A 60948-nucleotide genomic window follows, 5' to 3' on the forward strand; every position below is an offset into this window, starting at 1 on the left:
AATGATGTCTGCTTTGACTACATTCTTATGCCTTTTTCCTCGAAGAACCAATTTCCCAGAGATTGGATTGAACACTCTAGATTCATTTGAAGTGAACATCACATTGATTCCTTTGTTACGCATTTGGGACACACTTAGCATATTGTGTTGTAATCCTCTTACGTAGTACACATTGTCTATTGCTTGAGGGTGATTGGGGTTAACTTTTCTGATTCCCTAAATTTCACCTTTCTTTCTGTTTCCAAAAGCTACGTTTTCACCCTTGTAGTTACTTAGTGAGAAAAAGATTTTTTTTCACCATTCTGGAGCACGCATATCTAGGTGTAACACCCCGACTTCTCGAAACGTATAAATTGACTCGTATCTTCGTGGAAAGACCAGGAGGGTAGGTAATAAATTAATAATGATGTGTTATGTGATATTTTAAGTGTTCAAGTGTTGTATCTCAAGTTTTGAAGTTAGGTAAGTGGCAAAATAAAAGTTGGCGAAAGTTACCGTAAATTCCTTTTTAAATATTTGTCTAAAATTTGGGTCAAATCTCTCGGACATTTTCTCCCAATCTATTAAGAGTTATGGTCCCCACAACCTATGAATTCGAAGGTATACGAGTCTAGTTTCCAACGCATCAACCCGTTCGTTCATACGACTTAAGAATGGAGAGATATTCATGTTTTTTCAAGACTGCACAAGCAGGCAGGTGAGGTGGGTCCCCTAGGTCGGTGGAACTTTATATATATCATCTTCTTCGATTTTTCTTCATTTTCCTTAGTGAAGAACCATAAAACTCACAAAATCTAAGAAACCCACTTCTAGGACAAGCCAAGTTACTGATTTTCGTGACTTAATTCCTTGACAAAAGTTGTTCTACGCGTTGAGCTCGTCAACATGGTATAATTTGTTTTATCGATTTCCTAGCATATCGTACTTTGGTGTGTGGACAACAGGGGTTTAGGCATATTTTAAAGTTTTGAGGTGTATTACAAACTTATAATCAAGGTAAGACCCTTATTTCATCGACTCTAGCTTTGATAAGTCGCAAATAGCAATTTGCGACAGAAATTCATATCTTTTATCGGATTTTCATTGTATCTTCTATTCTTTTGTGTTGATTATGATCTTGCCTTGTTGTAGTATCAAGGGGGGTTGTGATTAAAGTTATTACGACATGTGAATTCAGCGAAAAAGGTATGTTAAGGCTATTCCCTACTTAAGGCATGTTTCCTTGAAGCTTAGAAGCAATGTATTTGGATTGTTATCCTTGATATACTTGTAGCCGTGATTGTTGATTGTTGGCTGCTCGAGTTGATATAATCCTCCCTTGTCGGGATTCTTATTCAGTTAGTAGCATCCCTATGTTGGACACGACTTAGAGGCTATTTGTATAGGTTGTTTATAACTAAATTGCTTGCTTTTAGCAATTAGATTGTTATTGTTGCCCTTGGGGATTTTGTGATTAGCTGCAAGAATATGATATATGCCTAGAAGGGCAATGTTTTGCCTACAGGGCTATATGGATGCCAAAAAGGGCTATGAGTTGCCTACGGGGCTATATTGATGCCTAGAAGGGCTATGAATTGCCTACAGGTCTATATTGACACCTAAGAAGGGTATGTACTTCCTATAGGGTCATGTTGTTGCCTAAGAGGGCTAGGAGTTGTCTATAAGCTATGTTGATGCCTAAGAGAGCTAGGTGCTACCTATGGGGCTATATTAATGCCTAAGAGGACTATGTGACTGCCTACGGGGATATGGGACTACCAATAGGGGTATATAGGCTGATTGGCACCTTTCGGGCTTATGAGGGCCTGAGTAGGTGGTCTTGTGTGCTATTTGTACCTGTCGAGCTTATAGGGGCTTGGTTAGGTTGTTGTTTCATTATTTTTTATAAGTTTAGATTTAGGAGCAAGTCAGTACACTTGTCTTATCCTTAATTTATTTATCAGATTATTCCAGTATATCAAGATACCTCATCATAGTCTATTGCCTTTCATACTCTGTATATTATTTTGTACTGACGCCCCATTGCCTTGTGGGCGCTGCATTCATGCATGCAGGTCCTGACAGACGATCAAGTAGACCTCCTCAGCAGCAGGATTGAGTTTTATTCAGTTGGCTAGCCCCTTTCCTGCGGAGCTGCCAGAGTTGGTAGGTTTGTTACCTTTTGTTGTATATACTTTATGGGTAGGCTGGGGCCCTGCCCCGCTAATCTTTACTACTTTTAGCAGCTTGCAGACTAGTGTGTGGGGTGTATAGCTACGTTATGGCCATACTGGCCTATGTTGTTGGTTTAGTGAAGCTTGTGAGTTGTTTGATGTATTGTATTGATATATACATGTTTTTAGTTTAGGTATAGATATCATGGTGGCCTCGACGGCCCAATAAGGACTTCTGTGCTAGTTGGCTATTTATTTATATGATCTCCTGGGAGTAGCTGTTTCTTTTATAGATCAGTTGACAGGGGCCTTGCCGGCCGAGGGCTTAGTTTTAAGCCGAGATATACTTGTTTGCTTTCTTGATTGCGTTTGGCTGCCATGCGCTAGTAGCAAATGGTTCAGCAGGGTCGGTTCGGGCTTGAGTTTTGGCATTAGGAGCCAGTTGCGCCCCTCGAGTTTGGGGCATGGCAAACTTGGTATCAGAGCAACGTCATATCCTAGGGAGTCTGCAAGCCATGTTTAGTAAAGTCTTGTTTATAAATGTGTTGTGCACCACATCTGATAAGCAAGAAGCTACCGGGCATTTTAGAATGAATATCCTTCTTTTGCTTACCTCGTGCTATAGAGCGGTAGCTTAAGGGTTGAGGTTTCTTGCTTATAATTGATACTTGTATGTAGATAGAGATGACTGACACTAGACAGACAACAACTTGCCAGGGGCTAGATACAACTGCAAGCGAGGGTACCGGCAAGGTACCACAGGTGGAGGTAGCCTATTGTGAGACCCAGGGGGAGACATCTTCTCAGCCCCCTATAGCTTCTCCACAGCTTCATGAGCCTCCGAGGGCTACATGACTTTCGTCTCCACCAACAGTACCACCTCTAGTTCCTCCTATTCCATATGATCAAGATTTCAATAGTACAGTATATATGTTAGCACAATTAATAGCTGCACAGTGCCAACCAGTTGCCAGATGTTACCGAACCTTCTCAAGGGCCCAAAAGTTCAAGAGTTCATGAATTTCTTGCCTTGAATCCTCCACAGTTTACAGGGACAGATCACAGAGAAGACCCTCAACACTTTGTTGATCAGCTTCGTAGGATCTTCAGAGTCATGCATGCCTCAGCGATTGAGTCAGTTGAGTTAGCAGCATTTTGATTGCGTGATGATGCAGTATTGTGGTATGAAAGTTGGGAGATATCTAGGGGAAAACATACATCTCTACCCACTTGGGATAGCTTTACAGAAGCTTTCATAGATCATTATTTGCCTCGAGAGATTAGGAATGGCCGGGTGGACCAGTTTCTGAACCTTTGACAGGGTGGCATAAGTTTCCGAGAGTACGGGCTGAGATTTGATTCATTGGCTAGATATGCACCAGCATTTGATGATACGATGTATGATAGGGTGCGTAGATTTGTGGGAGGGCTTCACTCAGACTATATCGAGGCTTGTTCTACCGCTGCGCTAAATGATAATATGGATATCTCACTGATTCAGGCCTTCGCACACGGCATAGAGGATCGCCGACATCTACAGTATACAAGTGAGAGGGTCGAGAGAGAGAGAGAGAGAAGAGGGCTAGGCCCGCTGGTTCGCAGGGATATTTTCAGGGTGGTCCCAGACCCCGATATTTTATTAGGCCACCTAGACCTCCACCACAACAGTTCCAAGGTAGTAGATTTTATCGTCAGGAACAGTCAGGCCCATGTGAGGGTTCACGAGCATTAGGCTCGCAGCAACAGAGGGGTTTAGGGCAGGCTAGGACATCCCCGCCGCGTTGCGCTACTTGCGGTAGGATCCATTTCGAGAGGTGCAGACAGTGTTCCATAAGTTGTTATTCTTGTGGAAAGGAGGGGCATGGGTGGAGAACTGCCCTACCATAGGTCAGGGTGGTATAGGTCAGTCGACCAGGTCAATAGTATGTTCATCCTCATCAGCACAGTCTACAAGGTGTGGACCCCAGACTTCAACACGTAGGGGTAGAGAGGGAGCATCTAGTTCTGGTAATGGACAGAATCGTACACATTCATTAATCGGCCGACAGGACTCAGAGTCATCACCAAATGTTGTGACAAGTACGTTGATTGTTTGCTCTCATTGTATTTATGCTTTGATAGATCCTGGATCTACTTTGTCTTATGTTACTCCATTTATTGCGGGGAGGTTATGTATAGTAGCAGAGTCATTAGATCAACCCTTTATTGTATCTACACCAGTTGGTGAGTCTATTGTTGCTAGGAGAGTCTATCGAGGTTGCACGGTAGAAATTATCGACCGTCAGACCTCTGTAGATCTCGTAGAGTTAAAGATGGTCGATTTCGACGTCATTATGGGTATGGACTGGTTAGCATCTTGTTATGCTAATGTTGAGTGCAGGACAAAGATTGTTAGATTCCACTTTCCAGGAAAGGCAGTTCGGGAATGGAAAACTGATACAGCAACGCCAAAATGTAGGTTTATTTCCTATTTTAAGGCAAGGAAGACGATTATCAAGGGTTGTATTTATCATCTTGTTCACGTTCATGATATAGATGCAGAACCACCAACTCTTCAGTCTATTTCGGTAGTTAATGAGTTTCTAAATGTATTTCCAGAGGAACTCCATGGTATCCCTCCAGAACGGGAAAATGATTTTGTTATCGATATGCTACCAAGTACACAACCCATATATATCCCTCATTATAGAATGGCTCCTGCTGAGCTAAAGGAGTTGAAGGATCAGCTAAAAGACTTGCTGGATAAAGGCTTTATTAGGCCTAGTGCTTCACCATGGGATGCACCAGTGTTGTTCGTAAGGAAGAAAGATGGCTCACTAAGAATGTGTATCGATTACTGACAGCTGAATAAGGGAACTATAAAGAATAAGTATCCCCTTCCGAGGATAGATAACTTGTTTGATCAGTTACAAGGTGCTAAGTGTTTCTCAAAGATTGATTTAAGATCAGGGTACCACCAGATACGAGTTCGGGAGAAAGACGTTCCAAAGACAGCTTTTAGAACTAGATATGGACACTTTGAGTTCTTGGTAATGTCTTTTGGATTAACTAATGCCCCAGCAGTGTTCATGGACCTGATGAATAGTATATTCAGGCCGTATCTAAACTTGTTTGTGATTGTATTTATTGATGATATTTTGGTGTATTCACGTTCAAAAGATGAGCATGCAAATCATCTGCGAGTAGTCCTTCAGGTTCTTCGGGACCGAGAACTTTATGCAAAGTTTTTCTAAGTGCGAGTTCTAGTTGGACTCTGTAGCTTTCTTAGGCCATATTGTATCCGATGCAGACATTGCGGTTGATACACAAAAGATTGAGACCGTAAAGACTTGGCCTAGACCCATGACTCCGACTAAGGTTCGTAGTTTCTTAGGGTTAGCTGGGTACTACAGAATGTTTGTAGAGGGATTTTCTTCAATTTCAGCCCCATTAACGAAGCTGACTCAAAAAGCAACTAAGTTCCAGTGGACTGAGGCTTGCAAGCATAGTTTCCAAGAGCTGAAGGACAGGTTGACATAAGCACCAGTTCTTGCATTGCCAGACGGTTCAGAAGGGTGTACGGTGTATTATGATGCTTCTGGTGTTGGGTTGGGATGTATTCTAATGCAAGATGGTAAGGTTATCGCATATGTTTCAAGGCAGTTAAGAAATCATGAGAAGAACTATCCGATCCACGACTTAGAGTTGGCTGCAGTTGTGCATGCGCTAAAGATCTAGAGACACTATTTGTATGGCGTTCACGTTGACATCTTCACAGATCATAAAAGCCTTCAATATATCTTTAGACAGAAGGAGTTAAATTTGCGACAACGTCGATGGCTTGAGTTACTGAAAGACTACGACGTGGACATTTTATATCATCCAGGAAAGATGAATGTGGTAGTTGATGCCCTCAGTCGAAGATCTAAGAGTAGTTTATCATATTTATATGTTGAGACGCGTGAGCTAGCGCGAGAGCTTCATCAGTTAGCTAGCTTGGGAGTCAGATTGTTAGAGGCAGAAGATAGTGGGGTAGCAATTTAGGACATAACCGTATCATCTCTAGCTGTAGAAGTAAAATCACGGGAACAAGAGGATCCTAGCTTAGAGCAGCTCAGAGCCAAGTATCAGAATCAACAGACTTTAGCATTTGATATAGCAGGAGATGGAGTCCTTAGATATAGTGGTCGATTGTGTGTTCCAAATGTTACAAGGCGTCCACATCGGATTATGGAAGAGGCATATCATTTCTGTTATTCTATTCACCCTGGTTCACGAAAATGTATCATGATATTAAGGAGATCTATTGGTGGCACGGGATGAAAAAGGACGTGGCTGAGTTTGTGGCACAGTGTCCTAACTGCCAACATGTGAAGGTTGAGCACCAAAAGCCCGTTAGGCTAGTTCAGGAGATAGCCATTCCTTTGTGGAAGTGGGAAGTAATTAATATGGATTTTATTACAGAGTTACCTCGATCGGGTCGCAAGTTTGACTCTATTTGGGTAATTATTGATAGACTAACAAAATCAGTCCACTTCTTACCAGGGCTACTTTTACGGTCGAAGACTATGCAGGGCTCTATATTAGGGAGATTGTTAGGCTACACGGTGTCCAAATATCTATTATCTCTGATAGAAGAGCATAATTCACCGCTAATTTTTGGAAGTCCTTCCAGAAAGGACTGGGGACACATGTTAATCTTAGTACAGCCTTTCACCCTCAGACAGATGGCCAGGCTGAGCGCACAATTTTGACACTCGAAGATATGTTACGGGTGTGCGCGCTAGACTTCAAGGGAAGTTGGGATGACCACTTGCCTCTTATAGAGTTCGCATACAATAATAGTTATCATTCCAGCATTGGGATGGCACCTTATGAGGATTTATATGGGTGAAAATGTAGATCCCCCATTGGATGGTTCGACGTAGGTGAGTCAGGGTTGATTGGACCCAACTTAGTACAGCAGATAGTGGAGCAAGTTAAGCTCATTCGGAAGAGGTTGTTAACAACTCAAATCCGATAGAAGTCATACTCATATGAGCGACGAAGAGACTTAGAGTTTTGTGTCGATGACTGGGTATTCTTAAAAGTCTCGCCTATGAAGGGTGTTATGTGATTTTCCAAAAAGGGAAAGCTTAGTCCAAGATTCATTAGGCCATACTGGATCCTTCGAAGGGTAGGACGAGTGGCTTATGAGTTAGAATTGCCTTTGGGGCTAAAATCTGTTCATCCAATTTTCCGTGTATCGATACTACGGAAGTGCGTAGGAGACCCTTCTCGGGTTGTCCCAGTTGAGGATGTTCAGATCATAGAGGAGTTGTCCTACGAGGAAACTCCAGTTGCCATTTTAGATAGGCAGGTCCATAAATTAAGGACAAAAGAGGTGGCTTCGGTTAAAGTATTGTGGAGAAACAAGAATAGAAAAGAGGTGACCTGGGAAGCTGAGGATGGCATGAGGTCCAAATATCCTCACTTGTTTCATACATAAAGTGATGGCATATCAGTTTATATTAGGGCAGTAAGGTAAGATACCTATTTGATTTTTTTTTTTTATATATATATATATATACTATTGCTTATTATTATTGTGTTTGTCATTATATATCTGCTCGCACTATTATGGTGGAGCTATAGTGCTTAGCTATTTATGTCATCATGTGAGACGCCTAGGTTAGAAATTTTGCATTTCAGATTCTTCGATAGTGACATCTACAAAGGATACACTGCCCAAATTTTGGTTAACTCCTAAGGACTGAACCGCGTGACTCAGATTTTTCATTCGAGGACGAATGTTTCTAAAGGAGGATGGATGTAACACCCCGACTTCTTGAAATGTATAAATTGACTCGTATCTTCATGGTAAGACCACGAGGGTGGGTAATAAATTAATAATGATGTGTTATGTGATATTTTAAGTGTTCAAGTATTGTATCTCAAGTTTTGAAGTTAGGTAAATGGCAAAATAAAAGTTGGCGAAAGTTACCGTCAATTCCTTTTTAAAGATTTGTCTAAAATTTGGGTCAAATGTCTAAGACATTTTCTCCCAATATATTAAGAGTTATGGTCCCCACAACCTATGAAATCGAAGGTCTACGAGTCTAGTTTCCAACGCATTAACCCGTTCGTTCATACGACTTCAGAATGGAGAGATAATCACAATTTTACAAGACTACACAAGTAGGCAGGTGAGGTGGGTCCCCTAGGTCGGTGGAACTTTATATATATCATCTTCTTCGACTTGTCTTCATTTTTCTTTCATTTTCCTTAGTGAAGAACCTGAAAACTCACAAAACCTACAAAACCTACTTCTAGGACAAGCCAAGTTACTGATTTTTGTGACTTAATTCCTTGACAAAAGTTGTTCTACGCGTTGAGCTCGTCAACATGGTATAATTTGTTTTATCGCTTTCCTAGCATATCGTACTCTGGTGTGTGGACAACAGGGGTTTGGGCATATTTTAAAGTTTTGAGGTGTATTACAAACTTATAATCAAGGTAAGACCCTTCTTTCATCGACTCTAGCTTGATAAGTCACAAATAGCAATTTGTGACGGAAATATATATCTTTTATCAAATTTTTGTTGTATCTTCTATTATTTTGTGTTGATTATGATCTTGTCTTGTTGTAGTATCAAGGGGGGTTGTGATTAAACTTATTAGGACACGTGAATTCAGCGAAAAAGGTATGTTAAGGCTATTCCCTACTTACGGCATGTTTCATTAAAGCTTAGAAGTAATGTATTTGGGTTGTTATCCTTGATATACTTGTAGCCGTGATTGTTGATTGTTAGTTGCTCGAGTTGATATATCCTCCCTTGTTGGGATTCTTATTCAGTTAGTAGTGTCCCTATGTTAGACACGATTTAGAGGCTATTTGTATAGGTTGCTTATAACCAAATTTCTTGCTTTTGGCGATTAGATTGTTATTGTTGCCCTTGGGGCTTTTGTGGTTAGCTGCAGAAATGTGATCTATGCCTAGAAGGGCTATGTTCTGCCTACAGAGCTATATGGATGCGAAAAAGGGCTATGAGTTGCCTACGGGGCTATATTGATGCCTAGAAGGGCTATGAGTTGCCTACAGGTCTATATTGATGCCTAAGAAGACTATGTGCTTCCTACAGGGCCATGTTGTTGCCTAAGAGGGCAATGAGTTGTCTATAAGCTATGTTGATGCCTAAGAGAGCTCTGTGCTACCTACGGGGCTATATTAATGCCTAAGAGGGCTATGTGACTGCCTACGGGGATAGGGGACTACCGATAGGGGTATATAGGCTGATTGGCACCTTCCTGGCTTATGGGGGCCTGAGTAGGTGGTCTTGTGTGCTATTTGTACATGCCGAGCTTATAGGGGCTTGGTTAGATTGTTGTTTTATTAGTTTTGATAAGTTTAGATTTAGGAGCAGGTCAGTACACTTATTTTATCCTTGATTTATTTATTAGAGATGTATACTCGTCAATCATTTTATCCTTCTTAGAGATGACGAACTAGTATCCATCCATGAGAGTGTTTAATAGAGATTCTAGTTTTCTCTTAGAGTATGAATAAAGATCTCCTCTAATGTGATGAAAGCTTACCTTGGATTGTTTGTCATCTTCTTCATCTTCCTCAGAATCTGTTCTAGCCAAAAGTGCTAAAATTGTTTCTTGAGATTGATAACTATTTCATTTGCTTCTTCTAGAGTCACTAGTGCAAGAAAGTCATACTTGTTTGTCTCTACAATTACCAGTAATGACTGATTTTTGGATCCACCATCTTCAGACTCTTTCTCAGATTGATTTCCCGTACCTACAAAGGCCCTTTGAACTGAGAGATTAGCTTCTTGATTGGTCAACCTCCTATTTGTGGGAATATACTTATCGTTCTTGATTTCCTTTGCTTTCTATAGATTGTATATCTTAAGATCCAAGGCCCATAGTGGACAAAATTTGATAAAGTGATCTAGATTTCCACATTTGCGACAAACATATTCCTTTGGATCCTTCTCAGTTAGTTTTTGAAAGTTCTTCCTTTGGAATACCTGTCGTCTTTTTAGAATTCTGGAGAATAGCTTGGTCATTAGTGTGATGTTCTCATCCTCGAAATCTTCTAGTGTTGTAGCTTTGAGAACCAGGTTCTTCTCTTTTCTCTTTTCTCCAATTTCCTTTTCTTAGTTTTCTTAAGTTCATAAGTCAAATGATTTCCAATGATTTCATCCATAGCTAGCTTATCTAACTCACGTGCTTCAATGATAGCTTCTACTTTGCTCTCCCAAGATTCTAGAAGAACACTTAGAAGTTCTTTGACGGCCTTTCCATTAGGAATCATTTCTCATAATGAGTATATTTCATTGATGATTGTAGTGAACTTGGTATCCATATCTTGAATCTTTTCACCTTCTGCCATATGAAACAGCTCATATTGCCTGTCAAATTGTCAATTTTAGACTTATTTACCTGAGTTGTCCATTACTAAGCGCTTTGTAGTGTTTCCCATACTGATTTCGCGTCCTGACATATGAGATTCGACTGTATTCATCTAGACCTATACCGCATATCAAAATTTTATTCGCCTTAGCATTGTTCTAAATTGCCAGTTTAACCGCAGCATCCCATTCCTTTCTTTCCTTTTGTACATGAGTGATTCCATCAATTTCCTTTTTCATGGGTATGGTTGAACAATCCAAGACACAGAGGTCTGGATTTTATCCTATTAAGTGATCTATCATAGGGTCCACAATCCATAATACTTTCCATTGAACAGTGGTGGTCGAGTTTGGGAAGCTACTTCTTTTGGTGTAGGTGGTGCAGGCATTGATACTTTTAAAGATATGAGTCCTTACACGAAAATACCTACTCTGATACCAATAGAAGAAATTGTGCCCTCTATTCAAGAACCAGGTTCTTGTGAGTTTGGTGAAATAAGCAATCACACCACAATAAACATATATTTATCGTGGAAACCTTCCTCCTTCAAGAAAGGGAAAAACCACACCACAATTTTATTACCTTTAATTTAATGGAAGCTAAGGGAGTCCTAGGAACCAAGTTGGGTCATAGAAAATTTGAGTCTCGTTAATGTGTCCTACATGTTGACAGGACGAGTCATGGAAACTTTTACGGACCGTAGGAAGCACCCGTAGAAGGGCCCCAGACCTACAAGGAAAATTTAATAAAACTTGGGACCTACGAGAAGGATCTACATGTCGTGGGCAGTTCTACGGGTTGTAGGAAGGACCCGTAGAAGTGACCCAGACTAAGTAAAATTTTTGAATTCGAACTTGGGTTTTACAAAAGGGGTATACACATCGTATGTTGGTTGATGATTCGTGGAAAGGTTTCGTCTGGGAAGATTTAATTTTTAGGTGTTTGAAGTTGGTTCTACGGTTAACAAGAAAGGGCCATAGAAAGTCCTACGGGCCGTAGATCGGAATCGTAGATCACTCCGGCTGTTTTAAGTATGGGCGTTTTTGTATTTTCCCACCCCTTTAAAACCTAAATCCCGATGTTTTCATACCAAATTAAGGGTTATAAAATTGTCGATAAATCTTTCTAGGGAAAAAGGTTCGAAATATATCCGAACTTTGACAGAAATTGTTGTAACAATTCCAAACTTTGGGCAGGACCTATTAACCCCCTGCACTATTTAATAGTATATTTTAAAGGTATATATGTGCCCACGTGGACAAGTTACTATTTATAATGATAGAATATTTATGATGTCCATGTGGGTACATATATACCTTTAAAATACACTATTAAATAGTGTAGGGGGGTAAAAGGTCCTGCTCAAAGTTTGGGATTGTTACAACAATTTTGGTCAAAGTTCGGATATATTTCAGACCTTTTTCCCATCTTTTTATGTTCATTAACTCTCCCAAGTCTTAGAGAAAGGATCCAAGAGGAGACAACTATTGTTTTCAAGACAATCTCTGATTTTTGCTAAGAACTTTGTTCTTCCAGATATGTAAGACTATTCATAATGATGGACTGAGTTTGTCCTCCCGCCCTACATCTTAATTCAGTCAGTAAGAGTTAAATATAGGGTTATGCCCTTAGTTTCGAGAATTTATTATATTAGTTGAGTTATTATTTATGAATTCTAAATTCTTGATTATGAGTTGCACTATATTATGCTTTGAGATCTTTGAGTTATTATTCATGTTGATAATCCCACATTAACCCTAATTTCTGAGTTTCTCTTGAGAATCTTTAACACGAGCAAATTTTCTTAAATTGATTTTGAGAAGTTAGCATGAGTTCAAGAGCAAGTGAACGTATAAGCTTCTAATTTTGAGAAAAGTTTAAGGGAACTATATAATTCCCAAATGTATCATTTTTTCATAAAGAAAGAGTATTATTTTAAAATGATTAAAGAGTTCTCAGAAAGTTTTAGGTGCTTTTGAGAACTTATATCAACCAGAGAGTATTATTGAACACGAATGTGGGTGTGAGTTTAGATAACTCATTATCCTATAAACCACGTACCCAGTGTAGGATAGGATCGTACCAACTTTCGGGCGACTCCTCACTTCCTCTGAAAAGGCCTATTAGATGGATACATGAGTTGATTTTGTTCTATACCCTGTCAAGGTATAGGAAAGTTCCGACAACGTGGGTGAGACATTGTATCATCACGAAACTCATAGTGATGGTTTTTGGTTAGAGAATCTCCAGATATAGTAAAGAGTTCTCACACTGCGAGCCTACCCCCTTGTCGTAACACGGGACATAGGATCATGAGTGACCCCAGGAAAACCCTATGTCTGGCATATATCAAGCATACTGAGAATAACTGAATAAGACATATACTATGTGGAAGCTAAAACAATGGATAACTGAAAGTGGGGAATACCCAACTAGTCTAAATGTATAAAACATACTAAGTTTAATAACAACTGATAGATTAAACTTAACAATTCAAGTTGATTCTACTACGATGTCTGAAGAGCCTTTAACTGAGTTGAGTTGTTAGGACATACCCCCCAGCTAACTCTAACAAAACTGAAAACTAAATAAAAAGACTAAAATAAAAGGCATGTCTATTGTCCTCGAAATATGAGGACTCACCACTGAAGCTGTGAAATATGGACCGAGAATCGGTCTAAGCACGATGTGGATGCTGAGTACCTAAACCTACATCATGAAAGGATGTAGCGTAAAGTATGTGTCAGTACTTGGAATGTACTAAGCATGCAGGATATAGATACTAAGTTGAACAAATATATATAAGTTGAACAAACCATAACTGAGCAACGACATAAACTGCAAGAATGCAAATATTGAAACATAACTGAAAAGCTAAGCTGAATGCAATGACCAAGTACTAATCATGAAAATAACATGCTAAACTTAATGTTGAAGTATATACTGAAAACCTAGTCAAATGCACTAAGAGTCTGACTGTGGGAGCTACTATTAACCGACATAAACCACGTGAGATAAACATGTAGTCTGATGTATACGCCCCATCGAGAGGACCCAATATACATTGCCAACGGTATAAACGCATGACTGGCGTGACCACTAAATTTGATGCCCAATAGAGGGGACTTATACTCCTACGGGGCCACGTAGTTCTGAGACTATAAGGGTACGTTGAACCCTAGTCCAACTCGGTGCTAAGTATACTCCCAACTAAATATGTATATGACACAAATGTAACTGAAATACTTAGTAGCTCAAAATACTGACATGCAATCTGAGAATGCAACGTTTATATACTGATAATGTTACATTCAAAATCTGGAGCATGATTATCTGTTTAACGGACCTAGTAAGTATAATTCGTGATAAGAGAATTTATACAAACTAGGGTTTTGAGTTTTATACAAGGAATTATGCAAACTTTCCAAGAAAACATGTTACTTAGACTATGGATTCTATAGCAACTAAAATCACAACAAATTCCCAAGATTTTACAAACCCTAGGTCTAAACAAACTATGTAGAATCAAGGAACTGATTGAATTCTAGGGACCTAGTGAGTGAAACGAACCCACTAGTTAAATCCCACATACCTGGTGACAAAATCTACGGAAAAATCATTTAGATTTCGAGGCAAAACTTTGAAGAAAACTGCTTCTTGTTCTTAGGAGGTTTGGTCGACTTTTCCTCTTATTTTTTCTCCAAGTTTGAATGATTTTTGGACAATATGGGTTCTGGGTATGTCTGATTAATTTGTTAGGCTTAGGCTGAGTAAAATGACGTAGTATAGGCATCAAATGGCGTAGTTTAAGTGCCCACCGCATAGGGGAAAGAACCAAAATAACCTTGACTTAAATCTGATGAATGCCACTTACTACAAGACTGACGGGCCGTCGTTTGACCAACCAACCGTCGATTGTGGTCATGGTTCGTGGTCTGCACTAAAATTAGCATAACTTTTTCCTCGAAGCTAGGATTTTAGCAAACTCGGTGGCATTGTAAATACGATTCAATTATCTTTAATTTGATTGGTCATAGGCCACTTAATTCATTTTGTGCTAAAAGATATGACCGTTTGAAGTTCACCTAATAGATAATTCCCTCCAATTGGTTGTTGACCCTCACCTACGTCAGACCTACAGTCCATAGGTCCAACCACGGACCATATTGGTCGACCGTAGGTGGAATCAGAGACTATCAATATTTGGGCCTTAATGACGAAACCCCACCTACGGTCTGTGGTTCTACCTATGGTCCATAGGTGGTTCCGTCGGTACTGGCACCAGTTTTTTTGAAAACTAGGATTTTCTTTATTTTGAGGTCTGAGGTGTTACATTATCTCCCCCTAGGGAACATTCAACCTTGAATGAAGTCTAAAAAAGCTCAGTATTAAGGGAAAAAGTTGCAATCCCTACCAGTAAGTACTAGAAACTGATATCTAACTGAACTGAGTTCTAAGAATATGCAAATATGTTGAAATGCAAGAATAAAGGAGGAAACCAGATGCTAAGACTGAATTATAGTAGAGTAAACTAAGATACAGGGGAGGAATTATTACCTCAAGCTGAAACAACATCAGAAGGAAAGACGTGAAGATATATGGCCATCATGGTTGCTTCTGCTTCCCAAGTAGCTCTCTCTACGGACTGACTCCTCCACAAAACCCTCAATGAAGCGACATCCTTATTACTCAACCTACGAACCTAACGGTCAAGAATTTCAAAAGGCACCTCTTCATAAGTGAGATTCTCCTTCACATTCACACTCTCTAATGGTACTATTGATGCCGCACCCACACACTTCTTCAACAAGGAAATGTGAAAGACTGGATGAACCGATGCTAGTTCTGCTTGCAACTCTATCTCATAAGCCACATTACCAACCCTTTTTAGGATTCTTTAAGGACCTACATATCTAGGACTCATCTTCCCTTTCTTGCCAAATCTCATCACCCCCTTCATTAGGTGACACCTTCAAGAAGACCCAACATCAATTTCAAACTCTAAGTCCCTTCTCCTCACACCTACATAGGACTTATGACGACTCTGAGCTGTCTTTAGTCTATCTCTAATGAGCTAAACTTTTTCCATAGCTTCATGAACCGAATCTAGCCCTATCAAGGTTGCTTCACCTACTTCAAACCAATCAATCGGAGACCTGCATCTACACCCATATAGGGCCTTATAAGGGGCCATCTAAATATTGGAGTGAAAGTTATTATTATAGGGTAACTCTATGAGAAGTAGGTGATCATCCCAACTACCCTTGAAATCGATCACGCAAGCTCTCAACATGTCATCTAAGGTCTGAATGGTACGTTCTGCCTGACCATCCGTCTGTGGATGAAATATTGTGCTGAGATTTACCTGGGTACCAAGACCTTTCGAAAATGATTTCCAAAAATGAGAGGTAAACTAAGGACCTCTATCTGAGATGATAGACAAGGGAACCCCATGCAATAACCTGACTATATAAATTCTCATAGATGTAGAGTTTGGCGTACTCCGCTGAATCTATTGTCTTGACCACCAAGAAGTGAGTGGACTTAGTAACTCTGTCCACTATTACCCAAATGGAGTCATGTTGTCTGCGAGTACGAGGTAAACCCATAATGAAGTCCAAGTTTATCACTTCCCACTTCCAGGTAGGAATGTTAATCTCCTAGTTCATACCTCTTGGTTTTTGATGCTCTACCTTAACATGTTGACAATTAGGACACTTAACCACAAAGTTTGTTATGTCCCTCTTCATGTCGTTCCACCAAAACACTTCACGTAGATTACGGTACATCTTAGTGGCACTTGGATGAATGGAATACCTGGAGTTATGAGCTTTTGTAAGGATTTGCTGCCTCAACTCACCCACATTAGGAACACATAAGTGACCCTGGTACCGAAGCACACCATCTCCCCCTTGGGAGAAAACCTCAACTTTCTGCTGATGAACTGCACATTTCAACTGAAGTAATATAGGATCACTATCTTGTTTTTCCTTAACCTCCGCTACCAATGAAGATTCTAGTCCATTCTGAACTATCACCCCACTACCTTATGTGTTCATAAGGCAAACTCCCAAGAGACTAAGTTGGTGAACAAGTTGGCTAGCTTTTTCCTTTCTTCCTCAACATGTGCTACACTACCTATGGACAACCTGCTGAGAGCATCATCCACTACATTGGCCTTACCCGAATAGTACAACACATTTACGTCATAATCCTTGAGGAATTCAAGTCATATCCTCTGACGAAGATTCAACTCTTTCTTGGTGAACACATAAAGGAGGCTCTTGTGATCTGTGAATACATCAACATGAACACCATACAAGTAGTGTCTCCAAATCTTTAGGGCAAATACTACAGTTGCAAGCTCGAGGTCATGAGTCGAGCAGTTCTTCTCATGAACCTTAGTTGTCTAGAAGCATAAGTTATGACCTTACCTCGCTGCATCAACACACAACCTAGCCAACCCTGGATGCATCACAATAAATCACATAACCATTTAAATCATCTAGTAGAGTCAAGACCGTAGCTGTAGTCAACCTAGTCTTCAGTTCTAAAAAGCTTTTCTCACACTCATCTAACCACTGAAATTTGACCTTCTTCTGAGTCAACTTTGTCAATGGGGAAGCTATGGATGAAAATCCTTCAAAAAATCTCCTATAATAACCGGCCAAATCCAAGAAACTTCTGATATCTGTTAGGGAGGTGGGTCTGGGCCAATGTAGTACTGCCTCAATTTTCTGAGAATCCACTCGAATCCCTTCGCGGAATACCACATGAACAAGGAAAGTGACATATTGTAACCAAAATTCACATTTATTGAACTTAGCAAATAGTTGGCGATCTTTGAGAGTTTGTAGACCAACTCTCAGATGAGTCGCATTTAGTAGCGTAGCTAGAAATTTTATGAAGGGGGTCCAAATTTTGAATAGGAATTTTTTTTTTTTAAAATGATGATTTATAGAGATTCTATTTTTAATAATATAATTTGGGTAAATGGGTCTCCTATTTATAGAGAAAGAAAACATTATTCCAAAAGGAAAATGTATTAAAATTTCAGAAAATCTTATTCCACAAAGGAAAAAGGTAAAATATAAGGAAATCTTATTCCACAAGGAAAAGGTATTAAAATTTAAATATTTTTTTTCAATTAAAACCTTATTCCAAAAGGAAAATGTATTAAAATTTAAGAAAAAGGTATTAAAATATAAGGAAAATGTATTAAAATTTAAGAAAATAATTCAATTTTAATTGAAAAAAATCCTTATTGGAGGTGAGATTCGAACTTGGGTCAATCAAGGCAAGCATGACACTATTTACCACCAAGCTACTGAACATTTATGTTAAACTTACGTATGTTTATTTACTTAAAACTTCAAGAAGGCAAAATAATTATAGAAAAATGAAACGCTCATGCGGGGAATTGAACTGGGGCAGCAAGTGGGCTTGTGACAACTCTAGCCATCTCTACTACGGGTTACTTTGTTCTTTTAGGATGTCCAAAATACCATATATACCAATATAAGTCAAAATTTTACGTGTATATATCGTATCATTTTTCGACGAAGGGTGTCCAATTGGACAAGGTAGCTCTGCCCCTGGTCGCATGCTCTTCTTCCCTCCGAGAATAAATGAGGATATCATCAATAAAGACGATAACGAACAACTCCAAATACTGTTTTGAACACCCTGTTCATCAAGTGCATGAAAGTTGCAGGAGCATTTGTTAGTCCAAAAGACATAACTACAAATTCATAATGACCATACCGAGTTCTGAAAGTTGTCTTCGGAACATCACTATCTCTGACTCTGAGCTGATAATAGCTGGATCTGAGGTCTATCTTAGAAAAGTAACTAGCACCCTAAAGTTGTTTGAACAAGTCATCAATCTCGGGGATGGGATACTTATTCTTGATTGTGACTTTGTTCAACTGCTGATAGTCAATGCACATTCTCAGAGAATCATCTTTCTTTTTCACGAACAACACTGGAGCACCCCATGGAGAGATACAAGGTCTGATGAAGCCCTTATCTAGAAGGTTTTTCCAACTGCTCTTTCAATTCCTTAAGCTCGGCTGGAGCCATTCTGTAAGGAGCAATTGAAATAGGCTGGGTATCTGGAAGGAGATCTATTCCGAAGTCAATTTCTCTCTCGGGAGTAACTCCGGGAAGATCTTCTAGAAACACTTCTGGAAACTCATTTACTACTGGGACTGACTCGAGAGTTAGGGTTTCGGAGTTTGAATACTTAACACGAACAAGATTATAGATATACCTTTTGGAAATCATTTCTCTGGCCTTAAGGTAAGAGATAAATTGACCCATAGGCAGTGAGCTATTACCCTTCCACTCTAAGACTGGCTCATTTGGAAAATGAAACGGAACGATCCTAGTTCTACAATCGACTGAGGCATAACAAGAATGTAACCAATCCATGCCTAGAATGATATCGAAATCTACCATTTCTAACTCTACAAGATCTCCTGAGGTGACTTTCTGAGAAACTGTGACAGGGCACTTTATGTATATCCGCCTAGCTATAACTGGGTCACCAACTAGAGTAGAGACTGAGAAAGGTTCTGAAAGAGTTTCTGGACTGACACCAAATTTTACTGCTATATAAGGAGTTACAAAAGACAGTGTAGCCATAGAAAGTCCTATTGCCGTAGATCAAAATCGTAGATCACTCCGATAGTTTAATGTATGGGTGTTTTGGTTGTTTCCCACCCTTCAAAACCAAAATACTTATGTTTTATACCTAATTAAGGATTTTAACACTGTCAATCAGTCTTTTTAGGGAAAAGGGTTGGAAATATATCCAAACTTCGACAGAAATTGTTGTACCAATCCAAAACTTTGGGCAGGACCTACTACCCCTGCATTATTTAATAGTGTATTTTAAATGTATATATATGTGCCCACGTGGACAAGTTACTATTTATAATGATGCAACATTTATGATGTCCATGTGGGCACATATATACCTTTAAAATACACTAGTAAATAGTGTATGGGGTAAAAGGTCCTGCCCAAAGTTTGGGATTGTTACAACAATTTTGGTCAAAGTTCGGATATATTTCAGACTTTTTCCCATCTTTTTATGTTCATTAACACTCCCAAGTCTTAGAGAAAGGGTCCAAGAGTAGAAAGTTGTGGTTTTCAAGTCAATATCTGATTTTTGCTAAGAACTTTGTTCTTCGAGATATGTAAGACTATTCATATTGATGGACTGAGTTCGTCCTCACGCCCTATATCTTAATTAAGTCAGTAAGAGTTAAATATAGGGTTATACCCTTAGTTTTGAGAATTTATTATATGAGTTGAGTTATTGTTTATGAATTCTAAATTCTTGATTATGAGTTGTACTATATTATTCTTTGAGATGTTTGAATTATTATTCATGTTGATAATTCCACATGAACCCTGATTTCTGAGTTTTGCTTGAGAATCTTTAACACGGTCATCTTTTCTTAAATTGATTTTGAGAAGTTAGCATGAGTTCAAAAGCAAGTTAAAGTATAAACTTCTAATTTTGAGAAGAGTTTAAGGAAACTATATGATTCCTAAATGTATCATTTTTTCATAAATAAAGAGAATCATTTTTTAAAAAAAATTAAAGAGTTTTCAAAAAGTTTGAGTGCATAGGAGTTACCTCTTAAAGAGGTGCTTTTTGAGAACTACTCTCAACCAGAGAATATTTTTACCTCATAAACCACGTACCCCGTGTAAGATAGGATCGTATTGACTTTCGGGCGACTCCTCACTTCCTCTGAGAAAGCCTATTAGATAGATACATGAGTTAAGTTTGTTCTATACCCCGTCAATGTATAGGAACGTTTTGAAAATATGGGTGAGACATTGTATCATCACAAAGCTCATGGTGATGGTTGTCGGTTAGAGAATCTCCAAATATAGTAAAGTGTTGTCACGCCTCGATGCTACCCCCTTAACGTAACATGGGACCTAGGATCTCGAGTGACCCCAAGCTAACCATGTGTCTGGCATATATCAAGCATACTGAGAATAACTGAATAAGACATATACTATGCGGAAGCTAAAACAATGGATAAATGAAAGTGGGGAATACCCAACTACTCTGAATGTATAAAACATACTAAGAGTTTAATAACAATTGAAAGATTAAACTTAACAATTTAAGTTTATTCTAGTTCTATGTCTGAAAATTCTCTAATTGAGTTGAGTTGATGGGATATGCCCCCAACTAACTCTCAGAAAACTGAGAAGTGAATAAAAAGACTAAAATGAAAAGTATGTCTATTGTCATCGAAGTATGAGGACTCACTACTGAAGCTGCTGAAGTGTGGACCAAGAATCGATCTAAGCACTATCTGGATGCTGAGTACCTGGACCTACATCATGAAAGGATGTAGCGCAGATTATGCATCAGTACTTGGAATATACTGAGCATGTAGGATATAGATACTAAGCTGAACAAATATATATATATAAGTTGAACAAGGCATAACTGAGTAACAACATAAACAAAACAAGAATGCAAATATTGAAACATAACTGAAAAGCTAAGTTGAATGCAATGACCGAGTACTAATCATGAAAATAACATGCTAAATTGAATGCTGAAGTATATACTGAAAACTTGGTCAAATGCACTAAGAGTCTGACTGTGGGAGCTACAATTAACCGACATAAACCACATGAGCTAAACGTGGAGTCTGAGGTATATGCCCTATCGAGAGGACCCAATATACCTTGCCAGGGGTATAAAGGCATGACTGGCGTGATCACTAAATCTGATGCCCAACAGAGGGGACATATACTCTTACGGGGCCACGTAGTTCTAGGACTATGAGGGTACGCGGAAATCTAGTCCAACTCGTTGCTAAGTCTACTCCCAACTGAATTTGTATATGACACAAAAGTAACGGAAATAGTGAATAGTTCAAAAAACTAACATGCAATCTGAAAATGCAACGTATATATACTAATAATGTGACATTCTAAATTTGGAGCATGATTATCTATTTAACTGACCTAGCAAGTATAATTCGTGAACTAAGAAAATTTATACAAACTAGGGTTCTGAGTTTTATAAAAGGAATTATGCAAAATTTCCAAGAAAACATATTACTTAGACTATGGATTCTATAGCAGCTGAAATCACAACAAATTCCCAAGATTTTACAAACCCTAGGTCTAAACAAACTATGTAGAATCAAGGAACTAACTGAATTCTAGGGACCTAGTGGGTGAAAGGAACCCACTAGTGAAATCCCATATACTTGGTAATGAAATCTACGGAGAAATCCTTTGGATTTCAGGGCTGAACTTTGAAGAACATTGTTGCTTGTTCTTGGACGGTTTAGTCAACTTTTCCTCTTCTTTTTGCTCCAAGTTTGGATGATATTTGGAGAATGAGGTTTCTGGGTATGTCTGACTAAGTTGTTAGGCTTAAACTGAGTAAAACGACGTAGTTTAGGCATCAAATGATGTAGTTTAAGTGCCCAACGCATAGGGGAAAGGACCAAAATGACCCTGACTTAAATCTGACGAGTGCCACCTACTACAGGAGTGACGGCCGTTGTTTGACCTACCAACCGTCGACTGTGATCGTGGTTCGTGGTCTGCCCAACAGGGCTTCACTAAAATAAGCATAAATTTTTACTCAAAGCTAGGATTTTAGCAAACTCGGTGGCATTAGAAAGAGGATTTAATTATCTTTAATTTGATAGGTCATGGGCCACCCAATTCATTTTGTTCTAAAATATATGATCGTTTGAAGTTGACCCAATAGACAATTCCCTCCACTTGGATGCTTACCCTCACCTACCGTCTAGGTCCAACCACAGACCATACTGGTTGAACGTGGGTGGGATCAGAGACCATCAACATTTTGGCCTTAACGACGGAACCCCACCTAGGTCCGTGGGCGGTTCTGTAGGTACTGGCACCAGTTTTTCTAAAAACTAGGATTTTCTTCATTTTGAGGTCTGAGGTGTTACAAGAGTATATATATATAATAAACACGAACAGTTTATTGAGTTAGCATTTCATTTGTAAAGCTTTTAAATGATTTTATCTCTATTTATGTTTTAAATTCAGTTGAGTATCTTGCTTTGGCCTCGTCAGTTCATGTGTTTATTTTCCTCAGCTCTATTACATATCGATGTCATTCGACCTACATCTTTTTATGATGCAAACACGGGTGTTCAGAATCATCAACATGCGCTCCATTGAGATCACTTTGCACTTCTTGCTAGCTTTGGTGAGCCTTCCTTGCATTCCGAAGGACTCCACTTTTGTCTTTCATTTTAGAAGGTTTGAGGTGTCGTGGGTTTTATCCTGATATTTATGTTGATTTATAGAGGCTGCATAGATAGTTAGTGTTGAGTTTCTTTCGGTATTTCATTTGAACTATTTTGGCAAACTATTATTGTTTTCAGAGTATTTTCAGACAAATTTGAGTATATATTTTGAGCTAGTTGGGTTTTGAGAAGTTTTGGGACTTTTAAATTTAAATTTAGTTTTAAAGCTTAAATCTGCATGAGTTGGTCTTCCACTAAGTAGTTAGCCAAGCCAAGGGTTTTCGTGGGTATCAACAATGATTTTGAGTGTCGGCCACGTCTAGGGTGTAGGCTCAGGACGAGACATCTTTCTACAATTGCTTATCACTATTCACTTTCTATAGAACATAGTATCAATCTCCTTATTTTATAAGGTAGGAAAAGGTATCCCAAATCTTTCTATGTGTGGATACATTATGAATATGAACTTTATCTAAAAAGGTACAACATTGATATCGTTTTATTCAAATGGATAAATATGGTATATGATTAGAGAAGTGACTTATTTTTGTTTTGACTTCTAGAATTCATCTAAAAGAATAATAATGGAATGTAGCATTTAATTTTTGTCCTTGAATATTTTTCTAGAAGTCAGTCAACTTTATTTAGTCAACGTCTATAGTCATTTTGACTTGAAATATAATTCACAAAATCTTGGAGCCCACTATATATATATGAAAGTCCAGTCGACCAAAACCCTCAAATTTAGCAAACTTTTTTGTTCAAATGAAGTGATAGTCATGAATGTCAAAAGCTCATTTTGCAAAAAAAAGAATAATCTCTCATGTCACGAGGATTATGAATCTTCCGTGGGTGATTATGATCGAAATTCTCTCAAGATTGTCAATTAAGCCAGTTTTTTTATGTATGGCTATTTCTAAACTCATGTATAATCTTTTATCTCATGACCCTTTATGTGTTAACATGTATCAAACAAGATCCCTTAATTTCCCCTTCATTTATCTTTTAGATGGTCATTTCAACCCTTCTCTACTAGAACTCAAAACAGAGTATGATTATTATGCTCGCTGTTGTAATAGACCCATCCAGTTGACCCCTAAGTTTCACTTCCCTCCAGGGAGAGTGTTTTTAGTTGGTTTGTGCAATGGATTCATTTACTCTGTGAATGGTCCAACGCATATTGAGAAACATCTATTTATATTAGTAATCCTCTTTTGGGTGAGTATTTCGAACATAAATTACCTGAATGAGAGATAAGTGTTACTGAAGTTGCTTATGGATTTGGTTTTAGCAAAATCCAAAAGCAACACCACAAACACTTTTCTCCCATTAGGGAAATTTAAGTTTGAAATACTCACCCAAAAATGGATTACTAATGTAAACTTAATGTTTCTTTGTATGTGTGGAGCCATTCACCAAGCAAATGAATCCATTACACAAATCGACTGAAAACACACTCCTTCCTAGAGGGTAATGAAACTTAGGGGTCAATTGAATGGGTCTTTTAGAGTGGTGATTGTAATAATCATACTCTGTTTTGAGTTCTAGAAGCAAAGGGTTGGAATGACCATCCAAAAGATAAATGAGGGGAAAATTAAGGGATCTTGTTTAATACATGTTAACAAACAAAGGGTCTTGAGATAAAAGATAGTACCTGAGTTTACAAACAGTCTTACATCGAAAAATTGGCTTAATTGACAATCTTGAGAGAATTTCGATCATAATCACCCATGGAAGATTCTTAATCCTCGTCACATGAGTATCGGTCATGTCTAGAAGAGGATTGACCCTTTTGGATGCTATTGAGCATGATGGACGGTCTTGTCCATCTCATGTTGTGTGATGCTTCCATCTTAGTGATATGAAGTTCTTTCTGGAGAGCTTCATTCTTTTTAGTCACTGAGTATAGGTCATTTCTTAGTTCTTTAATTTTATTTTGAAGACAATGATTGTTTTTCTCTATATTCTCATTTTATTTTCTTAGAGATTCATAGCCGTCCATCATTTTCTCCTTCTTAAAGTGGATTGACTACTATGTATCCATAAGAGTGTTTAATAATGATTCTAGTTTTCTCTTAGAGTAAGAATGAATATTTTCTCTGATGTGAGGAAAGCTTACCTTGAACTGTTTGTCATCTTCTTCAACTTCCTCAGAATTTGTTCCAGACATCAGTGCTAAAATTGTATCTTGAGATTGAAATGTATTTCTTTCTCTTCTTCTTCTGTTAGATTGACTAGTGTGAGAAAATCATACTTGTCTGTCTCTTCAATTTCCAGTAATGACTGATTTTTCGAATCCACCATCTTCAGACTCTTCCTCAAATTAATTTCCCATAGCTGCGAAAGCTCTTTCTACTGTGAGATCAACTTCTTTATTGGCCAGCCTCCTATTTGTAGGAATATACTTATCATTCTTGATTTCCTTTGCTTTCTCTAGATTGTTTCTTTTGTGCTCCAAGGCCCATATAAAAGAGTTATTAGAGAATAATTATATACAGGAAAGTAACAGTAAACTCACAAGCCCAGCATTTATAGTAAATAAACATACTGAACAAAAAAGAGGAAAAGGCCGGATGGTTATTGACTATAGAAATCTAAATGCAAAAACAACAACATATAATTACCCCATACCAAACAAAGTATTAAAAATAAGACAAGTCCAAGGATACAATTATTTCAGCAAGTTTGACTGTAAATCAGAATTTTATCATCTAAAATTAGAAGAAGAATCTAAAAAGTTAACAGCTTTCACAGTACCACAGGGATTCTATGAATGGAACGTATTACCTTTTGGATATAAAAATGCACCAGGAAGATACCAACATTTCATGGATAATTATTTTAACCAATTAGAAAATTGTATAGTATACATAGATGATATATTATTATATTCAAGAATTCAAGATGAACATATAAAATTGCTAGAAAAATTTCTACACATTATAACATACTCAGGAATAAGTCTAAGTAAGAAAAAGGCAGAAATAATGAAAACACAAATAGAATTTCTAGGAATACAAATAGATAAAAATGGCATAAAAATGCAAACACACATAGTACAAAAGATAATAAATTCTGAAGAACAAATAGATACAAAAGAGAAATTACAATCGTTCCTAGGATTAGTAAACCAAGTGAGAGAATATATACCTAATTTGGCAGAAAACTTAAAACCTTTACATAAAAAATTAAGAAAGATGTAGAGTATTACTTTGACGGAAAGGACCAAGAACAAATACGAAAAATAAAATTATTATGTAAAAACCTACCTAAATTATGTTTTCCAGATGAAAATAAAGAATTTACATATATAGTAGAATCAGATGCAAGTGAAATAAGCTACGGAGGAGAATTAAAATATAGATATAATAAAGAAAAGGCAGAACATCATTGCAGGTATTATTCAGGAACATTCACAAACCCCAAAATAAAATGGGAAATAAATAGAAAAGAATTATATTCAATATATAAATGTTTATTAGCTTTTGAACCATATATTGTATGTAACAAATTTATTGTAAGAACAGATAATACGCAGGTAAAATGGTGGATAACAAGAAAGGTACAAGATTCAGTAACGACTAAAGAGATACGAAGACTAGTACTAAATATATTAAACTTTACATTCACAATAGAAATAATATGTACTAACAAGAATGTTATTGCAGATTACATCTCAAGAAAAAGCTACACATACTGAAAAAGCAAATACTATAGAAGAAATACTCAAAGCTATGAACCTACTTTGTACAAAGGTAGAAAATATTGACAAAGAGCTACAACAAATAAAAAGTCAGCAGCATGACTATAAAAATGCGGAGCTAAGTCGATCAGAAGACTTGAAAATTCCAGAGCTACAAGGTGACGTTGGGAAACACCTAAAAACCCATAATGATTTGTTGCATGCAGCTACAGGGAGCACATCTGCAGCAAAAGAAGAAAATAAAACCAGCTATGTTAATACGAATATGAATAAAATGTTTGAAAAACCATTTATGCCAAAAAATCAAAAAGACCCATTATTCATACCACCTCAGCTAAATACCTATAAAGAAAGCCTAGAACAAAACAAAAGGACCTATAACCATATAACCAGAGCTTACATAGAAAACATCCATAAAATACAGACTTTTCTAAACCGAAATCCAAGGTCCAAAAATACAAAAAATCCCCATGAATATTATATTACACAAAATCTACAAGGATATAACAAGCTAATTGCACAACCAGAAACAAGTACATACTTAGTAGGAACTTTCTACAACTACGGATTGTTAAGTACTGTATACACCCAAACAGGAGATCAGATATCAACAATACCAGAACTACACAAGGCATTTATGCATTATAAAAGGATAAATAAATGAACACTTTTTTATATAAAATTCTACTCAGCACCAGCAGAAATATTGTACGATGAAATTAAACGGATCATACAAGTCATAAAAATTGGACTGACTAGAGAAATGATAATAGCAGAGAAAATAGAACAACAAGACGAGATACAAAAAATAGAAATACCAAAATTTTATGCAAGAAAGAGAATTATTGGAATAGCTACTATTTTGAACGAATTGACAACCAATTACATAAATGGAAATTCAGTATGGAGCTATTATACAAGAGAACAGACTATGATATACTCAAATTCCAGAGAAATTAAAGAAGCAGATATGGAAGAAATACGGTTGTTACAAGGGCAATACGAAGGAATTTTATTTCACCAGAGATAATGACAAAATATTGCAAAACTATTGGACACAAATATCCAGACCATCAATGTTCAAAATGCTATAGAGAGGATAATGTAATTCTAGTCGTCCAGTTAGAGTAAAGGAACAAGATAAAAAGCAAGAGATAAGATCAAATAAAGTATGTAAAGTAAAGATGTTTGTCTTATTATTTGACTATTGTAAAGTTAGTGGAATTAGGAATCTTATGTAAATTAGTACAAGTGTAAAGAAGTGTGTAATGTAGATGTAAAGTAATAATTAGTAAAGACAAATAGGAATAGTATTAGGCAGATGTAAAGTAGAAATAGTAACTAGGACAGATATAAAATAGAAATAGTAACACCTACTTGTATAAATAGAGAGCCATTAGGCACATCTAAGGCAAGACTTTCTCGACGGAAAGCAAGCCTCTTTGTAAACAAAAAAATTCAATAAAAATCTCAAGTTTCAAAGCTAAACAATGGAGCAAAATATATCAGATATTACACAGGTATATCGATTTATGATTATGCATAGCTAAATCTATTGATTCCTAAATATCATAGCATGATTAAATAAGTTTATATTAGTTATTATATACTAGAATTATTTGAAGCATGTTTTCTAGTTTGTTAACATGAGGAAAAAAGGAAAAACTTCCAAAACTATGTCATCCTAAAGTTGAAACCATAGGCGAAGGAAGCCGTGAGGGGAGTAAACAGAGTTGAGGCGCTCTTAGGAAGAAGTACATTTGAAAGTACGATGTTAATAGTGACAGGAAAACATGGTTGAGAATAATCTAGTTTATCGTAATCTAATATGAATAATATTTATTATGCATATGATATAAGGGAATTATTGATTAAACAACAGAACACTAATATGACTACTTATCTACATGATGAAATGATATTAGCATATGAAACACTGATTTTATATATATTAAACGATATAAAAATAATTGAATTAAGAAGGATAATATGGGAAAAAATATTTGACTTAGAAGAATTAGAACTAGTAACCCAAACATGGTATGAAATAGATGAACTAGATGAAACAGACTTAGAACGAATCAATATTTGGGATTTAGAATTAGAATACTCGGACTAATGATAAATTACGAATACCTTCAATACTGGCAAGAAACTATTGCAGATATAACTCTGTTAGGAAATCTGATAAAAGAAAATATAGAAATATATCAACAAACCCAAGATATACAATACATAGAATACATACTAAAAAATATAAGAGAAATAATTAGACTAATACCCCTTAAGAAAAGAATATTATGATAAAGCATTTAATGCCTAAAAATATAAGAGCACCCCCCCCCCCCCACACACACACACAAAGTTGAATTTGATAAAGTTATCTAGACTTCCACATTTGTGACAGACATGTTTCTTTGGATCCTTCTCAATTGGTTTTTAAAAGTTCTTCCTCTGAATACCTTTCCTCTTTTTAGCATTCTGGAGAATCGCTTGGTCATTAGTGTGATGTTCTCATCCTTAAAATCTTCTGGTGTTGTAGCTTTGAGAACCACGTTCTTCTCTTTTCTCTTTCCTCCAATTTCCTTTTCTTGGTTTTTCTTAAGTTCATAAGTCATAAGATTTCCAATTATCTCATCCATAACCAGCTTATCTAACTCACGTGCTTCGGTGATAGCTTCTACTTTGCTCTCCCAAGATTCTGGAAGAACACTTAAAAGTTCTCTGACGACTTTTCCATTAGGAAACATTTCTCCTAATAAGTAGATTTCATTGATGATTGCAGTGAACCTGGTATGCATATCTCAAATTCTTTTGCCTTTTGCCATTTGAAACAGCTCATACTGTCTGTCAAATTGTCAATCTTAGTGTTCTTTACCTGAGTTGTCCGTTCGTGAGAGCTTTGTAGTGTTTCCCATATTGATTTCGCGTCCTGACATGATGAGATTCGATTGTATTCATTTAGACCTATATCGCATATCAAAATCTTATTAGCCTTAGCATTGTTTAGAATTGTCAGTTTATCCGCATCATCCCATTCATTCCTTTCATTTGGTACATAAGTGATTCCATCAGTTTTCTTTATGGATATGGTTTGACCATCCAAGATAACTCCCCATAGGTCTAGATTTTCTCCTCAAGTGATCCATCATTTGGTTCTTCCACCATCCATAATACTTTCCATTGAACAGTGGTGGTCGAGTTTGGGAAGCTCCTTCTTATGGTGTAGGTAGGGCAGCCATTGATCATTTTCAAGATGTGAGTTTTTAGACGAAAAGACCTGCTCTGATACCAATAGAAGAAATTGTGCCCTCTATTCAAGAACCAAGTTCTTGTGATTTTGGTGAACTAAACATTTGCACCACAATAAAACACAGATTTATCGTGGAAACTTCTCTCCCTCAAGGAAGGGAAGAGCCACACCACAGTTTTATTACCTTCAAACACAATTCAAGATTACATCTCAATAATCAATGAACTAAATCTAGTATCTTTACCCTATGTCGATTAACTATAATTGAAGACACTGCTCTCTAAGAAGTCAAACTTGCTTCTTGTTACAATTCTCTCAAACTCTTTCTTAGCTCATATAAGTCAAACTCGCTTCTTGTTACAATTCTCTAAAACTCTCTTTTAACTCAACTTTCCAAGAAGTCAAACTCGCTTCTTGTTACATTTCTCTCAAACTCTCCTTTAACTCAACTTTCTACAACATTTATTCAAACAAATCAATGTAACACTATACTTTAGAAAGAATTCATAAATCTAGTACTTCTTTCTTTCATTTTCCTAATCTCCTTGATGATTCGACCTTCCCTTGGAATACTCTCTCTCTCAATTTGTGATTTTGCAAAGACAACTATTTCTCTCCTTAGCTTTGTCCTTTTATAGAGGTTGGTTTTTTCCTTGATTGACTTCTACAAGGAAAGAAATAAGTTTTCTGAAACACTAATCATTTTCCTTCTAGAACTTGATTGCATTCTTCCTTTTCGGCATAAAAGTCTTCTGCATTTATTCTTTTTCTCTTTTGGTTGTAACCTAAACAGACCAAACCAACAGATTTTCCAGAAGTTGTAGGTGCAACCCACGATTGCCACCCACAGTCCGTCCTGGTGGTCTGTGGTTCACCACCTGCAACCCCCCTCCAGAAAAGGTCCAGAAAATTGTCTAAGGGTCGACCCATGGCTGGACCCTAGGTCAGACCACGGGTCGTGCTCATTGTCCGTGGATCAGACCCCTCAGATGTCAATCCTAGAACCCCGTCGACGATCACCAGGATGGACCGTCGGTCTAGTCCGTAGGTGACCCTGACAACTTTTAAGTCATGGGTCATTTGGTCTCTTCCTCATGCGTTGGACCCCCTAAACTACGTCGTTTAACCCCTAAACTAATGGTTCTGATCAGTTTTAGCCTAGCAAACTAATTAGAACCTAACCTAATCAATTATTCACCAAAATAAGGTGAAACTTAGAGCAAAATAGAGGAGAAAGTCGAGCAGCCCTAGTTCAAGAACGCGACGAGTTTTCATCGGTTCAAGCTCTGAAATTAAAATATTTCTCCATGGAATTCGTCACCAGGTATGTGGGATTTCACTAGTGGGTTCCTTTCACCCATTAGGTCCCTAGATTTCAATCAGAATCTTGAATCCCTTAATATTTCTAGACCTAGGGTTTCTTGAATGTTAGAAATTGTTGGGTTTTAGCTTTTAGAATAATCCAAATCAGATTATCATATTGTTGCTTAGTTTCTTGTATGATATTCAGAACCCTAGCTATGTAGTTCTTTTAGTTCATGAATTACACATGCTAGGTCAATTATTTCAGATATACATGCTTCAGTTTACGAATGTCACATTATCAATTATAATTGTTGCATTCTCAGAGTTTGCTTGTTAGATTATTGAGCTATCCAGTTTACTTCAGTATGTTATAAATTTCACATATTCAGTTGGGAGTAGGATTAATATCGACTTGGACTAAGGTCAGTCACCCTCAAGTCCCAGAACTACATGCCCCCGTAGGTTATAAGTCCCATTTGTGGGCATCAGTTTAGTGATCACGCTAGTCATGCCTCTATACCTCTGGCAGGATATATTGGGTCCTTTCGATGGGGCGTATACATCGGACTCCACATTTAGCTAATGTGGTTTTATGTCGGTTATTAGTAGCTCCCACAGTCAGATTCCATTGATTTAACCATGTTATCAGTTACAGTTAGATTTCAATCTCAGCATGTTATAAACTTGGTCATTGCATTCAGTCAGTTCATGTTCAGTATTTTCAGTATAGTATCATGCTTATCCCATGCCATTTCTCAATTATATGCTTTGTTCGGTTATGTATATTGTTCAACTTTATTCTATCCTGCATGCTCAATACATTTCAAGTACTAACGCATACTCTGCACTACATCTTCTCGTGATGTAGGTTCAGGTCCTCAGCTTTCAGATCACGCATAGATCGATTCCTGATCTTCAGCTCAATAGAATCAGTGGTGAGTCCTCATTCTCCGAGGATGACAGAGATGTTTCTTTTGCTTTTAGTCTTTAGTTTCAGTCTTTGCTAGATTTAGCTGGGGCATGTCCCAGCACTTCTAGTCAGTTAGAGGCATATTTTAGACATAGTTAGTTTCAGCTTTAGCATTTGAGTTTGACTTTTCAGTTGTTGTTAAAATCTCAGCTTTTATATATTCAGATAGTTATGGGTATTCCCAATCATTTCATTTCAGTTTATCTTATAATTTAGCTTCCGCACAATATTTCCTTACTTCAGCTTATTTAGTATGCTTATGATATACCAGCGGGGTTAGTTTGGAGGCACTCGTGATCCTAGATCCCGTGTCTGCGTCCTTGGGGTAGATTCGGGGTGTGACAAACTTGGTATCAGAGCACTAGGTTTAAGAGTCCTACGATGTTTGAAAAGTTGTGCTAAGTAGAGTCCTTTTCATGAGTGTGAAGTGCACCACATCTAATGAGAGGGAGGCTACGAAGTGTTTTTAGGAAAAACTTCATTTTTTTGATATTCTTATCGTGCGTAAGGTATGATCTAATTCCTTGTTTCTAACTCGACGTTATGCGTTTTTAGATCAAGCCTCCTCATAGAGCTTACGGAAGGAATGTGAATTCCCGCAATGCTAACGTAGCTCCTCCAATCCCAGATCATGAAGTTTCGAATGCAGAGTTTCGAAATGTCATTCAGCTTTTGGCTCAGAGTGTGACCAATCAGAACAACCAGCAGGTTCCAGTTCCTGCAAATGCTAGTGGTAGATTAGTGGCAGCCAGGGTTCATGATTTTGTTAGGATGAATCCACCTGAATTTTTAGGGTCGCAGATTGGTGAGGATCCCCAAAACTTATTAGTTGAGGTCAAGAAGATCTTTTGAGTGATGCAGGTAACTGAGAAAGATATGGTTGAGTTGGCATCTTACCAGCTGAAGGATGTGGCTCACATTTGGTTCACTCAGTAGTAGGAAAATAGGGGTACGGATGCAGTTCCTATTACTTGGGAGTGTTTTAGTGATGTTTTTCTGGACGGATTCTTCTCAAGAGAGGAAAAAGCTCAGGAATTCATGAATTTGAGGCAAAGGTAACGTGATAGTCCAAGAGTACGGACTCAAGTTCACCCAACTCTCCAGGTATGCTCCTCACATGGTTGCCAATTCCAGGGCTCAAATGAACAAGTTTCTATATGCGGTATCCGACTTAGTGAAAACAAAATGTAGGAATGTTATGTTGCTGGAAAATATGAACATATCTAGGCTCATAACTCATGCTCAATAGGTTTAGGGAGATAAGCTTAGGGAACAGGCTAAGGATAATAAGAAGGCTAGAACAGGCAACTATGAGTATTCTCAACATAAATCGGGTGGTGGAAATCGTTCGCAATTTCAGCCAAAGTCTTCAGTTCATCAGCTAGTGTTCCATCTTCCAAGTTTCAACAGGATCAGAAAGGTAGGGCATCAGGCTCTAAGTATCAGGGGAGTATTTCAGGCACCAGAACCCACCCAACTTGTCCAAAGTGTGGTAAGAACCATTCGAGCTAGTGTATTGCAGGAAAGGAAGGATGTTTTGGGTGTGGTCAATCTGGTCACAAGTTGAGAGATTGTCCTTCTGCTAAATAGAATCAAGGAGGCAACAATGGTTAGGCTCAGTCTACAACTTCAGCAGAACCAGTAGGTCGCCCGACTCAGCAGGGAAACTCATCTAGTATAGGTGGCGGACAGCGCCAAAACAGGTTATGTTCTTCAAGCTCACCAAGATCAGGAAGATTCTCCTGATGTAGTCACTGCTACGTTACAAATTTATAACTTAGATGTTTATGTTTTGTTAAATCCAGGGGCTACTATTTCCTTTGTAACTCCCTATATAGCAGTCAACTTCAATGTTAGTCCAGAAACTCTCTCAGAACCCTTCTCAGTCTCTACTCCAGTCGGTGACCCAGTTATATCTAGACGGGTATACAGAAATTGCTCTGTCACAGTCATTCAGAAAGTCACCTCAGTAGATCTTGTAGAGTTAGAAATGGTAGACTTCGATGTCATTCTAGGCATGGATTGGTTACATTCCTATTATGCCTCACTCGATTGTAGAACTAGGATTGTTCATTTTCAGTTTCCAAACAAACCAATCTTAGAATGGAAGGGTAGTAGCTTAGCGCCTATGGGTCGATTCATTTCTTACCTTAAGGCCAAGAAAATGATCTCTAAGGGTTATCAATATCATCTAGGTTGGGTTAAGGATTCAAGCTATGAAACCCCAACTTTTGAGTCAATTCCCGTAGTTAATGAGTTTCCAGAAGTGTTTCCAGAAGATCTTCCCGGAGTTCCTCCTGAAAGGGAAATCGACTTTGGAATTGATCTCCTTCCAGATACCCAGCCTATTTCTATTCCTCCTTACATAATGGCTCCAGCTGAGCTTAAGGAATTGAAAATGCAGTTGAAAGACCTTCTAGATAAGGGTTTCATCAAACCTAGTATTTCCCCATGGGGTGCACTAGTGTTGTTCGTGAAGAAGAAAGATGGTTCTCTCAGAATGTGCATTGACTATAGGCAGTTGAACAAAGTCACAATCAAGAATAAGTATCCCATCCCTAGGATTGATGACTTGTTTGACCAACTTCAGGGTGCTAGTCATTTCTCAAAAATATACCTCAGATCCGATTATTATTAGCTCAGAGTCAGAGATAGTGACATGCCGAAAACAACCTTCAGAACTCGGTCTGGTCATTATGAATTTGTAGTTATGTCATTTGGACTAACCAATGCTCCTACAGCTTTCATGGATTTGATTAACAGAGTGTTCAAGCAGTATTTGGACTTGTTCGTTATCGTCTATATTGATGATATCCTCATTTACTCCAAGAATGAGGAAGAACATGCAACTCATTTGAGGGTTGTCCTGCAAACTCTCAAAGATCGCCAGTTATTCGCTAAGTTCAGTAAGTGTGAGTTTTGGTTGTAGTATGTTGCATTTATTGGGCATATTGTGTCTAGGGAAGGGATCCGAGTGGATTCTCAGAAAATAGAAGCAGGTAACAATTGCCCAGACCTACCTCTCTTTCATATATCAGAAGTTTCTTAGGTTTGGCTGGTTACTACAGAAGGTTCGTGGAAGGATTTTCATCCATAATTTCTCCATTAGCTAAGTTAACTTAGAAAAATGTTAAGTTTCAGTGGTCAGATGATTGTGAGAAAAGCTTCGCAGAACTAAAACCTAGGTTGACTACATCTCCTGTTTTGACTCTACCAGAGGGTTTAGATGATTATGTGATCTATTGTGATGCATCCACAGTCGGCCTAGGTTGTGTATTAATGTAGCGAGGTAAGGTTATAGCTTATGCTTCTAGAAAGCTTAAGGTGCATGAGAAGCATTATCTGACTCATGACCTCGAGTTTGCAGCAGTGGTGTTTGCACTTAAGATTTGGAGACATTACTTGTATGGTGTTCATGTAGATGTGTTCACAGACCATAAGAGCCTTCAGTATGTGTTCACCCAAAAAGAGTTGAATCTTCGCCAGATGAGATAGCTTGAGTTCCTCAAGGATTATGATATGAGTGTGTATTACCATCCTGGTAAGGCATGTAGTAGTAGATGCCCTTAGCAGACTATCTATGGGTAGTGTAGCAAATGTTGAGAAAGAGAGAAAAGAACTAGCAAAAGATGTTCACAAGCTTGCTTGTTTAGGAGTTTGCCTTATGAGCATATCAGATGGTGGTGTAACAGTTCAAAATGGGTCAGAATCTTCATTGGTAGTGGAGGTTAAGGAAATACAAGACAGTGATCCGATATTGCTTCAACTAAAGGGTGCAGTTCATCAGCAGAGAGTTGAGGTTTTCTCCCAAAGGGGAGATGGTGTGCTTCGCTATCATGGTCGATTATGTGTTCCTAAGGTGGGTGAGTTGAGATAACAGATTCTTGTAAAAGCCCATAACTCCAGGTATTCTATTCATCCAGGCTCCACTAAGATGTACCGCGATCTGCGGGAAGTATTTTGGTGGAATGGTATGGAAAGGGATATAGCGGATTTTGTAGCTAAGTGCCCTAATTGCCAGCAAGTGAAGGTAGAACATCAGAAACCAGGATGTATGACTCAAGAGATAAACATTCCTAGTTAGAAGTGGGAAGTGATCAGGATGGACTTCATTACAAGTTTACCTCGTACTCGCATACAGCGTGACTCCATTTGGGTGATAGTTAACAGAGTTACTAAGTCTGCGCGCTTTTTGGCGGTTAAGACTACAAATTCGGCGGAGGACTACGCCAACCTTTACATTAATGAGATAGTCATGTTGCATGGGGTTTCTTTGTCTATCATTTCAGATAGAGGTCCTCAGTTTACCTCTCATTTATGGAATTCATTTCAGAACGGTCTTGGTACTTAGGTTAATCTTAGCACCGCATTTCATCCACAGATGGATGGTCAGGTAGAGCATACCATTCAGACCTTAAAAGATATGTTGAAAGCTTACGTGATCGATTTCAAGGGTAGTTGGGATGATCACCTTCCTCTTATAGAGTTCGCCTACAATAATAGCTAGCATTCCAGTATTCAGATGACCCCTTATGAGGCATTGTACGGGCGTAAATGCAGATCTCCAGTTAGTTGGTTTAAAGTAGGTGAAGCAGCCTTGATAGGGCCAGATTCGATTCATGATGCCATGGAAAAGTTTGGCACATTAGAGATAGACTTAACAGCCCAGAGTCGCTAGAAGTCCTATGCAGATGTAAGGAGAAAGGACTTGGAGTTCCAAATTGATGATTGGGTTTTCCTGAAAGTGTCACCTATGAAGGGGTTGATGAGATTTGGGGGAAAAGGGAAGCTCAGTCCTAGATATGCAGGCCTTTACAAGATCTTAAAAAGAGTTGGAAAAGTGGCTTATGAGTTAGAGTTACCAGCAGAACTAGCAGTAGTGCATCTGGTCTTTCACATTTCATTATTGAAGAAGTGTGTGGGTGATCCAGCATCTATAGTACCTTTAGAGTGTGTGGCTGTGAAGGATAGTCTCACTTATGATGATGTGCTAGTTGAGATTCTTAATCATCAGGTTTAAAGGTTGAGAAACAAAGAAATCGCTTCAATGAAGGTTTTGTGGAGGAGTCAGTCTGTAGAGAGAGCTACTTGGGAAGCAGAAGCTTGAGGTAATAGTTCCTCTCCAGTCTTTCAGTTACTCATGCGTAGCTTCAGTCTTAATATCCTTCCTTCAATATCTACTTGCATTTTCAGCGTATTTGCATGTTCTTGAAACTTAGTTCAGTCAGAAATCAGATTCTAGTAATTAGTGGTAGGGTTTGCAGCTCTTTCCCTCATTATCCAACTAGTTTAGACTTCATTCGAGGACAAATGTTCCCAAGGGGGAGATAATATAACACCCCGTATCCTAAACAGACCAAACCAACAGATTTTCCAGAAGTTGCAGGTGCAACCCATGGTTGCCACCCACAGACAGTAGGGTGACCTACGGTCTGTCCTGGTGGTCTGTGGTTCACCACTTGCAACCCCCTCCCAGAAAAGGTCCAGAAAACTGTCTAACGGTTGACCCACGACCAGACCCACAGACCATAGGTCAGACCGCGGATCATAAGTCAGACCACGGGCAGTGGTCATGGTCCGTGGATCACACCCCTCATATGTCAGTCCCAGAACCCCATCGACGGTCGCCAGGACGGACCGTCGGTCTGGTCCGTCGGTGACCCCGACAGCTTTTAAGTCAAGGGTCGTTTGGTCTTTTCCTCATGTGTTGGACCCATAAACTATGTCGTTTAACCCCTAAACTATGTGATTTTGATCATTTTTAGCCTAGTAAACTAATTAGAACCTAACCCAATCAATTATTCACCAAAATCAAGCGAAACTTAAAGCAAAATAGAGGAGAAAGTCCAGCAGCCCTAGTTCAAGAATGCAACGAGATTTCATCAGTTCCAGCTCCAAAATTGAAAGATTTCTTCGTGGAATTCGTCACCAGGTATGTGGGATTTTACTACTGGGTTCCTTTCACCCATTGGGTCCCTAGATTTCAATCAGAATCTTGATTCCTTAATATTATCTAGACCTAGGGTTTCTTGAATGTTAGAAATTGTTGGGTTTTAGCTGTTAGAATGATCCAAATAAGATTATCATATTGTTACTTAGTTTTTTGTATGATATTCAGAATCCTAGCTATGTAGTTCTTTTAGTTCATGAATTACACATACTAGGTTAGTTATTTCAAATATACATGCTTCAGTTTACAACTATCACATTATTAGTTATAATTGTTGCATTTTCAGATTTGCATGTCAGATTATTGAGTTATCCCATTTACTTCAGTATGTTATAAATTTCACATATTCAGTTAGGAGTAAGCTTAATACAGAGTTGGACTAGGGTCAGTCACCTTCAAGTCCCAGAACGACGTGCCCCCGTAGGTTATAAGTCCCATGTGTGGGTATCAGTTTAGTGATCACGCCAGTCATGCCTCTATACCTCTGGCAGGGTATATGGGGTCCTCTCGATGGGGCGTATACATTGGACTCCATATTTAGCTCATGTGTTTTTATGTAAGTTATTAGTAGCTCCCACAATCAGATTCCATTGATTGACGATGTTATCAGTTACAGTCAGATTTCAGTCTCAGCATGTATAAACTTGGTCATTGCATTCATGTTTAGTATTTTCAGTATAGTATCATGCTTTTCTCATTTCATTGCTCATTTATATGCTTTGTTCAGTTATGTATATTGTTCAGCTTTATTCTATCTTTGCATGCTCAGGACCTTTCAAGTACTGACGCATACTCTGCGCTACAACTTCTCGTGATGTAGGTTCAAGTCCTCAGCTTCCAGATCACGTATAGATTGGTTCCTGATCTTCAGCTCAGCAGTATCAATGGTGAGTCCTCATTCTCCGAGGACGAAAGACATGTTTCTTTTGCTTTTAGTCTTTAGTTTCGGTCTTTGCTAGATTCAGCTGGGGCATGTCCCAGCACTTCTAGTCAGTTAGAGGTTTATTTCAGACATAGTTAGTTTCAGCTTTAGCATTTGAGTTTGACCTTTCAGTTGTTGTTAAACTCTCAGTTTTTATATATTCAGATAATTATGGGTATCCCCATCATTTCATTTAAGGTTATCTTATGATTTAGCTTCCGCACAGTATTTACTTACTTCAGTTTATTTAGTATGTTTATGATATGCCAGCAGGGTTAGCTTGGGGTCACTCGTAACCCTAGGTCCCGTGTCCGCGTCCTGGGGGTAGCTTCGGGGCATGACATTAACTTGGCTTACTGCTTTGGACACGTTTTTCCTATTTTATCTCTGCATAAATGAACTCTTCCCGCATCTTCATTTTAAGTCTGGTATGTGTTATGTGAACCTGGTTCATGTTGTCAACATCAAAAGTATTTTGAGCAATTCATTATTCATCAAATGTTATACCCCAGAATTGATAGACATTCAAGATACTACAAAATTAGGTGTCTCCAATTTTCAACCTGGTGCAAGAGGTGGAGAGGGTAGTTGCATCGACATATGGGGCATAGCATGGTGACCACCATTTAAGTGCCGATGAGGTGGTGGCAGACGCTAAACATTACCACCCATTACAGCTGGTGGTAGAGGGGACCTATTTAGGGGTGGAGCTAACTGTGAGGGCTGCGGAGGTGGCATTCCTCTGTGCATTTGTTGCTGCAGAATGCCACCTGCAGCTAGTTGCATAGGTTGTCCCTGGCAAGCTTGTGGTGGAGGCATCTGCATTGGTGGGTAGACATTAGGGTGCATAGGTGGTGGCTGAATTGTTGGAACAGGAGCTGGAGGCATAGGACCATTTGCAAAAGGCAGTGGGGGAATAGGAGCATCAACCACACCATTGGCTTCTAGAACACTGGGGACTGTTGGTTCCCCATAAAGTTCTATCGTATTCAGTACCTTTATTGCATAGTCAACATCTTCTTCACTTCGGAATTCCACAAAACCGTATCCCTGATGAGCATTAGTAACTCTGTCCTTGGGGACATAAACATTGACTACTAAACTTGTTTGAACAAACATGCTCCTATAACAACTCTTCAGCAATTTGAGGGTCGAGATTGCCGACATAGTCAGTGGCGTCTTGGTTGCGCTCCACCCAGTGTTGGCTCAGAAGGTTTGCCGGAATTCAAAAGTACCCACAAAATAGTAAAAGTTGCCAGGTTTTAAACTAAACTAACCAGAAACACAGAAGCTAAACATAATATCCTTGAGGAAGCAAGACTAAATAAATACTAAGTTATATAAGTCTCTGAATAAAACATTTGTGACTTGAAAGTTGTCCCCCATGATAGTCTTGAGCGAGTAAAAGCTTGAAATGTATCTAGTCATTGCAATAACATCATGGTAAACATTAACCACCCTGGGCTTCTTCCATTTTGGGTTGTAAGTAGGGTGGTTCAAAATCAAACTGAAACCGATAAACCAAACCTAAAAAAAGTTATTGGTTCATCGGTAATGGTTATTGGTTTAATGGTTTTGATTTTTTTTTTATTATCGGGTTATCGGTTCTTAACGAGGTTTTTTCTTAACGAGTTAACTGATAGCCCGATTGTTTATTAATAAATGATATTTATACCATTCGGTATATAAAATCCTAGACTTAGGATTTACTTCTTCTTTTTTCTGACAGTCTTAAACTTTTGATTATTCTACAATGTGTTAGTGTTGTTTTTGAGCAAGATACAAGCTATCAACATATGTGCATGGTTTATTTGGTTTGTCACCATGCTTCTAAGTGATTTTCAATCATTTATTTTTTGTATCAAATCATAGCGGTTAAACCGATAACGATCAATAACCTATAAACCGGTAACCAGTAAGCCAATATCTTAATGGTTCTTAACAATTTAGCATGTCTACAAACCGATAACCGATAAGTTGAATTGATAAACTTTAAAACCGAACCGACCGATACGCAGCCCTTGTTGTAAGAAGCTAGTTTTGTGCGACTTCATCAAGATTTCTCCATCTTTCCAAAATATTATCAGTTCAAAATTATAGTTATCCATATCAGAGGGAATAGAATTCACCAAAATGTTATCTTTAGTTCAAGATTCAGCAATCCCATACTCTTTCATCCACCAGATATTAAGGTGTTTTTGTCGATATGATCAGTCAAACAAAGACAATTCCCCAACTCTGCTAGCCTCAAACGCGAGGATGGAGTTTCCAGACCCAGTGGAGCTGGCAGGGACTTGATCTTTTCTGCCTCAATATCGAAGCAGTAAATTCTGTCATTTTCTTCGCGATCCATCCAATGAAGAGCACCATTGACATTAACCTGGCCAAAACTATACCAAACAGGACAGAATTTCACCCACTTATCTCCATTCCACACCAACTCCAAGGTATAAACCTCCAATTCCAATACTTTAGTATGATCCTGAACCTTTTTGTTTACTAATCTCAATACCTTATAATCTCATTATTTGCCTTCTTTGTATTCATTCTTCATATGTATTATTCTGTAATTGTATGTATATCAAATCAAAATCAATATATCGTGCCTTTTGAATTACCTTTTTTCTCATTATGTTTTTCTATTTATCGTCTTGGATATGAGGTATTGTTGACCCAAAAGTTGTGAGATTAACACCGATAGCAGCAGCGTGCTTGATGTGGGAAATAGCCTTGCAAGCGTAAGCAAATATGATTTGGGTTGGGCTAATCCCATGACTTAAGACTGTCAATCTCGAGAAGGCTAGCACAATCAAAATTAGCACCTAAGTTGGCTAATTTGGTAACAAGTGCAGGATCACTGTTGCACTTGACAGCACAGAAAAGATAGAGTACTGTTTTGTTGCTGCTTCTATGCATTTATTGATCTCCTTACATAGTTACAGAATGCCCATATATGACAAAAATTGATCACGCTTATGAAGGATCACTTACGTTACAAAATTGTATCCATGTTGCCTGATAGTTGAAGATCACACATAGTGAGATACACAATCTGAATAAATATGTGCTAATATTCCTTGAATACCTGCTTTAGAAAACTTCAAGTCATACACCTGTTCAAATTTCTAATATCCCTACTTGCTTAGCTCTGACCGAACTCATCTAGAAATGTTTTTCATAGTGAACAGGGTTATTTAGTTCCTATATAGACATTACTGCATCTGCATTTCCACTATTGTTTAACATATACAACTACTACTACTTTCTTTAGGATAGCAGACATAGGCAGCTCTTCAATGGTTTGCAGACAGTTCTTTTGCTTGTAACCGCTGTCCACACTAGAGGATATCTTCATGGTTTAGAAAGTTTAATCAGTGAATGCACTCTAACGCTTACTTTATACACTGTCAACATGGTGGAATAACAGAACGCAAAAATGGCAAAACCACTGAAGCACCTTGCAGTAAAAGTTAAAAGGTAATCGAGGTATAGTTACGAAAACCAAGCCATAGGCAAACTGGTCCAAGCCTCCTACCTGCTTGCCATATGCTAAAATTTTATGTACGAAATCCGGATTTGATCTTTTTCTGAGGTTTGTGTTGTGGATACGTCATTGAAGGTGAAGTACCCAGGGGTATCATGGGTAGCAAACGTTGCCCATTTGAACTGTGTGTAGGTGAAGAGAAAGGACCCAAGTGCGGGGTTTGTGGACCTAGCTCTTTCAACTGTCTCAATGCACGGCCGCATGGTTTACTGCTGCCATTTCCCATGCCTAATTTTCTCTTCTTCTGTAGTAGCTCCCACTGTAGGTTGTCCTCTTTAGCATGATCCTGGTCCTTCACTACAAGGTTAATGATAGAACAACAATTTGCAAACAATAGCACAGTCAGTAGCACTAAAAGGTTTAGCAAGTGAGCAAAGCTGATATTTCCCAAATGCAGCTCCTAACAAAACCAGTTTACAAGCAATTTCCATTTCGACAATTGAAACACAAATAACAAAATTGGAAGTTATAATACTACAGAATATAGAAAGGACAGATGCTACACAATGCTAATGCACAGGGATTGAGAAAAGCATAGGTGAGTGGATGACTATTGTCTATATAAATTCCATCCATATTAAGATGTTTCATTCACCATTTCTAAGCATATGTACATTCTCAGAAGCGTGTATTCCTTCTTCCAAACAATCATTGAGTTCGTTAATTTTAGAAAAATAACAAGTTTGAACTCCTTCAATAAAGAACTGAAGATCATAACAAGAAATTTAACGAGTTCAAAAGGTTTTGGCATAAAAAGCTCAAATCCATATAGTGACAGCAAATGAAGAGTCGCCAGATTTATCAGTATGTGTAGTATGGGAGGTAAATTTAATTTACTAAATAGCAAGACTCTGAGAGACAGTGCATCCTTGGCCACCCATAGTGAAGAGGTTTTTCTCTTCAGACTAAAGAGACGGCTGACATTAAGTGAATTTGTAGTAAACTAATCAAGTATGAGTAATACCTTCTCTTGCTCAAATTGTTCCTTTGATCCATTCTTGGCTTTCGAAAGAAATCCTTGATATTTCCTTGCCATTTCTTCTGATTCCTTCAGCTTGTACAACACCTCAAGTCTATTATGTTCTGCTATTCTTGCCTTCTTCCTTGCTTCCTCCAACTCTGTCCTCCCTGTTCTCATTGCTCCTCCCATCTCTTCCACTATGCTCAGTAAGCGATGACATCTTCCTGATGTGACTTCTAGCTTAAGACCCTTGACATAGTCGACCATTGGACTACACATTCTTGTGGCTAGCTCATCTACTAGGTTGTCCACTCCACACTCTACCAAGCTCAGTGTAGTAATAACAAGACGGAATATGTGTTTTAGAAGTTGAATTGTGATCAAAGAAGTGCCATTATTTTCACCTCTTTGGTGAATGGCAGAAACATATGCAACAGCTTTCTTGAAAACATTATGTATGGAATTTTGATGGTCACTAAGGGTCTGAAGAATGTTGGTTTGGCTTGTATTTACTTGGGATTCAACTTGTCTTAGCAGATGGATCAACTGCATTAGCTGCATCTCTTGTTTCTGAATTAGCTCTCTGCCAACTGTTTTGGCTCTATTCATATAGCCTTCTTCCTGCATTTACAAATTGAGAAACCAAGTTCACATCTACTATCAAGCACTTCATGTCGAAATTCATGGGAATCTTTTGAAAAGTCATCCCATTCCAATACTTCATTAAGTCAGTGTTATTCACAAAGCTTTCTTGAAGTGTATAAGACAATTACCACACTATAAACTAAGCTTAGACCTCAATGCTAAACAACGATTAACATTCCATGTACACCAAATGATAACAAAATTTGAGATACACAAAGGCAGAGTGAGTAAGATGTAAAGTTTCAGATTTGTATGGAGCATAGATATATCGTTCAATCACTTCCGGATTTCATGCTTTTGTCATTCAAATGAAAACAGTGTCCAATCACTTGCTTGATACACATATAGGTGTCAAGATTAGCTGCTGGAAAGCATTGCCGCTCCAATTAGTCCCACGGTTCAATTACTGATAGAAATACACATCATACACAGACTCCTGCTATTCTGACTATACGACACACTTTCTGTTATGGAACATTACACTGTTTGAAATTATTACAAATTTCACAAGTTTCAAAACATAAAGTTCATTTAACTATTTAAATTTTATACTCAGATAGTCTCTCTATCAGACTGGGCTTTCAATCACTATGAATAATGTAATTGGAGTGCATAAATTAAACTAACATCTTGAGCTTAGAGTCATATAAAACGAAAAGGAAATCAGCCATTATCAATGCCATACGGAAACTCAAACTCGTTACGTACTACCTCAATTTCACTTGCCTCTTTTCTCACCGTCCTTTCAGCTCCATTCTCGTTTCTCCTGCAGTCCTGTCACCGAAACCATTTTTTTCACTCTCTCTGGGAAAGTAAACACAGAATTGAGAAACCGAATATGCATAGGAGTTTATCTTCACAATTATCAACAGGCTCAAACAGAACTTCAGAGTTCAGACATTGATTAAACAAATGGAGATAACAGAGTATACGAATTGGACGGAAGAGTACATCGGAATAAAAATGATTATAATCGAAGACAACGGTATTAATTTTTCCTTCCTCAGCCATTTCAACAGTCTTCAATCCTACTAGCTTCATCAGCGGATTAGCTAACGATTCAAACACGTCTGCGGCCTTCAAAAAACAAAAATACAAATTAAAACGTCAAATCCACAACTCTCCATTTGCTTAGGTTTTGACAGATGGAACGTAATATTAAAATTAGGAGTTTGAAGAATTTGTACTTCCTGCAAGCCAGTTCGGATCTGAAAATCTAGCTGATTGAAGGCGAGTTTAAGCTGTTCCTGATTAGAAACAATTCGCGAGAACTTAACACGGAGATCACCGATGGACGGAGAAGGAGATGAAGTCGGCGCGAGGAATCGTCGCCGGCGGCCATTCATGGCTGTTTTTTTGGCGGGAAGCACGCGAATACTGGAATTTGAAGGAGATACTGATTCTAATATGTTAAAGTTTAATGAGGAAACAGAACTTCTTTCTGCGAATTAACATTTATTTCTAGTTATATAAAGAGAATAAAAGCTGGATTTAAACTAGGACGGTCCAAAACCGAATCGAAATTTATAATTGAATCGAAAAAAAGTTATTAGTTTATTATTAATGAGTTTGGTTTAACGGTTTTGATAACATTTTTTATTTTTTTATTATTGGGTTATCAGTTCTTAATGATTTGAGGTTTTTTCTTAACGGGTTAACCATAACCTGATAGTAAATTAATAAATTGTATTTTACTCCATTCGGTATATAAAGTTTTTGACTTAGGATATAGTTCATATTTTTATTTCTTGTAGTCTCAAACTTTTGGTTATTCAATAATGTATTAGTGTTGCTTTTAGGCAAGACGCAATATATCAATTCATGTGCATGATTTATTTGGTTTGTCGCTATGCATGTTTCTAAGTGATTCACAATCATTTATTTTTTGTTTCTAAGTGATTTACAATCATTTGTTTTTTGTGTGATTAAATCGATAACCGAACCGATAACAATCAATAACCGATAAGTCAATATCTTAATGGTTCTTAGCATGTGTACAAACCAATAACCGATAAGTAGAACTGATAAACTTCAAAATAGAACTTATCGATACCCAGCCTTAGTTGAAACCTTTTCATATTGTTTCAAAATTATCACACTGGGTTATTATTGTTTCAAAATTATCACACTGGGTTATTAAGCAAGGACGATGAATAAAAGTGCTTCTTTTTTTAAGGGGAAATGGGGGAGGGGATTACAATGTGAGGAATCGAACCCTCACCAACAAGGTGGGAGTTCATGTCGACAACCAACTAAACTACTAAAATTCCCCGATTAATAAAATTTGTTTGATAGGATGCATTAGAAAAAACAATAGTATATGTATTAGCTTTATACTATGATACTTTAATTTGTTCGGTACACTTTTTGAAATTTATGTACAATTAATACAAATATTACTTATGTACACTCTATTTATGTATAACTAATACATGAGAAATTATGATATTAGCAATGCACCGGATTTTAATACATGCATCATGATTAAACATCCTTGTCACCATATATTGTGGATAATATTTATATAAACCACTATTTATTAAAAAAAAATGTAATTAATGTTATTTTTAATACACCTAATCAAACACTATATAAGAAATAATTTCAATATAACTAATGTAATCATAATTAATATTTTTATTATTAATATATCATATTATATACTATTCTTATATACTTTATCAAACGATCCGTGATAACGAAGAATAATACTACCTGAAGCAATGTGTATCCCCATTAATCCTATCTCAGCGTAATGGCAGGCTATTATATTGACGTATAACATGAAGGCCAGGAAAAGAAATTGAATTGTGCACAACCTAAAAATTACGTGGTTAAGCAAATTTATATTACTTAATTACTCACCATAGCTATAGTTTGCTATAATTACCACTCGCGACTAACATTATACATTAATTACGTGGGCTGACTTCGAGTTTGTATAATTAGTCACATTTGTATATGTATAATTCACCAGAATATACAATACATATGTATAATATACAATTATCTAACCGATATACATATACAATTCACCTTTCTCCCACTCTTTGCCCTCTCTCTCGCCTCTCCCCTCTCTCTCCCAGTCCCGCTCACCTCTCTCCTCCCTATAACATGTAGCTATGAATTGTAATTATCAAACTATAGCTATGAAGAGTAATTAGGCTATTTTTGAGTGGCTATATGTGAAAGTTCCTCATTGGAAAATGGTTTGAAGACAAAAATTCACTTAAGGTTCGATATTTAATTTGGGGCTGATTAATCCGGCATCCGAAAGTCTCTCTTTGGAGTAAAATCTCCTACCAAAGACAATTTCACGTCAGAACTTAAATTCAATTTTTTTTTAGAAAATTACTTAACTAATTCCTACCAAAATGAGAAATTAAAAGAACACACCAACTTGAACAATTATCATTTAGATGTATACCCATGAAAATTCTACCTTAACTTTTCATATAAAGAATATTTTTTACCTCAACAAATAATGTTATTAGAGATAAAATGAAAATAGTAAAAATAAATAGCACTAAAAAAAGAAATAAAATAAATATAGGTTTAGAAAAGAGAAATGTCCCACTCCCTCCATTCCATCTCATGTGGCATTTTATTTATTTAATTTGTGAAAAAACAAATTAATTTTAAATTTTCTATTTATCGTTTCCTAATAAATATTTTAGTATATAATCACTATTTATGATTTCTTTTCTTTTAAAAGATAATTACTTAACTAGGAAAACTTATACATTATATTTAGAGAAAATTTCATAAATAACTAAGAGTTAAAACATAACGAGTCTCCTTAACTACTGTTACTTAATCACGTAGGGTAACTATAGTTCCTTGGAATTTTATTTTATTTATACGAATACAAAAAAGTCTTGGAGGGTAAAACTATAAAATCTTCTTAAGGGGCAAAACAAAAAATAAAAAAGAAAATTCTATTTTTCTTCCTAATAAAGGTGGAAAATTTGTTCAATGTGAAGCAATTTCAAATTTCCCTCCTTTTTTGAATTAACGGTAAATTCAAGAATCAAGATGTGGCCCTTTCTATATATAATATCAACATTCTCTTGTCATTCCCATTCTGTATCAATATTTGTCTTCAACTCAATTTTGTTGTGGAAGAAAGACTCCTACTGAATGCATCCATTGCCGTGAGTGCAGAACTGGAGTTGCATTTGTCGACGAAACCGCTCTTCTTGTATGGATTCTCACTCTGCATCTACTTTTCCAAATATGCTAATGCTACTGATTTCAATATTTTAGATTCTTCTACACATATTTGTATCATGAATTGTGATTAATTTTTGGATTTTTGTTTTCATGAACATGACGATTTTGTTATTAATTAAATACTGAATTAATGATTTCTTCAGATGGCACTCACTCGACCATCCAGGTTTATTAGAGAAGGAAGATTGTAAGTTTCTAATTACAAATTGAGACTATACACATATGCGGTATATATGACTTATACAAATGAGTATTTTTTGTGGCAGGGAAAAGGATAGTTTATCGAATGAAGGCACTAATGAGCAAAAAGATTTAGGTGCTAATGGGCAAAATGATGATCAAGATGGAGATGCTAATGAACAAGATTTAGGCGCTAATAATATGAGATTGTAAGTTTCTAATTTTGGACTGTATATGTGACATGACTTGTAATGTGTTAATTCAAATGAGTATTTTGTAGCAGGGACGAGCTTATTTGCTGGAATGATGTAACACTGCTTCATCTTCTCTCTCGAGGCCATAATGAACAGCCTCCTAATGATCAAGATGGAGATGCTAATGAACAAGATTTAGGTGCTAATGAGCAAAATGTTGATCAAGATGGAGATGCTAATGAACAAGATTTAGGCGCTAATGAGCAAAATGCTTATCAAGATGGAGATGGTAATGAACAGGATCCTAATTATGAACAAGATTTAGGCGCTAATGCTAATCAAGATGGAGATGGTAATAAACGAGATTTAGAAAAGCGATGGAGATAGAACTGATCACGATGAAGGCACAACTGATGAAGATGAAGCTACAACTGATCAAGATGGAGAGACAACTGCTCAAGATGGAGGGGCCACTGCTCGACTTGCTACTGATCAGGATGAATAGAAATGATCAAGATGGAGACGCTACTGATCAAGATGAAGGCACAACTGATCAAGATGGAGAGACAACTGATCAAGATGGAGACGCTACTGATCAAGATGGAGACGCTCCAATGAACTGAATGAAGATGTAGACCAACTAATGATGAAAATGAAGACATTGATATTCTGCTTATACAAAATACTACAATTCATAGTTGTGTGATATTCTGTTTTCCATTTCTGTTTTGTGATATTCTGTTGAGACTGTACTTTTTACATGTTTGAGCGACCATTCTGTATATGCTTCTTAGTTTTTTAATTTCTTGATGCAAGTCATCTGTCAAGCATTTGAGTATAATCAACTACTGGATTACTAATATTTCCTTAGATTTTGCTTGACAGTAAATGGCACTCAACTTCAGTTAGTGGATGAATTTTTCAAAGCCACACAGGAGTGTGAATGCTAGTGTTATAAGAATGGGGATTTTAGGAAACTGTTATAGTAATTCACTTTCTTGTACTTTCTTTTTTTACTCTCTACATTGTTTATTATTTACAACGACCATTTAAATATAAGTCTGATCCTTACCGTAGACTACACATGCGAGGCACACGTATGCTAAAGTTAGTATTTTTATAAATAAAAAATTACTAGTGACCTGCAATTTCTATAATATTACAAATTATAATAATTACGTAATTACTATACTTACGTTTATTATTTACATCGAATAATCATTACGTTTAAATATAAGTTTGACCATTATCGTAGACTATACGCGTGAAACACACATACGCTAAAACTAGTATTTTAATAAAAAAATTGTTAGTGAAATTTTCACAAGAGTCACATAATTAAATTGCAACTTTATCTGTTGTGAAGAGTGAAGTGAATAAAATAAGAAAAGAAACATTAACTATATTTATGTCCCTCCAATCTGTTTTAACTATTCAAGATTCAAGTACTATTTTTTCAGCATACAAGAATCTATTTTCTGTCCTCTTTGTTCTATTCTACTCTCTTTTTTCACTCCTTGTATAAGGTAAATTATTTATTATTTACATCGAGTAACTATTACACTTAAATATAAGTTTGACCATAACCGTGGACTACATGTGTGAGATGCACGTATGCTAAAACTGTTATTTTTATTTTTATTTTAAATATTAGTGAAATCTTCACAAGAGTCACCTAATTAATTTGCAAACTTAATCTCTCATAAGTGAAGTGAATAAAAAGAGAAAAAGAAACATTAATTATATTTATATCCCTCCAATCTGTTTTAACGGTAAGGATATTAGTTTTCAAGATTCAAGAACTGATTTTTCAGTGTTAAAGAAACTCTTCTCAGTCCTCATTGTTCTATTCTATTCTCTTTTTCACTCTCTTGTATAAAGTACATTATCTATTATTTACATTGAGCATTTAAATATAAGTTTGACTATAACCGTAGACTACACTTGTGAGGCGCACGTAGCAAACACTAGTATTTTTTATAATCTTTGTTTTACTAGTGAACAACAATTCCTATAATATTAAAAATTATCATAATTATGTAATTACTACACTTACATTTATTATTTACTTCGAGCAACTATTACGTTTAAATATAAGTTTGACCATAACCGTAGACTACACATGTGAGACACATGTATGCTAAAACTAGTATTTTAATAAATAAAAATTATTAGTGCAATCTTCGCAAGACTTACATAATTAAATTGTAACTTCATCTCTCATAAGTAAAGTGAATAAAAGAAGAAAATAAACATTAACTATATTTATGTCCCTCCAATTTGTTAACTTTTCAAAATTCAAGAACGGATTTTTCAATATAAAAGAACTTCGTCTCAATCCTCTTTGTTCTACTCTACTCTCCTTTTTCACTTCCTTATATAAGGTACATTGTTTATTATTTACATAGATCAATTATGTTTAAATAAAACTTTGACCATAACCATACACTACACGTGCGAGGCACACGTATGCTAAAACTAGTATTTTTATAAAAAATAATTATTAGTGAAATCTTCACAAGAATCACATAATTAAATTACAACTCTATCTATCATAAGTGAAGTAAATAAAAGAAAAAAAGAAACATTAACTATGTTTATGTCCTCCAATTTATTTTAACAGTAAGGACATCACTTTTCAAGATTCAAGAACTTATTTTTCAATATAAAAGAACCTCTTCTCAATCTTTTTTTGTCACGCCCCGAGCCTACACCCTGTGCGGGACCGGCACCCGGAGACCATTTCTGGCCCCAAGCGAACCCTTGGCCTAGCTTTCTTAACTTAGCGGAAACCTAACTCAACAGAATAACTCAGTGCAAACGCAAGGTTACAAAACAACTTAACTTATAACATCTGGCCACAAAGGCAACTCAGGTCTCAAAATAGGATATTTACATATATACATAGAAGAGAGACTCAAAACTAACTGACTGACTATCTATGAAGCCTCTAAAGTACTGAGATGGATGTTGGGACAGACCCCACAACATCCTAATAAAGCAAAACTTAAGAATGCAAAACAACCGAGTCCTTCGAAAAGCAAAGAGGCTCACCACTGACTTTGAAGTGCTCAGCTGGATCAACGACGTGCAGGGTGCTAATCCGGTGTACCTGTATCTGCATCAATATAAGATGCAGTCCAACTGGCATCAGTACATGGAATGTACGAGTATGCGAGCTGGAAAGCTAAACCTCGACTTAAGCTTGAAAGGAATACAAGAGAATACTTACCTTGGCCCTGTACGACTCAAGAATAAGTTAATTGAACTCAATATATATATATATATATATATATATATATATAAGCCAATAAGACACATGCGATACACAAAGCTTTTAAAACATTGCAAACAACTTAGTTCGTTAATGATTAAAGCAATAACAACTCGACTTCATTTATATAAAAGTAGTATAACTTTAGTGGGAGATTCTTTAACCGACAACCACCACTATGAGCCGTAGTGGTGGTACAACGTTTTACCTCACGTTGCCCAAGGACCATCCTATACCTTGCCGTGATATAGGACCTTACTTTTGCTTAGTGGATCCACTAGCCTAATCTTACGTGATCATCTAAAATAATGATACGTCAAGTCCCATGTTGGCGCATGGTTCTTATGGAGAGTTGAGTTAATATGAACTTGTGTCCCCAATTCGGTGCTCATACTACTCCCAAAAATACTTTGGCTCATAAGTGTCTTTAAACACATCTTTCTTTAATTGAGATAATTGCTCAAAACTTAACCAAAATGGCTCTTTGGAAAACATGGTTCCCCTTTCACTCAAATGTAAGAACATTTACAAACCTCTTTGGGAATACTTAGTTCCCTAATAGCTTTTGAGAAATGGACTCAACTTTATGCTCTTGACTTAACTTGAAACTCGAGACTATTTACTTAACTTGGAACTCTATACTCTTTACTCGACTTGAAACTCTAAACTCTTTTCTTGACTTGCAACTTGAACCTTAAGACGACGTTAAAACGTTCGATAACGACTCTTGAAAAGCTTTAAAGACTTGCTTGGACTTACTTCTTAACTTTACTTGACTTGACTCTAACTTCACTTGACTTTGATACTAACTCGCCTTGAATTGGATTATGGATTCAAGGTATATGATCACACGTTTACAGATGAATTCTTGACATTTAAACGTAACTTGAAGTGTTGGAAACAACTATGGAACATAGGTACAATACCAAGGAACATGCATGAAAGAGTGGGGAATGAAAGGGGTAGGTTGGAGTCCTTGGCGCTCTGCAAGGCGCGGAGCGCAAGCCCTTGAAATTCAGAGGGGGCATGCTGGCGCTCTGCTAGGCGCGCCGCCCCAAGGGGTAAAGTTCAGAACCCCTTTTGGGGCGCGCTGGCAGGCGCGACGCGCCAACCCCTTGCCCAGAAAACTCGACTTTTCTCCCTTGTTTTGCCAACTCTAAACCACCCTTACTTCAAGGGTTTCAACCCCAAACACTAAGGATCATCAATCCCTCAACATACAATAGATTACAACCCAAATACACAACCGAGTCATGTCCCACGACCAACAAGAACTTCAACAACAAAATCAACAACACAACCCAACAACTTCAACAATATATCCAATCTTTTCTCAATAATGAAAATGAGTTTGGTGTGTGGGGGAAAGGATCACCCAACAATAAGAACTCACATACCTAGTAGGGATCACCCCCGACGATATCCACGACGGAACTTGCTTGATCTCCTCTTCTTCTCTTCTTCTCTTCTTCTTCTTCTTCACTCAAAACCCTCACTCTCACTCTTTTAAAATGAGACAAAACTGATCTAAGATCAGTCTAACACAACAATATAACCAAAAGAATTGATTAGGGAAAAGACCAAAATGCCCTTAAATTTTCCGGACGGATTCCCTGCCAACTGCCCAACTTTCAAAGGGCATAACTCGCTCATACGAACTCGGAATCAGCAAACTCGGCGGCGTTGGAAAGATCATTCCAAGGGATTTCCAAACATAACTGGAACTACTCCTAACTCATCCTGATCCAGGAGTTATGACTGCTCAAAGTTGGCCATAACTCACTGATTTCCCACACTTAACCAAATTCCAGATTTTGAATTTTTCCAAAAAAATGACTATATCCAATTTTCAAGCTTTTTTCCTAGTTACTTCAAATTCCCGGATGTTACATTTTTGTTCTACTCTACTCTCTTTTTTTAATTTTCTTGCGTAACGTACCTTGTTTATAATTTATTTTGACCATTTAAATATAATCATAACCGTAGACTACACGTGTGAGACACACGTACGCTAAAATTAGTATTTTTATAATTTTTGTTTTACTAGTAACTACACTTCCTATAATTTTACAAATTATCATAATTACGTAATTACTACACTTACGTTTATTATTAACATCGAGCAATTGTTACATTTAAATATAAGTTTGATCATAACCGTAGATACACATGCGAGGCGCACATACACTAAAACTAGTATTTTAATTAAAAAATATTAGTATACTCTCCTTTTTCACTGTCTTGTATAAGGTACACTCTAGTTTTTTTTTCCATTTATTTTCAGTAGTGAATAATCTTTGATCTTCTTCTCCATTTTGTTCTTTGTTCTGTAACAGGTTCTTGCTTGACAAAGTTGATACAATGGAGGTGATCACTTACACAAATGATCATCGACGAATTGTATCTGTTTTCTCTTTCATTTTTGAATGTTCTGAGTTTTTCTTGCACATCTTTTATCAATTTCATTTCTCTATGGTGTTTATACAATGGGAATGTGTTTATGATGTTTACCGTTAACCATGAATTTTTCATGTAGGTCTTTGAAAACTCTGCATTTAGGATAATCTTTAATTATTTTAATGAATTTTACTTTACTACGTTTTCAATTAGTAAAGTATCTGAAAACAACCTCGATCTTTAACTTCTCCACGAGGTAGTGCAAGGTCTGTGTACAATTTTGGCAGATTTGTAATTTACTTGTGAGATTTGTTGTTGTTGTGATTCACTTGCTTGATTTCAACAGCTATTTATAAAATGTGACTCAGCACAAAACAACTTGTTTTGGTAACTATTTTTGTTTGTTTCCTTTTGCAAGCGCAAAATGGTAGAACATGAGTCTTTAACAATGTGCAAGTCTCAAGAGTTTATGCAAATTGGAAAATTGAGTATTATAATTCAATTAAATATATATATATATATATATATATATATATATATATATATATATATATATATATATATATTAGACACACATGCGTTGCACGTGAATATCAATTTCTTGCACATCTTTTATCAATTTCATTTCTATATGGTGTTTATACAATGGAAATGGTGTTTATGATGTGTACCGTTAACCATGATTTTTTCTTGTAGATCTTTGAAAACTTTGCATTTAGGCTAATCTTGAATTTTACTTTACTACGTTTTCAATTAGTATAGTATTTGAAACAACCTCTCTACCTCCACGAGGTAGTGCAAGGTCTGTGCACAATTTTGGCAGATTTATAATTTACTTGTGAGATTTGTTGTTGTTGTGAACTTGTGATTCACTTGCTTAATTTCAACACCTATTTGTAAAATGTGATTAAGCACAAAACAATTTGTTTTGGTAACAGTTTTTGTCTGGTTCCTTTTGCTAGTGCAAAATGGTAGAATATGAGTCTTTAACAGTGTGCAAGTCTCAAGAGTTGATGCAATTTAAAATTTTGAGTATTATTATTCAATTAAGCATTTATATATATGTAGATACATTTTATATGTATGAATATATGTTGTGTATGCAGGTTCAATGTGAAGCTACACTCAACAACATGAATTATCTTTGCCATGTAAATGGCAATACTTTGTTGATGTTTATTGTGTCCAATGTGGAATGATGCCTTATCACATAAAGTATTTATCATTTATGATAAATAAAGAAATTTAATAATTAAAAAGGGTGCAAATCTGCAAAATGAAAAGACATAATATCCTATTGTTTTTTTTCTTTATTTGCTTTAATATTCATAATTCATATCTAATTACATACTCAACCGTTACACTCTTGATATCCATAGCTCTCATCTTTTCATATTCATGACCTCGAAATATTTAATTTAAAATTATTTTTTCATCTATATTATTATTTATCAAGTCTTAATAAGGATGTGTACATTGTATTTTTTTCTTCTATGTTTTTTTGTGTGGGTGTTTTTTCTCTATTGGACTTCTTACTTTCGTTTTCTATGAATGCATTATTGCTTATATTCTTATTTGGGCTAAAATTAGTCATTTGTGACTTTATTGAAAGTTGGGAACATACATAAAAAAAACCCTGAACTTGGCAGCAAAACTTACTTTAACACTTAAACTATACGAGCGTTTATTTACCCCTCTAATTTCATTTCGTGTGAATTTAATACCATCCTAACGGATGACATGGCAAAAAAGAAAAGATTTTTTTTTGAAAGCGCATTAAGTTATTTTTTTAAAAAAGTAATGGTCCCACTTTGTATATATGAAAAAAAAAAAAAAAACCCACCCACCCCATTCTTCTTCTTCTTCAAACCCCCCCACCCCGCTTTTTCAAAACCCCACCTACCCCCTCTACCTGCTTGTCTTTACTTCCTCAAACTCCCCACGTCACCCTATCCCCAACCCACCACATCATCTTTCTCCTTCTTCAAACTCTACATTCAAAGCACATAAATAAAAAGAATCAGATCCATATAAATTTTTTTACTCTTTAATTTGGAGATTTGATTTTTCTTAAAAAAATGATTTTTTTTTTAAATAAAGACTTGGGCATAAAAGAAGATGAGGTTTGTCAACCGATCTATAATGTTAATGATTGACAATGGCGATTGAAGCAATGGGTAGAGAAAGGCTTTTTTTAAAAGAAAAATCACTACAAATAAATGTGTTTTTTCTTGAATTAGTTAAGAATTCCACATTAGTCTGGTTCAATATGGGCTTGTGTTTTTGGTGTAAAAATCGTCATCGTGCTTGGAGTAGTGCAACACATGTTAGATCCATTTAGAATTGGCGTGGAGTAACAAAGCATAAGTAATATGTTTCAAGAAGAAGTTCAAATCAGTGCTCTTTTTATTGTGTTTAGAACAAAGAGTCTATAATTAGCTTTTAGCTTCAGCTTAATTTTCCTAGTTTTAACCTTCTTAATATATAGAATATGGTTCTGTTAATTGCAAAAAAAAAGTTACGAATTAGAACTTGATTAGTATATAAAAATAAAATAAAATAAAGAACATCGACAATCGACAATGGCAGTAAATGACGTTGAGTATTGAAAAAAAATCAATGGTAATGACTTCAATTTTTCTTAAACTAATTAAGAACTAAAGATTAACTAGTATTTAAATATTCTGAAAAGGAAAGAAAGAAATGAATTTAAAAAATCAAAAATCAAATTTTAGAGAATTTCCAATGTGGCTATGATGTGGCACTTATGTGGTTCTGATGTGTCAATGACGTGGCGTGTGTGTAATACACTTGCCAACTTGAGACTGGTATTATATTTTTAGAGTGGTATTAATTCACTTCAAATATGTTAAGGGGGTATTTAAACGCCTGTATAGTTTAAGTGTTAAAGTAAGTTATGATGCTAAGTTCAGGTTTTTTTTTAATGTATTTTCCCTTGAAAGTTTGCTAAATATTAACCAAAGTTCAAAAGTTATTGTTTGTTGCTTAAAAGAATTAATTTGAAACACCTAAATGTCCCCTTCATTTTTTTGGACATGTTATTAAATATTTATTTGTAATTGTTACATTTTATTACTCATTATATACATGTTTTCATAGAATTTTAGTTATTCTAATATATTTATTAAAATTCACATAAAACACACGTGCGAAACACGTATCCAAAAGCTATTATATATAAAAAGGTTGTCTCTAATGTAAGAGAAAATACATAAAAAAAAATCTCTAAACTTGGCACGGGAACTTACTTTAGTACTTAAACTACACGGGTGTTTAAATACCCCCCTTAACATATTTGAAGTGAATTATTTTCAACTCTCCGAACACCAATCCAGTTGAAGGCTGGGCATTGTTATGCACACGCGTTTTCATTCGTCCACATCGCTAAGTGTTTAAAAAATATCTTACCCGTTTTATATAACCCACCGTTCCCAAAAAAGAATCCAACCCATTTTTAAACAAATATCCCTAAATCTCCAACCCCCATTCTCATTCTCTGAAGGATTTGCTTTTCAAATTTCTGGTGTTTCTCGACGAAAACAAAGTTACCAAGTTAGTGATCATCGTTTGGATGGTTGTAGCATTTGATTGAGTTTAGGGTTTTTGCCAAGCTTAATTTTTTTTAATCTTTTCAAAATAATAGATGAAGAAGAATAAATTTGAATCTTACCTTTCGAAGAACAATTATTCCTTCAAAGATTCAACTTTTAGGTTTGAAGAGCTAAGATTTGAGATGAATCAAGAAAAAGTTAATAAATTAGGTCACCATTTTTGGATGATTGAGTTGGTGAGGAAAGAGAGGAAATTAGAATTCTTTGAATTTGAAGATTGTTCTTCAAATGGGTAACGGGTCGGATATTCCGTTGGAGGGGCAAATTTGATAAAAAAAGAAGTTAAAAGGTAAATAACGCGATGTTCTAAGTTGTATCAACACGTGCACTAGGCTTGTGTTCGGAGGATTGAAAATAATTTACTTCAAATATGTTAAGGGGATATTTAAATACCCGTGTAGTTTAAGTACTAAAGTAAATTCACGTGTCAAGTTCGGTTTTTTTTAATGTATTTTCTCCTAGTGTAATAAACATGCATTAACTAATCATAGTCAAATACATAGTATGTCACACATCTATCATATGATGTAAACATATACATATGATATTCTGTTTTCCATTTATGTTTTGTGACATTCTGTTGATACTGCACTATTTACATGTTTGAGCTACCATTCTGTATATGCTTCTTAGTTTATTTTTAATTTCTTGATACAATTCATCTGTCAAGCATTTGAGTATAATCAACTACTGGATTACTGATATTTCCTTAGATTTTGCTTGACAGTAAATGGCACTCAACTTTAGTTTGTGGATGAATTTTTCAAAGCCACACAGGAGTGTTATAAGAATGGGGCTTTAAGGAAACTGTTATAGTAATTCACTTTCTTGTACTCTCTTTTTTTACTCTCTTCTATAAGGTACATTGTTTATTATTTACAACGACTATTTAAACATAAGTTTGATCATGACTGTATACTATACGTGTGAGGCGCACGTATGCTAAAATTAGTATTTTTATAATCTTTTTTTACTAGTGACCTGCAAGTTCTATAATATTAGAAATTATCATAATTATGTAATTACTACACTTACGTTTATTATTTACATCAAGCAATTATTACGTTTAAACATAAGTTTGACCATTATCGTAGACTATACGTGTGAGACGCACGTACACTAAATCTAGTATTTTAATTAAAACAAATTGTTAGTGAAATTTTCACAAGAGTCACATAATTAAATTTTGCAACTCTATCTGTCATAAGTGAAGTGAATAAAAGAAGAAAAGAAACATTAACTATATTTATGTCCCTCCATTCTGTTTTAACTTTTCAAGATTCAAGAACTGATTTTTCAGTATAAAAAAACCGCTTCTCAGTCCTCTTTGTTCTATACTCTCTTTTTCACTCTCTTGTATAAGGTACATTGTTTATTATATCGAGCAATTATTATATTTAAATATAAGTTTGACTATAACCATGGACTACATGTGCGAGACGCACGTACGCTAACACTATTATTTTTATATTAGTGAAATCTTCACAAGAGTCACATAATTAAATTGCAACTCTATCTCTCATAAGTGAAGTGAATAAAACAAGAAAAGAAACATTAACTATATTTATGTCCCTCCAATCTGTTTAACGGTAAGAATATTAGAACTGATTTTTCAGTGTAAAAGAACATTTTCTCAGTCCTCATTGTTCTACTCTACTCGCGTTTTTCACTCTCTTGTATAAGGTACATTATTTATTATTTACATTGAGCATTTAAATATAAGTTTGACTATAACCGTAGACTACACATGTGAGGCACACGTGTGCTAAAGCTACTATTTTTATAATCTTTGTTTTACTAGTGAACTACAATTCTTATAATACTACAAATTATTGTAATTACTACACTCACGTTTATTATTTACATCGAGCAATTATTACATTTAAATATAAGTTTGACCATAACCATAGACTATATGTGCGAGGCGCACATACACTAAAACTAGTATTTTAATAAAAAAAAATTGTTAGTGAGAGATTTCACAAGAGTCACATAATTAAATTGCAACTCTAACATTAACTATATTTATGTCTCTCCAATCTGTTTTAACTTTTCAAGATCAAGAACTGATTTTTCAGTATAAAAGAACCACTTCTCAGTCCTCTTTAATTTGTTCTACTCTACTCTCTTTTTTCACTCGCTTGTATAAGGTACATAGTTTATTATTTACATCGAGTTTAAATATACTTTGATCATAATCGTAGACGATACGTGCGAGGTACACATATGCTAAAACTAATATTTTTATATATATATAATATTAGTGAATCTTCACAAGAGTTACATAATTAAATTGCAACTCTATCTCTCATAAGTGAAGTGAATAAAAGAAGAAAAGAATCATTACCTATATTTATGTCCTTCCAATCTGTTTAAATGGTAAAGATATTACTTTTCAAAATTCAAGAACTGATTTTTCAATATAAAAGAACCTTTTCTCAGTCTTCTTTGTACTGCTCTACTCTCTTTTTTAATTTTCTTGTGTAACATACAATTTTTATAATTTATTTTGATCATTGAAATAGTAGACTGACTACACGTGCGAGGCACACATACGCTAAAGGTAGTATTTTTATAATCTTTATTTTACTAGTGAACTACAATTCCTATAATTTACAAATTATCATAATTACGTAATTACTACACTTATGTTTACTCTTTACATCAAGTAGTTGTTACGTTTAAATATAAGTTTGACCTGTAGACTACACGTGCGAGGCGCACGTACACTAAAACTAGAATTTTAATAAAAAAATAAATATTAGTAAAAACTTTACAAGAGTCACATAATTAGCAACTCTATCTGTAATAAGTGAAGTGAACAAAAAAAGAAAAGAAACATTAATTATATTTATGTCATTCCAATCTGTTTTAACTTTTCAAGATTCCGATTTCACTATAAAGAACCTCTTCTCAGTCCTCTCTGTTCTACTTTACTCTCCTTCTTCACTGTCTTGTATAAGGTACAT

General features: G+C 36.4%; 1 protein-coding gene and 2 pseudogenes across 1 annotated transcript; 1 reads left to right on the forward strand and 2 right to left on the reverse strand.

Moving 5' to 3' along the window:
- Window positions 1-39477: 39477 nt before the first annotated feature.
- Window positions 39478-40086, reverse strand: LOC125830334 (formin-like protein 3; annotated as a pseudogene).
- A 2390-nt stretch (window positions 40087-42476) lies between these two features.
- Window positions 42477-45415, reverse strand: LOC125830461 (uncharacterized). The gene is made up of 5 exons (XM_049509659.1): window positions 45257-45415; window positions 45021-45146; window positions 44781-44843; window positions 43427-44045; window positions 42477-42766 (listed from the first exon to the last, which is right to left on the reverse strand). Exons 1-5 carry the CDS (start codon window positions 45413-45415, stop codon window positions 42477-42479), a joined length of 1257 nt encoding a protein of 418 aa, XP_049365616.1.
- A 3030-nt stretch (window positions 45416-48445) lies between these two features.
- LOC125830336 (uncharacterized) lies at window positions 48446-49299 on the forward strand (annotated as a pseudogene).
- The last annotated feature ends 11649 nt before the right edge of the window (window positions 49300-60948 follow it).

Source organism: Solanum verrucosum, unplaced genomic scaffold (genome assembly GCF_900185275.1).
Source record: "Solanum verrucosum unplaced genomic scaffold, falcon-dt-bn FXZP01000228.1, whole genome shotgun sequence".
NCBI classification, from domain to species: domain Eukaryota; kingdom Viridiplantae; phylum Streptophyta; class Magnoliopsida; order Solanales; family Solanaceae; genus Solanum; species Solanum verrucosum.

Bases quoted from the DNA above. Each gene is read 5' to 3' on its own strand.
- LOC125830461 (XM_049509659.1), bottom strand. From the start codon at position 45,415: ATGAATGGCCGCCGGCGACGATTCCTCGCGCCGACTTCATCTCCTTCT. The intron at 44,844-45,020 runs GTACTCTTCCGT...TTTCGGTGACAG, and splicing joins ATAATCATTTTTATTCCGAT to GACTGCAGGAGAAACGAGAA. The intron at 42,767-43,426 runs TATTACTCATAC...CTATCATTAACC, and splicing joins ACAATTTGAGCAAGAGAAGG to TTGTAGTGAAGGACCAGGAT.